This window comes from Schistocerca nitens, chromosome 9, assembly GCF_023898315.1.
Source record: "Schistocerca nitens isolate TAMUIC-IGC-003100 chromosome 9, iqSchNite1.1, whole genome shotgun sequence".
Lineage (NCBI taxonomy): Eukaryota > Metazoa > Arthropoda > Insecta > Orthoptera > Acrididae > Schistocerca > Schistocerca nitens.
Window position 1 is genome coordinate 116338833 of NC_064622.1, and position 72089 is coordinate 116410921.

The window sequence follows — 72089 nt, forward strand, 5'->3', positions numbered from 1 at the left end:
AAAATGGATGGAGCTTCACAAATCGACCAAGTGAATAACACGTTGGTCCAATGCTACCTCTTATGCAAGCAGTTACTCGGCTTGGCAATGATTGATACAGTTATTGAATGTCCTCCTGAGCGATATCGGGGCAATTTCTGTACAATTGGCGCGTCAGATTGTCAAAATTCCGTGTTAGTTGGCGGGGACTGACCACGATGCTCCAGAGGTTCTCGACTGGAAGGAGATCCGGTGACCTTACTGGCCAAGGTAGGGTTTGACAAGCACGGACACGAGCAGTAGGGCCTCTTGTCGTGTGCGGGCGGGCATTGTGTTTCTGAAATGTAAACCAAAGATGGCTTTTGTGAAGGGCAACAAAACAGGGTTTATAATATCGTCGAGGTGTCGCCGTGCAGCAGGGGTGCCGCGGATCATAACCAAAGGGGTCCTGCTATGAAAACAAATGGCACGCGAGATCATCACTCCCGACTGGCAGGCTTTACGGCTGGCGATAGTCAGGTTGGTATCCCACTGTTTCCTGGAGCGTCTCCAGAAACGTTTTCGGCATGGAATCTCATTAACTGGAGCAGCATTGTCTTCATTGATGCGGCCCGCTTCGAACTGATACAGGCGAACTGTATGTCTAGTAATAATCGAGAATAATAATAATTACATAGTTATGTTTTTGGAGAGGGTCCGCCTTTAGCAAAACACAATTTTGTTTTATAACCCAAACATGCAGTTGCAGCTTCTTCAGTGGGCTTTTATTTTTCATGTGTTAAAGATAAAGAATGTTCTTACAGGGTGTCCAGAAAAGGACTCCCTGATTTCAAAATTATATATCTCGAAAACAAAGATCGATAGAGGAATGCAGTAAACGGTATGTTTATTGTGAAAGCTGTAAGAATTTTATACATCAGTTTGAAATAATAGTTACAAAAGCTGCTAACAGATGGCGCTGTAATCGCCATACGTAATGCCTAGTATAAATAGTGATCCGAAGCCCAGAGCGATCAGTTCCACTATTGAAACGTGAAAGGAGGTTAGCGTACCGAAGGAAGAGATTAAAACCATGTACTCCATTGAACAACGCGTTTTTCTGGTGCTAGAGTACCACAGGTTAGAAGAGAGTCCTACGGCAACAAGACGAAGTTTTCAAGCACGATTTAATGTTCCAAAAGGACCCGATGCGAAAACCATTCGTACGCTCTTCGCAAAATTTCAACAAACAGGCGTAACTGATGATCTAGTGAGGCATGTTGGCCGCAAGCAAACCGCAGTTACGCCTGACAATATCACCACAGTTTCTGGAATTATTCAGCGAAATCCAATGTCATCCATCCGTAGAATTGCATCTGAGACTGGTTTGAAGCGTTCCAGCACGCAGAAAATACTGAGAAAGAGCCTACACATGTTTCCAATCAAAATTAAAACGCACCAGGCCATACCCGTACGAGCTGTGCAACAAAGGGTTGCCTTTGCTAATCAGATGCTCACAATGATTGATAGTGAAGGATTTGATGTTGGCTGCATCTGGTTTACAGATGAAGCACACTTCCACCTGAATGGATACGTGAATAAGCAGAACTGGCGATTTTGGGGTTCCGAAAAGCCATATTGGTGTGAAGCGAAACCCCTGTATTCTCCTAAAGTTACTGTGTGGGCTGCAGTATGCTGCAAAGGCATTATTGGCCCTTTTTTCATTCGAGAAACGGTCACTGGTGCATGTTACATTGCAATTTTGGAACAATTTGTCGCCACACAGCAAGCGTTAGAGGATCGACCAGGTACTGAATCGTTTATGCAAGATGGAGCACGACGACATCGGACCGAACAAGTGTCTCGCTTTCTTGAGGAATACTTCGGGAATCGAGTCATTGCTTTGGAATATCCCAAATTTACTGGTGAAGGCTTGGATTGGCCTCCATGTTCGCCGGATTTGACTCCCTGTGACTTTTTTGTGGGGCACAGTGAAAGACATGGTCTACCCGAAGCATCCCGCCACGCTGGACGAGCTTGAATCGGCGATCTCTGTGGCATGTGAATCCATTTCGGTTGAGACACTACGAAATGTGATGGCGAATTTCATTCTTCGTTTGCGCCTCCTCTGCAGTGCCAATGGTGAACATTTTGAAAACATTGTGATGTGATTGTTTGCAAAGATTGTTTTCATACGATTATTTCACTTATGTATGCTGATATGAGCATTACAGCGCCATCTTTAGCAGCTTTTGTAACTATTATTTCAAACTGCTGTATAAACTTCTTACAGCTTTCATAATAAACATACCGTTTACTGTATTCCTCTATCGATCTTTGTTTTCGAGATATTTAATTTTGAAATCAGAGAGCCCTTTTCTGGACACGCTGTAACTGTTTGTATACATGTAACTATTAGTTTTTAAATCGTAATTACATATTTTTTTACTGTCAAAAACAGTCTTGATCACAATTTATTTATTACGGTGACCGGTTTCGACCACTACTGTGGTCGTCTTCAGACCTACAAGTCGTATACAAAGCTTTAATTAGAGGGCTGCACACATTAAAGAAAATACCTAAAGTTATAAAGCTATAAAACGATGAATTACCAATGAGTCAGAAGAACCTCCTCCTGGTAGTAAATCACTACTGGAGAAACCAGTGCACGTCTTACTACATATAATGGAGGCTCCGCCCACTTCTGACGGAATGATGACATTACTAACCAATGGGTTATAGGTCGAATAACAATGTAAATTTCTTATTTAAAAGAACATTGTCATGAAAAGAAAATAAACACACACTTAACTTAACTTGTTCAACAGATATTGTCAATTAAGAAGCGTTAAAAATATTTAAACATATAAGATAAATGAACTTCGTTTTGACAGTACATGGATTGCCTTCTCAAGGCCTGTTAGTGAACCATTTGGAATCACTGGTTGCCATGGTGAAGTTGGACGCCGTTCCAAAGATGTGGCAGCAGGCTTCTTTCTATCGAAGTTGTTGCCGAAAGTGGAATGGCAAAGACTGTCACGTCAGACGATGTACTGTTGAGCAGCAACATGTCTTTATTGAAACCATTTTCCATGAGTAGGCTGCAATAATCGTTAACTGACATGTGTAGTATATGCTGCACAGATACGATTTACTGTTGTAATAAGAGACTTCCATTTACATAATAATTCTTACAGATCAATACTAAGGAAAAAAAAGAAAAAAAAGAACCGACAGGCGCAGTAGTTGCGCATATTTATGAAATATTGTCTATGAAGTTCATATGTAGATTCCATTTGTTTTTTTTTTTTATTTTTACATGTGAAAATTTTTAAAAAGGCATTGCTATGTCTTATAAACAAATAAAAGTAATGAAAATGGAAGGAATTTAAAATTATAAGACTACAAGCCATAGTGTCAAAAATAAAGGGAAGTGGATTAGCAATATGCAGTCTTAAATCATATAAGCAAACATTCTAAAAACATATAGTCAGTCATAAAATAATGTTTGGCGAAATAAAATTACAAAGTAACGATAAAATATTTCTTAAAGGTCTTAATAATTTTATAAACGACGGACAGAAGAGTGAACATTCTAAAGTAGATCGTCAAAAAGCTCTAAGAAATGTTTGTCTTTGAATTCAAGTTGCTCATTTAAAACAGATAACGGTTTACTTTTGTGAACAGAATAGATTTCAACTTCTCCTAAAGTATATAAATTATGAATTTATATATTTTTACCACGTTGTTGTTGTAGTTTTCAGTCCTGAGACTGGTTTGATGCAGCTCTCCATGCTACTCTATCCTGTGCAAGCTTCTTCATCTCCCAGTACCTACTACAACCTACATACTTCTGCATCTGTTTAGTGTATTCATCTCTTGGTCTCCATCTACGATTTTTACCCTCCATGTTGCCCTCCAATACTAAATTGGTGATCCCTTGATGCCTCAGAACATGTCCTACCAACCGATCCCTTCTTCTAGTCAAGTTGTGCCACAAACTTCTCTTCTCCCCAATCCTATTCAATACCTCCTCATTAGTTATATGATCTACCCATCTAAGCTTCAGCATTCTTCTGTAGCACCACATTTCGAAAGCTTCTATTCTCTTCTTGTCCAAACTAGTTATCGTCCATGTTTCACTTCCATACATGGCTACACTCCGTACAAATACTTTCAGAAACAACTTCCTGACACCTAAATGTGTACTCGATGTTAACAAATTTCTCTTCTTCAAAAACACTTTCCTTGCCATTGCCAGTCTACATTTTATATCCTCTCTACTTCGACCATCAACAGTTATTTTGCTCCCCAAAAGCAAAACTCCTTTAATACTTTAAGTATCTCATTCCCTAATCTAATTCCCTCAGCATCACCCGAGTTAACTCGACTACATTCCATTATCCTCGATTTGCTTTTGTTGATGTTCATCTTATATCCTCCTTTCAAGACAGTGTGCATTCCGTTCAACTGCTTTTCCAAGTCCTTTTGCTGTCTTTGACAGAATTACAATGTCATCGGCTAACCTCAAAGTTTTTATTTCCTCTCCATGGATTTTAATACCTACTCCGAATTTTTCTTTTGTTTCCTTCACTGCTTGCTCAATATACAGATTGAATAACATCGGGGCGAGGCTACAACCCTGTCTCACTCCCTTCAGAAAACACTGCTTCCCTTTCGTGCGCCTCGACTCTTATAACTGCCATCTGGTTTCTGTACAAATTGTAAATAGCCTTTTGCTCTCTGTATTTTACCCCTGTCACCTTCAAAATTTGAAATAGTGTATTCCAGTCAACATTGTCAAAAGGTTTCTCTAAGTCTACAAATGCTAGAAACGTAGGTTTGCCTTTCCTTATTCTAGCTTCTAAGATAAGTTTAGGGTCAGTATTGCCTTACGTCTTCCAATATTTCTACGGAATCCAAACTGATCTTCCCCGAGATCGGCATCTACCAGTTTTTCCATTGGTCTGTAAAGAATTCGCGTTAGTATTTTGCATCCGTGACTTATTAAACTGATTGTTCGGTAATTTTCACATCTGTCAGCACCTGCTTTCTTTGGGATTGGAATTATTATATTTTTCTTGAAGTCTGAGGGAATTTCGCCTGTCTCATACATTTTGCTCACCAGATGGTAGAGTTTTGTCAGGACTGGCTCTCCCAAGGCCGTCAGTAGTTCTAATGGAATGTTGTCTGCTCCCGGGGCCTTGTTTCGACTCATGTCTTTCAGTGCTCTGTCAAACTCTTGACGCAGTATCGTATCTCCCATTTCGTCTTCATTTACATTCTCCTCCATATCCAGAATATTGCCCTCAAGCACATTGCCCTTGTATAGACCCTCTATAGACCCTCTATATACTCCTTCCACCTTTCTGCTTTCCCTTCTTTGCTTAGAACTGGGTTTCCTTCTGAGCTCTTGATATTCATGCAAGTGGACCTCTTTTCTCCAAAGGTCTCTTTAATTGTTCTGTAGGCAGTATCTATCGTACCCCTAGTGATACGTGCCTCTACATCCTTACATTTGTCGTCTACCCATCCCTGCTTAGCCATTTTGCACTTCCTGTCGATCTCATTTTTGAGACGTTTGTATTCCTTTTTTGCCTGCTTCATTTACTGCATTTTTATATTTTCTCCTTTCATCAATTAAATTCAGTATCTCTTCTGTTATGCAAGGATTTCTACTAGCCCTCGTCTTTTTACCTACTTGATCCTCTGCTGCTTTCACTATTTCATTCCTCAATGCTACCCATTCTTCTTCTATTGTATTTCTTTCCCCCATTCCTGTCAATTGTTCCCTTATGCTCTCCCTGAAACTCTCTACAACCTCTGGTTCTTTCAGTTTATCCAGGTCCCATCTCCTTAAATTCCTACCTTTTTGCAGTTTCTTCAGTTGTAATCTACAGTTCATAACCAACAGATTGTGGTCAGAATCCACATCTGCCCCTGGAAATGTCTTACAATTTAAAACCTGGTTCCTAAATCTCTGTCTTACCATTATATAAGCTATATGAAACCTGTCAGTATCTCCAGGCTTCTTCTTTGTATACAACCTTCTTTTATGATTCTTGCACCAAGTGTTAGCTATGATTAAGTTGTGTTCTGAGCAAAATTCTACCAGACGTCTTGCTCTTTCATTTCTCTCCCCAAATCCATATTCACCCACTATGTTTCCTTCTCTCCCTTTTCCTACTACCGAATTCCAGTCACCCATGACTATTAAATTTTTCTCTCCCTTCACTATCTGAATAATTTCTTTTATCTCATGATACATTTCTTCAATTTTTTCGTCATCTGCAGAGCTAGTTAGAATATAAACTTGTACTACTGTAGTAGGCGTGGGCTTCGTGTCTCTCTTGGCCACAATAATGCGTTCACTATGCTGTTTCTAGTATCTTACCCACACTCCTATTTTTTTATTCATTATTAAACCGACTCCTGCATTTCCCCTATTTGATTTTGTATTTATAACCCTGTATTCGCCTGACCAAAAGTCTTGTTCCTCCTGCCAGCGAACTTCACTGATTCCTACTATATTTCCCTTTTTAAATTTTCTAACCTACCTGCTCGATTAAGGGATCTGACATTCCACGCTCCGATCCGTAGAACGCCAGTTTCCTTTCTCCCATTAACGACGTCCTCCTGAGTAGTCCCCACCTGGAGTTCCGAATGGGGGACTATTTTACCTCTGGAATATTTTACCCATGAGGACGCCATTATCATTTAACCATACAGTAAAGCTGCATGCCCTCGGGAAAAATTACGGCTGTAGTTTCTCCTTGCTTTCAGCCGTTCGCAGTACCAGCACAGCAAGGCCGTTTTGGTTATTGTTACAAGGCCAGATCAGTCAATCATCCAGACTTTTTACCACATGGTGTGGTTTTTCTGATGTGTTGTGTTCCTACAGTGATTGTTTTGTTCCACAGTTTGTCATCTGCAACTACTTGCACCTTAAGGTAGATAAATTGTTTAAGCCAAAATTACGATTTTAAAATTATTATTTCTATGCCTGAAATTAATTAATTCTATGTGTTGTGTGTGTGTGTGTGTGTGTGTGTGTCTATTTAATTATATGTCACTTACGTTTTCTTTTCCCTCATCTTCATCACTGTCAAACACTATGTATTGAGTTGCCATTGTCACTGTCACTGTCACTGTTTCACTGTTTACCAGCTGTAAAAACAAACATGGCGGGCAGTGGAACAGTTGAAGATGTAAAAACAAGATGGCTGACAATTGGACAGTTGAAGGTCTTCCTGGCGGTTGTTCTGAATCTTTCAGAGGTGTCTGTGATTTTTATTTATTTATTTGTGTGTGTGTGGTGTGAAAAGGGAGAGAGTGAGAGAGAGACAGACTGTTACAGTAGGTTTCAGGATTTTTTTGTCTGTGTTTGTGTGTGGGGGGGGGGGGCAGGGTAGGTGGTCGGGGGGCTGGTGGTTAGAGCTCTATAGGTTGGTCTTGTCTGATAATTCTTTTGAGGGCAGATAACAGAGTTCTATTGCAGAGAGCTGTGTTTTCATTTATATATATTAAAATGGCTGTTTATATGTATGTATGTTCCACACTTCCTCCTAAAACTCACTTCCGATGTTCACCATACTTGGTGTACATATCACTTACTGTCTGGAAATCATCGCTGTGGAAATAAGAACTAACTACCGATCGAAGGAGTGACTGTGAAAAACCAGTGTAGCTCAGGACGCGCGAATTCCACATTCTGTTTGTCCAATATTTGAGAATGACAGCATTTAGTGAGTTGCAGAAAGCTTCACACATAATTAGAAAACTTTTCGAAACTTTTTCTCGCTGACAGCCGCTACAGGATGACGAAGGGAAAACGATTTATCACTTACTACGTTTTCGCTGTTCATGGAGTGAAACTGTCACATGAAGCATGAATTATTACTTTATTACTTCTTCACTACTAATTCTATCCGCACACATTTCGTAGACAATATCCACATATGCCGCTGAATGTACTAAGAGAAATACACTCAACAGATCATGACCTCCTACCTAATAGCCGGCGTGTCGACCTTTGGAATCGATAATGCAGCGATGCGTCGAGGCATGGAAGCAGTAACGCCTTGGTAGGTCGCTGGAGGCAGTAGGAAGCACATCTGGACATACAAGTCACCTAATTCCCATGAATTCCGGGAAGGGGGAGATGAACTTTGAAAAATGTGTGCGAAATCTTATAGGGCTTAACTGCTAAGGTCATCAATCCCTAAGCTTACACACAACTTCACCTAAATTATCCTAAGGACATACACACACACCCATGCCCGAGGGAGGACTCGAACCTCCGCCGGCACCAGCTGCACAGGCAATGACTGCAGCGCCTTAGAATGAACTTTGACTCCACTTTCAATCACATCCCAAATGTGTTCAGATCTGGCGAGTTGGGGGCTCAGCACATCAATTGGAACTCACCACTGTCCTCCTCGAACCACTCCATGCCGTGGCGCATTATCTTGTTGAAAAATGCCACTACCCTCCGGGAAACATGATTGTCTCGAAACTGTGTACGTGGTCTGCAACCAGTGTGCGATACTCCTTGGCCGTCATGGTGCTTTGCACGAGCTCCACTGGACCCATGGATGTCCGTGTGAATGTTCCCCAGAGCGTAATAGAGCCCCCGCAGTTGACCCTGGACGTAATTAAATGTAACATATTGCGCATACATAGGAAAAGAAATTCACTATAGCTATGACAAACAGCTGGAGACAGCGTCTGCCGTAAAATATCTAGGCGTAACTATCGAGAGCAACCTTAAGTGGTATGACAACATAAAACAAGATTCATCGGAAGAATCTTAAGGAAATGTGACTCATCCACGAAAGAAGTGGCTTATAAGGTGCTTGTTCGCCAGATTCTTGACTGTTGTTCATCTGTCTGGACTCTCTATCAAGTATGACGGATAGAGGAGATAGAGAAGATCTAACGAAGAGCGGCGCGTTACATCACGGGATCGTTTAGCTGGCGAAAGAGCGTTACGGAGATGCTAAACAAACTCCACTGGCAGACGTTACAAGAGAGGCGTTGGACATCAAGGAGAGATTTACTATTGAAATTTCGGGACAGCACTTTTGAGGAGAAGTTGGACAACACATTACTTCCCCCCATATACATCTCGCGTATAGACCACGAGGAGAAAATTCGAGAAATTAGAGCCAGTACGGAGGTTTACCAACAATCATTCTTCCAAGGAACTATTCGCAAGTGGAACAGGGTTGGAGGGATCAGATAGTGGTACCGAAAGTACCCTCCACCAAAAACATTTGTTGGCTTCCGGAGTATGATGTAGATGTAGAATATCGGCAGCTGGTGGTCTTGTGGTTAGCGTTGCTGATTCTCGATACGGGACTAATGGTTCGATTCCTGGCCATGTCTGGCATTTTCTCGATTCTGGAATCAATTTCGTTGATTATTAAACAGCACTTTTACTTATATTTAAAGGCATTGTATAGTATGAGACACGATCATAAATGAAACTTCCTGGCAGATTAAAACTGTGTGCCGGACCGAGACTCGAACTCGGGACCTTTGCATTTCGCGGGCAAGTGCTCTACCAACTGAGCTATCCAAGCACGACTCACGCCCCGTACTCACAGCTTTGCTTCTGCCAGTATCTCGTCTCCTATCTTCCAAGCACTTGCCCGCGAAAGGCAAAGGTCCCGAGTTCGAGTCTCAGTCCGGCACACAGTTTTAATCTGCCAGGAAGTTTCATATCAGCGCACACTCCGCTGCAGAGTGAAAATCTCATTCTCTAAACTATCATAAATGTTTACTGAATTATATTATAGGAGCCGTAATTTAATTTCGTATTCGTTGATAAAAATAAGTAACCTACGACATTAAAGATGACCGTCTCTGTAACGCGCATTAACAAATCAATGTTGATTCCGTGTCAAAATTTATACCAAAGCAGCTGATCCGTACAATCGCGGGCATCCGTTAGTTGTCAGCATTGGAAGACAAATGTTAAATATTTACCTTCTAGCGTCTTCTAATCCCCCAATGGCGCTGTTACTTACCCCTCTGACCTAGAGGTAAGAGACCAACCTTACGTAACTCACGATCGAATTCACCGCCAATTAAAATTAAGCACATCTAAAAATATTACCGGCTTTGTAAGTATTTTTGTTAGTCACTGAGCAAAAAAACGTCTCTCTTAAGGCTCTCTTAACATTAGTTGACGGTTTCGGATTCGTCTGTTACTAGATGCATATGTTATAAAATACGACTAGAGAAATGTAACCCGTAAGGAAAGGTGGAGTGGGTACAAGCACAAAAGCGTTGCAGATATGTATCTAAGTGCTGATGGCAGTAAGAAAAAGAAATCGTGTTGATAAAGAGAGTGGATACGTGATTACTGCTTTTTCACACCAATTCTGATTTAAGCTTTCGTGATTTCCCGATAAACTGAAAGTTTTTTTCGATTAGGAGTTGGAGTGCTACCCTTCAGAAATCTTGTCAGCCGGCTCGGCTGTGATCGATGTCGCTCCGTCGCTAATGACTGGCCTCCCTGTTGGAATTCAGCATTAAAAACATAGCGCGCGACAAGAAGTGTGCAAGCAATCAGGGCTCTCCACAAAAGACCGGCTAAATGAAGCGCTATCCGTGTGCGCGTCGCCGCCCCTTTTGTCGGAAATCGCGGCGCGGGGGGTGAATGGAATGATGAGCACAGAGTGAGCAAACGCCGGAAGAGGTAGAGATGTGGGTCACTTAACGAGCTGCTGTTAAAACGGGCGATTCGCCGTAGAGCGGAGAAATCTCTTCAGAGCGAACGGCTGTCGGCCCTGCAAAGCAGGCGCTATGTCAAGCTCGTTTTATTGCAGATGTTGGAAATGGAAATGCCGTGTGTCTAGGGCCGCCTGTCGGGTAGACCGTTCGCCTGGTGCAAGTCTTTCGTGTTGCCGCCACTTCGGTGACTTGCGTGTCGATGGGGATGACATAATGATGATAAGGACAACACAACACCCAGTTCCTGAGGGGAGAATACCCAGCCGGGAATCGAAACCGGGCTGTTAGGTATGACATTCCGTCGCGCTGACCACTCAGCTATCAGGGGCGGACATTGCAGATGTTGATCACTGCGTAGTGTTTACCATTCTGCACGCCTCGAAATACCACCGACATAATTTGATTCCCTGATCGCAAGTCCTAAGCAGTGAATACACTGATCAGTGAGAACATCATGACCATCGACCTACTATCGATAGTTCCCGAACAAGCGCTAGCAGCGTCACCTGGTGAGGAATGATTGCCTGCCAGACACACGCACAGATACCACACATCACACATTCATGGACACATGTACGGTGCATATACACTACTGGCCATTAAAATTGCTACACCAAGAAGAAATGCAGATGATAAACGGGTATTCATTGGACAAATACATTATACTTGAACTGACATATGATTACATTTTCACGCAATTTGGGTGCATAGATCCTGAGAAATCAGTATCCAGAAAAACCACCTCTGGCCGTAATAATGGCCTTCATACGCATGGACATTGAGTTAAACAGAGCTTGGATGGCGTGTACAGGTACAGCTGCCCATGCAGCTTCAAAAAGATACCACAATTCATCAAGAGTAGTGACTGGCGTATTGTGACGAGCCAGTTGCTCGGCCATCATTGACCAGACGTTTTCAATTGGTGAGAGATCTGGAGAATGTGCTGGACAGGGCAGCAGTCGAACATTTTCTGTATCCAGAAAGGCCCATGCAGGACCTGCAACATTCGGTCGTGCATTATCCTGCTGAAATGTAGGGTTTCGCAGGAATCGAATGAAGGGTAGAGCCACGGGTCGTAACACATCTGAAATGTAACGTCCACTGTTCAGAGTGCCGTCAATGCGAACAAGAGGTGACCGAGACGTGTAACCAATGGCACCCCATACCATCACGCCGGGTTATACGCCAGTATGGCAATGATGAATACACACTTCCAATGTGCGTTCACCGCGATGTCGCCAAACACGGATGCGACCATCATGATGCTGTAAAAAGAACCTGGATTCATCCGAAAAATTGACGTTTTGCCATACGTGCACTCAGGTTCGTCGTTGAGTACACCATCGCAGGCGCTGCTGTCTGTGATGCACAGTCAAGGGTAACCGCAGCCATGATCTCCGAGCTGATAGTCCATGCTGCTGCAAACATCGTCGAAATTTTCGTGCAGATGGTTGTTGTCTTGCAAACGTCCCCATCTGTTGAGGTGGCTGCACGATCCGTTACAGCCATGCGGATAAGATGCCTGTCATCTCGACTGCTAGTGATACGAGGTCGTTGGGATCCAGCACGGCGTTCCGTGTTACCTTCCTGAACCGACCGATTCCATATTCTGCTAACAGTCATTGGATCTCGACCAACACGAGAAGTAATGTCGCGATACGATAAACCGCAATCGCGATAGGCTACAATCCGACCTTTATGAAAGTCGGAAACGTGATGGTGCGCATTTCTCCTCCTTACACGAGGCATCACAACAACGTTTCTCCAGGCAACGTCGGTCGACTGCTGTTTGTGTAAGAGAAATCGGTTGGAAACTTTCCTCATGTCAGCGCGTTGTAGGTGTCGCCACCGGCGCCAACCTTGTGTGAGTGCTCTGAAAAGCTAATCATTCGCATATCACAGCATCTCCTTCCAGTCGGTTAAATTTCGCGTCCGTAGCACGTCATGTTCGTGGTGTAGCAATTTTAACGGCCAGTGGTGTAGCTTGCTGTCCATATGTAGAATGGGGAAGGCGCTCTACCTGCGCTTTCAGACTCTTCTGGGCACTGATGGGCACCACATTGAGCCCCTTTTGTATCAGTAATGGTAGTGGTATGCCATGGTATGTCTGAGCTTAACCGAGAGGAGAGTATGATGGCCCCGGAGGCTCAGCACGAGCGTTTCGGAGGCTGCAGGACTTTTCGCGTGTTCGAGAGTGCCGTGGCGAGTGTCTTCAACACGTGGTGAAACCATGTCCAGACGTCATAGGGTTGGGCTGCCAACCCGCACTATAGATGTCGGACGTCGGAGGTGGGTAGACTGGTACTACAGGACAGTCGGCGACCTGTGACGAAACTAACACCAGACTTTACTGCTGAGCAGTGTAAAAGTGTGTCTGAACACACAGTGCACCGAACACACCTATCGATGGGCTTCCGCAGCCGACGACTCAACCATGTCCCAATGTTAACACCACGACATCGTCAACGACGACTGAAATGGTCGGCAAGTACGTCTGAAATGGGCACGTGACCGTGGACGTTGGAGCAGTGGCAGAGTATGGGCTGATGAATGCCGATGGGACGGCACGAATCCGTCATCTTCCAGTGGAACAGCTTCTTGACACCTGAGCTGCAGGGCGGAGACAAGCTGGCGGCGGCTCCATTATGCTCTGTGGAACATTCAGTTGGGCAACCTTGGGTCCAGTGGAGCTCATGCAAAGCACCATGACGGCTAAGAAGTATCGTACACTGGTTGTAGAGCACGTACACCCCTTCATGGCGATCATGCTTCCCGATGGCACTGACGCTCTTCAACAAGATAATGCGCCATGTCACAAGGCCAGGAATGTAATGTAGTGGTTCGAGTAACACAGTGGCGAGTTCCAGTTGATGCGCTGGCCCCCCCAGTTCACCAGATCTGAACCCTGTCGAACACATTTGGGATGTGATTGAGCTCGGCATCAGAGCTCATGACCCTCTCCCCATTATTTACGGCAATTAGGTGACTTGTATGTGCAGATTTGGTGCTAGCTCCATCGAAGGTCTCATTGCTTCTGTGTCACGAAACGTCGCCGCTGTTATTCTTGCCACAGGTGGACATACTATCTATTAGGTATTTGGTCATAGTGTTGTGGCTGATCAGTGTACGTTCTTTCAGGATTCCAGTCTCGTCACTTCAGTTACATATTTAGTCTTGGATGTATTTTCCGCTCTAAGACGAAAAAATCAACACACCACGAACGATTTAGCCGAATGGGACCGAAATCAGGAGATGTGATGTACACGTACAGACAAGCGAATAATTACAATTTCAGAGCCTGCCGTTGTGGCCGAGCTGCGCTAGGCGCTTCAGTCCGGAACCGCGCTGCTGCTGCGGTTGCAGGTTCGAATCCTGCCTCGGGCATGAATGTGTGTGATGTCCTTAGGTTAGTTAGGTTTAAGCAGTTCTAAGTCTAGGGGACTGATGACCTCAGATGTTAAGTCACATAGTGCTCAGAACCATTTGAACAATTTCAGAAAAATTGGATGATTTACTCAAGAGGAAGAGCTTCACAAATTGAGCAAGTCGAAACCGATTGGTTCACCTCTGGCCCTTATGGAAGCAGTTATTCGGCCAGGCACTGACTGATAGAGTTGTTGGATGTCCTCCTGAGGTATTTCATCCGATTGGCATATTAACTTGTCAAAATCCTGAGATGGTTGTAGGGCCCTGCCCATAATGGTCTTAACGTTCTCGATTGGCGAGAGATCCGACCACTTTGCTGGCCAAGGTAGGATTTGGCAAGCATGGAGATAAGCAATAGAAACACTTGCTGTGTGCAGGCAGACATTATCTCGCTGAAACGTACGGCCACAATGGCTTGCTATGAAATGCAACAGATCGCGGTGTAGAACGTCGTCGATGTACCGCTGTGCTGCAACTTTATCCTGATGAGAACGATAGAAGTTCTGCTATGAAAATAACTGGCACCATAGACTATCATTTCTGGCTGTGGGGCTGTATGGCGAGTGACAGTCAAGTTGGTATCCAACTGCTGTGTGGGACGTCTCGAGTAATATCTTCAATGATCATCGGGACTCAGTTCGAAGCTGGACTCATCACTGAAGACAGTTCTACTTCAGTCAACGAGGCTCCAGGCCGAAGACATCAGGAGACATCCCAGACAGTGGTGGGATACCAACCTGTCGTTCCTCCACCACACAGTCGTACAACCAGGAGTGATGATACGGACTACCATTTCAGTTTACAGCAGGATCCGACAGGGTGTCAACTGCAGTGACCTTACAGCACAGTGGTACGTCGATGATATTTTATACCTCGATTTGTTGCTCTTCATGGCAACGCCACCTTGGCTTACATTTCAGCAAGATAATGCCCTTCCGCACACAGCGAGAGTACTTCCACCTTGTCTTCGTGCTTGCCAAACCCTACCCTGTCCAGCAAGGTCGCTGGATCTCTCCCCAGGTGAGAAGGTTTGGAGCATTATGGGCGATATGAAGATGATATCTGTTCTGACATTTAATGGGCAGGGGCACTACGAATGTAGTGTTTGGACATTAAGTTAGGAACGTGGGTCTCACAGAGAGCGTGCAAGGCATAAATCCCTGCAGTCGCACTATCCTCTGTGCCCTCGGTGGCTCCGATGGATAGAGCGTCTGCTCTGTAAGCAGGAGATCCCAGGTTCGAATCTCGGTCGGGCACACATTTGCAACTGTGCCCGCTGATGTATATCAACGCCTGTCGACAACTTAGGGTCTTGATTTAATTATCGTTTCATTATGGACGAGGTCTTCCAAGCAGCTCGGAATTTTGACCACCTAACGCTCTAATAGGACAAAATTTACCACGATATCCATCAGGAGGACAGCCAACAACTCTGTCAATCAGTGCAAGTCCGTGTAACTGCTTCCATAAGGGCCAGAGATGGAACAACACGTTACTGACTTACTCAGTTTTGAAGCTCTTTCTCTTGAATAAATCATCTGATTTTTCTGCAATTGAACCATATATTTGTCTGTACACGTACATCACATCTACTGATTTCCGTCCTATGCGGATAACTCCTTCGTTTTGCGTCTTTTTTGGTCTTAGAGTGCATTTTCTGGACAATTGCTCCGTAACTATTCTACTTATGTGTCAAATGCGGCACTACTTTGTCTAGGTTCCCCAGGGTGACACTACTTCCTGTATTTGCCACTGGCCACCATGGCGAGAATCTCTGGCGTGGGAAGTGTTTATCTGCGGCTAAGAGGGCAGAGAGAGAGTACTGCGAGCAGAGATGCGAGTGTTGACGATGCTGGATGGCCGCCAGCAGAAGTTTCGGCACAACTAGAGAGCGAGCATGTTTGTGTGAGGTCGCCCACGTGCACGGTAGTTACGGGTATCGTCGGTCCGCTGGGGTGAGCAGACTTGAGGCTCTGGAACCTATGGCTTATAGATATTGCTTTAAGTTTCTTGCATGTCAGAAACGTGGGATTACAAGGTCTATGATATGTATATAGCTAGCTCTGCCCAGCAACATTGTATACTTAAGGGGTAATTTTGTATTCGCTTAAACCGGCATTATCTGACAACTACCGACAATAGTGTGGCGCTAGAGTGTGTTAGTAACTGATGATGTGAGGTGGCTGCCCACTGTGTCTTATGCTAGCTGTGTTTTTGTCATCTGTTTCTGATACTGAACTGTTTGGATTTAGTTGATTTTGTATTTTCTTGTACCTTGTATGTGCGGATGTGGACTAAGGTTCGTGTATCAGTGTTCAGTTTTCAAACTGTAAACACCCATGGTCCTTCGAAAGAGTAGCTAATATTCTTAATTATTATAATATTTATAATAAAATTTGATGTTTTATAGGCAATATGTTTCAGATGTTGCATTACACCGGAACATATCGTAGTCTCTTATTGTTTTAATTATGACGTAAATTAATATAAATTTTGTTCATTCTAGGTCTTGTGTTAATAATTTGTTACTGTTGTTCATGTTACATTTTGGAAGCATTCCGATTATGAGCCTGGTAGTTGTAGCTGATTGTTCTCATGTGGTCTTAATTATGATCGTAAATTCATTTAAATTTTATTCATCTCTTTATTGACAATGTATTTCCATATCATTATTACATCCTGGTAACATTCTGTTTGTGAATCCAGTGGTTTTTGCCAGTTGGTGTGATCAATTCAAATCTGTATCCCTGATGCTGTTTATTCATGCTATCAATAAAATATTTTATAAATATCGTGTTGGTAACCCAGAATCGATCAATCTATTCCACTCTTTAATCCTAAGGGCCCAACTGCTTATACCACGTGGCCTATCAGAATAAAATAAAGGCGCCGCCAGAGTGTCATTAAAGCGGAGACCAGACTCGTAATATCACTGACGCTGTAGAAAGGCAGAGCCGCAGTGGCGTTGGTGACCTGATTTTTTAAAAATCAAGCTGTGGCTCAGTGGTGGGAACCGATACCTCAGAAAAACATGGAAGAACCAAGCCCACATAAATATCACTAATTTGTAGACAGAAGTATGCTGTCTTACAGCCACCAGGACCGCAGAGGAACCTATGTCAATTTGCGGATCTGTTTGAATCGACTATCTGCCTCCTATGTATTCAACTACCGACAACTGCGCTCTTGCTGTTCACTATTTGTGTCTGTGGGTCGGTCCTGTAGGTGCTCAGTCGCCATCGCCAGGGTGGACAAACTCCAATTGTAGGGGCACTATGGTTGGGAGCCGTCTCAACAACACTGGGTCCACGGCGAGATTCTGTGCACTCTGGTACACACTGCCTCATGCTGCGATGCAGCGCATAGCCTGTGTAGACGCCGACCTAGATCATCTCATGTATGCTGCATCAGTGCCCTTGGCGAGCAGTTGGTATCAGCGTGCTACTAGCCGGTACCAGCAGGCAGCTTGCTGAAAGCAGCACATTCTCGCGGACAGTGTACAGCTTATGCCTCGGGAGCGTTGGCTCCTCTTAGCGCCTTCACTGCTGTTACAGTTTGCTGAGCAATAAACAAATGTTTTTAAGAACGATGTTTTCTGACGAAACGTTGGACGAAAACTGGCCTCCGCTCTCTGCTCCACCTCTACCCTCCCTAGGGTGGTGAGTCACTGGTTTCCTGACCTCTGATAATCCAGTTCCACAATCCACGATCGAGACCAACACCCTTACCTCTACAGGGCACACTGGACTCCCATTCGGGAGGACGACGGTTCAATCCCGCGTCCGGCCATCCTGATTTAGGTTTTCCGTGATTTCCCTAAATCGCTCCAGGCAAATGCCGGGATGGTTCCTTTGAAAGGGCACGGCCGACTTCCTTCCCCGTCCTTGCCTAATCCGATGAGACCGATGACCTCCCTGTCTGTTCTCCTTCCCCAAAAAACAACTTAACTCTACAGGGCATTGAGCCATGGTCCAAGCCATATTTCCGCATATGTCATTTCGTCATGTAATAGTGGAGTCATCATCGAAAGCCGTACTCACAGAGCAGTTTCAAACTGGAATAAGCTCAGCAAGCTGGACTTTACCTGAGATCACGGAGCCATGCTGACTTCTGTTGTGGAGCCTTTAGAGTGGAGGAGCTGGTGCTCTTTTGCTCTGTTTAAGGCCCACAATTTGTATCCTTTCTTCCTGTTTAACTTGCTTTCGTACTTTCGCATTTCTATGGCCTCTCTTTATACCCCAGCGTAGTAATAGTTGGCTCTAGATGACATCCTCGTTTTGAAGATATGAATTTGGTGGCTCCTTGATCCCAGTGGCGTGTCACTTACTGGTAATTTATCTGTTTTCCGCATGATAGTTGCTGTGGTGTTCCTGAAGCCAGATTTTGACGGTCGTTCCTCTATTTTCTTTGTACTCTGCTGGTGTGATCTGAGTCTGTTTTTACGGGTTAGAGGAAAACTCTCCCTTTTCCATTAGAAGCTCTAAATGTTTTTAGGCTGTAGTGCCTCAGAGCATCAGTGGTTCTTAAATAATCGACTTCTTCTTGCAAATACTGTAGTTCACAAATTCTTTTAGCCCAGTCCAAGATCATTTTCTCTTCTCCTTTGGATGATCACTAGATTTTTTTATGAAGGTATTTATATGTTCATGAGCGGGCTTTCTGTAGACTTTGTGCCCTGAAGTTCCGTCAGACTTTCAAAGTGCCTACTGAAAAAGAATCAACTAAGTCAAAAGTTTTCCTCCTACTCGTAAAAAGGACTTTATAGCCCGAGATGATGTCTTCAGCATTAAGAGACAAATCGTTAGGAACAGATATTCCTTCTACCACATTCTAATGCCCATAAAACAAAAATCACCAACAATGCAAATACTGGCTGTGAGCTTTCGAAATCTGTCTCTGTCAGCATTAAAACTGCTGACTGACAATCAGTGGGACTGGTGTTTCACTGATACAGGATGTAACTAAAACATATGACCAAACCTTCAGAAAATTCTTCAAAGATACGAGAAGTAGTTGTGAAGCTGTTATTATCACCAATAAAACCTTAAAGCTGCTAACGTGAAACTTGGGAATGGTGCTAGTCCTTGTCTACTGTAGAGTCGGGATGGGGGGGGGGAGGGAGGGAGGGAGGGAGGGAGATACGACACTACTGTCATGGGTGATGTATTAAGGTCAGGACAAGTCTCTCATTTGACTAACCAAGAGACGTAGGTACACTGACTGTGAAGATACATTCCTGTCTGAAGCCCAGAGGTGTTATTAAAACAGTATTATAACACCAAACATTTACTGCCCACAAAATACACCAGTTGAGCCTTGGGTGTTAAGGCACGCAGCGCTGGCAGTAGTATACCATCATGGAATTCGCTGGTCAGCATTTGGCATGCAGAAGGCAGCATGTCGACTTAGCACCTCTTAAGCATTAGTGCTTAGCCCCGTCTGCACCAAATGAGGTAGCACAGAGCTTCCGGGAAACAATGGCCAGGGTACGCATAACACTATCGTAGACTGCACACGAGGTAGGCGTCTGCCATCTCTCCATATGTGAAGTTATGCAGAGAATTGCTGCAGCCTGTCATCAGGAGAGAGAGAGTCTGGTGCTATCCAAACTGAGCACACGAACAGAGGCGAGTGTCAGCAGAGGGTTGCCCACACAGTGACAGATGATGGTCTGCTCACATGCTCTGCTGGTTAGGCCCCTATAAGGTCTGCTGTATGGTGATGTCTACATCTCCCCCTCAGTCTTGGCAGTTCCCACTCCAGCTCACAGCGACCAAGTTACTGCAGGCATGATTTGCTGCTCCATAAATGGCGACTAGACGAGCAGAGGGTCGACCTAAGCAGTCCTCCACTCTCAACAGGGCAGCTTCACAGTGAATAGAGTTCCACCTGCTTAGATGTAGTACATATACAGGATGAGTTCATGTGCTCTGCTACGGCGAGGTGAAAATGACGTCGGTCATCCTGGTTTCCCCATTTGGTTTACTCTACTGGTCACTTCAGGATTTCATAACTCTGCTATGTCAGTAAACTGGATAGCTGCTCTTACATCTGACGTAAGGTTTCTTGTGAAACGTTGTGTAGTCACCATTGTGACAATACCCTTCTGTTGTCCTGATGTTACTCTGTTGATAGATTGGGTGCTTAGCTCATACAGTGTGCTGCCAAAGCTTCCATGTCCTCTGCTGTTCCATCAGAATTTCTTTCTTGCTGGCGTTCTGCCTGCTTGTTGACCCATGCTGCTCTGACTGTTGTATTGCCATAGAAGAGCTTTGAAATTTTTCTAGCTGCACCATGTATACGTCTCTGCTGTGCAACACTGCATATTCACCCTTCAGTTGAACACATTAGTTCCTATTGCTGATTGATTTGACTGTGGAAGTCTGCTGTATGGGTGTTCAGGACTGTGCTCCATCTCAAGAATCACCTGATCTTCATTACGGAAAGAACCATTCACATAATGGCTTCATCATCTGAGGAAAGATGTGCGAGTTACTGAGTACCATGTGACGAGACGAGCAAAAACGCTTTCTTGAATAAGTCCTTGCAACACTTCGTTTTGACTGCCTCCCATAACCACATCGGGAGATTTGAGTAGCATGCGTCTGTGATACATTGCTCCGTAAAGCCTAGTATGTTTGCACCATAACTTGGAAGTCTCAAAAAATGCTTAGGATCAGCTTGCCTGATGATCTGGCTTCGGCCTTTTCGACGCTGGTCCATCCACGTGTTCCCACTGGTCGCTTTACTGTTTTGTCTCGTGACCATAGCGATACACCCGACACTCATCCACGGTGATTAAGCCGCTCAAGAAATAATCAACATGTTAAACACTGATTCATAACTGATTTTCACATTTTACATCATCGGTTAGATTGTGACACACTGGTCTTCGAGCACCAGGACCTGAACTTCTCTTGGGATGCTCGGTTCTTCATGGAGAAATGATTTGCCCATTCGTTTAGACTTATTTGAAGATACTGGAAGCGACTGTGGCCCCTAAATACTGAGTCATAAGTTAGTGCATAGTTGGCGAGCATTTCTACCGACAAAGCACACATTGCTGCAGTTTTTCCACATTCAGACGCAGAAAAACGAATTTTTCCTACTATACTCCACTTTATATATAGGTTGCATCATTTTGTTTTGAATCTGATATCGGTTTGCTACCGTAGCGTAACACGGGATTAGAATGTGCAAAAGGACTGCAGACAAGTAACAGAGAACAACCAAATAATTGCATAACTTTACTTAATCACTATCATGATTAAAACTTTATGACATTACATCCAGCGTAGTTCTGTCAACGTTCATCGATGGCGAACGAATTGCAGCTAACTCTGGAGTACCAGGTCGTTTTCCTAGGACAGTTGTAGACCACAGCATCCGAGCCGCCCCCAGTTCTTTCAAGGTAGCTCGACGATCTCGTTAAGCTTCTGATGGATATCTGGGTTGTAATTGAGACAGATTTTCAATTATTTATGACCTCGAGTTGGTGGTCGTCATTCATCAACATGATGTCTTAATTCTTTCAATGTCTCTTGGAGTCCCTGTCACGACCAGCAGCCACCACCTTAAGGCTAGGAAACGTTCATCCTGCTGTAATGCACTTGATACTCCACTGTTTAAATAAGCCGAATCCAGAGTTAAGTTTCTCTACGAACACGTGTTTGCTGAATGGGCTCCGAAAGTATGTTATGTGTAGTTGATGATGGAAGGCATCTAGAGGCTTTCTTGTGATGTTTCGTGTAGAAGATAGAGAAGCGTGGTGTCTTTGAACATTTCCTTGTGAACAGGTGGGACAGCTGCGGTGGATTTATGATATGAATGATAGTGTGTGAGCTTCAACGAATACATATTGCTTGACGAAATGGGTGTTGGATAAAAATAGTTGATTGTAATATTGGTTATTTTTTTACTAAAAACCGAAAAAATATATTTATTCAAAATCTGCAAGTGTAGGCGCACAATCTGCAATATCTTTAGATAATTTTAGCGGAATTATATGAAACTTTGATTGACTATCGCTTTTCGAAGTGGAAGAGACAATAAAAGCAAAGTACAAAAGCGGCTAAGAGAGCACCGAAGAATATTGAAATAGTTTTACCAATTGGAAAGCTGATATGTGTTAGTTTCGAACACACACACAAACAAACTGAAAACTCAAATCCAGACTACTCATACAGTCACGCGTAATTCTCTTATAAACAATTTCAAGAAAATTTCCACTGTAGAAGTTAGAGAACGTTATTTACATATTAGCCTGCAGAGTATTTAACAGAAAAATGTTATTTATCATGGCAACCATCAAAGAACATGAAGCTCAGGCTTTTGCGCCTTCTTCTGATTAAGGAGAAAGGAAATGTACGATCCATTACTCGTCAAAATTGTTCCAAGAAGAAAAGAATTAGAACTTAAGGAAATGAAGGAAAGTCGCAATGCACTGTCTTAGAAACATACTGAATGTAAAGATTTATAAAATAAAAAATTACCGGTTGAGGGTGAGGCAATTACGAAGAGATATACTTGGTAGTTTCATGACAAAATCGGAAGCAAACATTGAAATTTCCTGATTAATTAAAAATATGTGTCGGACACGATTTCAACACGGCCTCTTGCTTTTGGCGGGGAAATACTGATCAACTGAGCTAACCAGGCGCACAGTATTATTTGCCAGGAAGATAGAAAATAGCGTTCACTCCCCTGGAGAACAAAGTTTTCAGTCCAGAAGTAAATGCGCTTTGTGAGGGCGAATGTCAGTCGATATGTGTTATTTCTGGAACTTCCTTACATCTCTCTTCCCTCTAACCCCCGTTACCTCATGACAAGGGAAAATGTACAAAAATTTCACGTCTATTTGTGGATAGTACATTTCACTGAAACGTAACATCACTATTCATCAAAACATTTTGGTGCGGCCATCGTGAAATGCGCCTAGCTGCCTGATTTCGGCTACATGCAAGTCTGCGACACTCTTGGACGAGGCGGGGATATAATTAATCGCCTGGGGCTTGTTTCCACGAACGGAAACGTCCTATTAGCGCTGACCTTTGTTCTATAGTAGTCGGAACATTAATAACGGTGCCTGCTGCCGCTAATGATCTCTTCTGACAAGGTCGATCGTCTCGTTACAAGCTCTTCATTGTCAGCGAATGGTGTCAGAACCACTGGCATCGCAGCGATTACTCATATAGAATGATGTCAACAGGCCAGGCAGAGTCCCAGAGTAGACGTTTTGGACATTATTTAACAATGCTGCAGTTCATCGTGCTTCCTATTCTTGTCCTTGGAAAATAAATAAGTTGTCGTTTTTTTGTGGTAAGTACCTCCTTACCGTTTGCTTGTTGCTTGTTTCTCCCGTTTGCTGTAAGCACCACTTCAATTCAATGTGTCTTACAGTCAAATGTTCACTATAACAGTCAGAAATACTTGAATTAAAGACAGCTGTATTTATTAGTATACTCCCAAAGCCATTCATTCTACTAAGCATGACGCGGGGAAGTTCTTACCCATATTAGCGGTTTTTGGTTATTCTTATCATTCCTTCGTGAGATTACATCGGCAGGAAATATTACACATTCTTATTCGAATACCGGTTCTCTAAGAACGTCAAGCGCTGTAACAGTACGCTAGAGTTGGCCGCGCTAGCTTTGCTTGTGCAGTTTCCTTTACAGAATTAGTGCCATTTGTCAGAAGGATTAGAAGGACTCTTCCGTGCACCTTTCCTTATATTGATTTTGCGTTGCCGACTCATTTCATAGTCGAATGACACGGAAAATTTAAGGACGACAGTAACTTTCGCATCATATGACACTTACAAGTAACAGAGCTGGAGGAAACGTGGAACATACATAGAAATAACGGCTCCAGTATGCAAGGTAACTAAAAGAAATACTCAATGATTCGAACAAAGATAACGCTTTTATTGAAAGACAATCGTTACACTGAGTCACCGCGATTTAAGATGCTCCCCTTACAACTAGTCGCCCTCCTCTTAACATTACGGTTTTTTTTTATATAGAGATAACCGATACCATGTTTACTATCGATTCTTGCATGGGTTAAAATTATCTCAGCTGCTTCACTAAAAGAATTCATACGATTTTGTACGCTATGTATTATAGTTCAGGCTAAAATGTATGAAAAGGAATTGATGTGTTACAATCGATGTGTACTGACACTTAAAGTTACTCTTCTTTTAAAACTATTTGAAATTACGGAATTTCTGGCATACTTAAAATTCATATTATTAATTGCACTATCTAATTCTAATTATTAAATTTGTTTCTGGATTTATCTATGAAATAATGATATAATTTGGTAAAGATTGTTCTCCTGTCGAGAAAGTTTGTAAAACCTGTAGCTTTGTAAACTCTTTCGAAATTCTGTGTACCGCAGAATGTGGCGGGCATGCGTCTGATGGAAACGCACGTATTTTGGTAAACTTGTCAATAACAATGTAATTATTGGTTTTTTGAATCTGGAAATTGTAAAGTCAGTGTGATTTAGAAGAATGGGATAAAATAAAAAGATATTTACAGCAACAGGCAAATCTTCATCAGGTATTTAGTGCAACAACAACCCGCAACGTTAAATCAAAATCTTAGCTGCAAGAAGGTACCCCTAGACAAGACTTTGAACCATCGGCAACAACAAGGAGATGATAAAGATAAGTAAAAAGTTATTATTTTGTATATCTTACACCTCTCGTAGCTTTTGAAAATAGTAAAGATACAAATAGTCCAGTCAAATAGCAGATATACCTTGCAAAAGGTCGGGTAGAAGAGTTTATTTTTTCAACTCATTCATATGGTTGGAAAGATCAGAAAACCGAGTTTTGCCAACAAAAGTTCTCTTGGGAAAACTTTTTGCAGTCAAAAAACTTGAAAAATTTCGGCCTTTTTTCAGTTTTTCAAAATATTTCTGTTTTTTTGCTCCTATCGCTTTAACGTCTATTTTCTTTTTTAAAGAGCACAAAATTCTCTACAAATTTGATTCTTGCCATTTTTTTCTACTCCCAATATCTAAGGCGCTACAGCGCCTCAAAAATACCAATTTTTCAAATTCTGAGCATCGTGGCAAGATACCTTATTTTTGAACACTATTTTTTCAGTTTCTGTTTGTGTAGTATAAATACATTATACATCATGTTATATGTTGGAATTTACCACCTCACTTTCACGTATTCAATTTCTCTGTATACAACATGAGGATTGCTGGGCACCCAACTATTGTGATTCTTACATCACTACCTGAAGTTCACTATGGGCCACCTCAGCCCTGGTATTTGTAAAACTATAAATATAAAAATACATCATTAAGAGACATACACTCTCTCTCTCTCTCTCTCTCTCACACACACACACACACACACACACACACACACACACACACGTCTCAGGAAACTGAACTATTATTAGCTGCAATAGGCAACCTAATTAGGTAGGTAATTATTCTTGTGTATAAAAGCCACTTAGTTGACATTAAAAATAAGTAGCTTTATTACAATTAAAATGCATTGTCAGTTACTAAAAAATGTTGACAGTTGTGGGTGTGTAATACTTGTAATATCGCACTTTAGCGCACTTGAGACGAATATGAGCATCACCTCCAACGTTTTGATGGGCCAGGTTCCTCAGTGTCACCAGAAATACCTTGAGTTACGGATTCAGGGTCTATACATAGAGTTGATTCCAGACTGACGTCTTCTTTAAACAGCGAGTCAGCCTCAGCAAGTTCGTTGATTTCGTCAGAGGTTTCCTCAACATCCTCCATAACATCATCTTCACTGTCTTCATATAAACATTTTGGCACGTTTTCACAGTTGACTCCAATACATTTCTTGCAAATTGAAGAACATTTCAAACCCGCTTTTCTGCCGGAGCACGCTCCGCCATAGTTCAGCTTGCATGAGCATGAAACAATGTGAAGAAGTGCTTCAGGTGCTGGATCTTGGCTCATTATAACGGGTATTGGACCGTGGTCACTGTGATTCCAGCCCCATTTCTCAGGAGGTTTCCAGTTTCCCATCCAACTTTGGACTTGTTGGTTAGTCCGCAACGAATGATGTTGTGCAGCATCTTGTGTAGGTGGCAACCGTGCAAGATTCAGTTTGCTTTTTGTGGCAGACCTGGCGAATAGCTGGTACCGCAAATGGTCTAGTGTGTAGGAACTGCTGACACGTCCACTGTACAATGCGATAGTAACCTGTTCTCCTGCTGTTGTTATTTCTTCACGGGTAGCATGTGGTTTATTGGACGTGCAAAGCGCTGAGGTTAGGTGTTCATTTTTCGCAACAATATTGCAGCACTTAATTTTTCCTTGACCAAAAAAAGCGGATGTTGTATCACATCCGCTAAAGGCGTGAGTGAACAGAATATATTCACTGTCAAACTTGTAAGATGCAGTGGAAAACCACTTGTCTTCTGCATTTCCTCTTCCTGGCTTTAAGAAAAATAAGTTTTCAATGCCTTGCCCCAGACCGGTCATGAGCACAATCAGGTCAACATCTCCTACAAAGACAACACTTCCAAAATATTTGGTTCTCTAAATGGCAGATGTTACATTCATAACGTTAGCATTTTCTTGTGCCTGGTGCACTTCAATGCTACACTCCAGAAATTCCTTTTTAAGAAGTGTGATCAAACGCATCTTGTTTCGTTCGTTGTACAAGAACTTGTCCTGAGGGACTTGGTTCACCATCTCTGATTCAACCACATCGTCAACCGAAGAATGTCTTTTGGACCTACGAACCCTCTCAGCACTCTTCGTGCTACATTTGTCTCCCTCACATGAATACCCATCAAATACAATAGCAAATTGAGATCCAAAATGACGTTGCAGGTAAGAAACATAGCTTTGGGCTGTTGACTTGAAGCAAGCATTTCGAGTCCAAGTCACTTTGTTGATAAGGTACCCTCCATCAATGACAAAAAATTTACTCAGTCCACCTGACTTCACATCTTCCACTGGAACGAAGGCATTGTAGAACGAAGATTTTGTTCCTTTTCGCATGCCTTTTTCTGAGAATAGGGACATTGGGTAAGGAGCAAGTTCATATTTCAGAAAGGCTTGTAACTCTTCTTCACTTTGTTTCACGCAATCCGACGTGAATGTGTTCGTAGTTACTGAATATGATGCTGTTTGTCCTGGCCCTGCAGCAGAGTGAGATTGTAAATTCCAATGAATAAGATGATGAGTAATATGTTTATACTACACAAATAGAAACTGAAATAACAGTGTTCAAAAATTAGGTAATTTTCCACTTTGCTCGAAATTTGAAAAATTGGTATTTTTTGACGCGCTGTAGCGCCTTAGATACTGGGAGTAGAAAAAAATGATAAGAATCAAATTTGTAGAGAATTTTGTGCTCTTTAAAAACGAAAATAGATGTCAAAGCGATAGGAGCAAATGAAACTGAGATTTTTGAAAAAAACTCAGAAAAGTCCGAAATTTTCGAAGTTTTTTGGCTGCAGAAAGTTTTGTCAAGAGAAATGTTGTTGGCAAAACTTGGTTTTCTAACCTTTCCAACAATATGAACGAGTTAACAAATTTTAGATTTCACTCTGATACTACAAACGGTGGAACACGGTTCTTAATCATGTGTGTGACCACCACGGGCGGCAGTGCGTGCTCTACAGCGTGCTCCCATACTGTCCACAAGGTCTAGTTGATGAGGCAGGGCGCCCCATTCCTCCACCATCGCGGTTGGAAGCTGCTGAGTGGTGTTTGGTGGACGTTGCCAGATAACATCCCAAATATGTTCGGGGTCACATGCGGTTTCTCTTCGTCGAAATATCTTGGCTCAAACTCGTCTAGGGGTTGAACCGCACGTGTCGCATTACACGCCGTAAGTTAGACACTTCGTTAAAGTATCTGGCTGATGGCAAGTTGGCGAAGTACAAAGTTAATATAACAGTAATAATAACATCGGGAACTAAATTAACGACCCATAAATTATTTAGGATACACAGTTCCGACTTGGTTAGAATAATGTTTATCACAAAGAAAACGAATAGCGAAAGTGGTCTATTTAGAGTTATTGTTACACTCGAGCCCATATCCATTTGCCACAGTTCGATCATTCACATCTCATCGCGAAATACAAGTTATCTACGCGAAAAGTTAAGAGTTCACACCAGGTGCGCGGCTGCTCACCGCTCAGAGACTTAAGTCCCGCGATACCATACAACGCGAAATTTTCTAAGTCGTTTCACGTCCTAGCTGACTAAAGACCGACTGTCCGCTTTCGCGACTCAATCCGAACTGTAACCTTTGGTGTCTCCTGCCGAACTGCGCTTTCGCGTCTGCACCAGCACCAGCACCTGGCCGCGTTTCCCGCGCGCTGAATATCCTCGCTCAAGTAACTAGGGCCGGCCGGGGTGGCCGAGCGGTTCTAGGCGCTACAGTCTGGAACCGCGCGACCGCTACGGTCGCAGGTTCGAATCTTGCCTCGGGCATGGATGTGTGTGATGTCCTTAGGTTAGTTAGGTTTAAGTAGTTCTAAGTTCTAGGGGACTGATGACCTTAGAAGTTAAGTCCCATAGTGCTGAGAGCCATTTGAACTAACTAGGGCAGTGCCCTTTCCTGAAGCCGTTTATCTGATTGTCTACAGCTTGTTCTACATTATGTTACATTTTAACATATTTATATAATCAAAGCTGGACCACTTCAAAGTTGTAAATAAAGTAACAATAATATCTATTACATAATAAACGTTACATTATTTTACATAAAACCAATACAATTTCCTTCTTAACTTTTAATGTCACAGCCAGTAGCCTTCCACCAATGTGCTTTGTCATAAATAAATAAAGAGCAAAAGTAAGTATGATGCACTAAACTTTACAACAAATATTCTGTTACCTAATGATTCAATAAGGTGTCATGCTGTCATCGTTCAATGTGTTTTGTGTGGAGGAAATGATGATCTGATGTGTAATTGAAAATATTGATAATTTAAATTTTCTATATCTTTTAAACAAATGAAGTTACAGAGTTGATATTTACAACATTTTAGTGATGCGCTTCTGTATAAAATGTCGATCGTTATGATTGACCAAAGCGTTCAGATTTTAGCATTCAGGTGTTTGTTACAAAACTTGTTAGTTTCACTTTAACAGTAAATCCAAGCTATTATGGATATGGTCAATATTCAATTTTTATTTGGATCACCATGAACATTTATGGAGTATGGCAGATTACTGTGGCTTGATTCCCTAAATTGCTACAGAATTAAATAGTTTCCATAAATACCCTTTATAACCGATCTTACGTCCGCCATATTTAACACTGCTACGTCTCCTCAGTCACAAAAGTCTCCTACTGGGTTTCCCTATGACGTAGTTTCTCGTCTGTCTCACTCGCACACTACAGCGCTTACGCCTCAATAGACAATAGATGCCTGTGAGTTTCCCCATCTCCTGGTGAATCTGTGCTCTTTGTGGCATCCGATCATGGACGACAGGGTTCGTTTCACAATTCCTGAAGGCTGACTGTTTCGGCCATATCCTTAAATGAGAGCTGAATGATCGTTAACTCACAATGCGAAGTGCTGCAAAACGTCTGCCCAACTTATACTATACGTGCTGGACGCCATTTAAATCGGGAAAACGGACAGACCACTCCATTAGCCGAATATCTTGTTCCAAGAGCTCCTGCACCGCAGCAGTTCGATGCGATCGTGCATTGTCATCCATAAAAAAGTCATCACCAAATGCATCTCTGAAAAGATGCACATGAAGGAGGAGTATAGCGTCGCAATAATGTTGACTATTGAGTGTGCCGTGTTCAAAGATCTGGAGTTCAGTCTGCCCATGCAAAAATATGCCTCCCCACACCACAACACCAGCATCACCATAGCGATCATGTTCGACAATGTTCGTGGGTGCATTATGTCTTGCCACCTCTCGCCATATGAGGGTACTTCCAGCATGTCGAATATGATCGTTTTGCTGGTCCAGCTGTTAACGTGTCGGGAGGCATAATGTTGCATGGGCGTACCGACCTCCAAATCTTTGAACACGGTACACTCATGTGTCAATGTTATTATGTTACAGGGTGGATTTTTCGTGTAATCATTAGGTCCTCACTTCATTATTACTCTCAACAATTCGCGATTGCACCGAACAGTACAAGTGGCGGATGTGATGTAACGGGCGAGTTGTGGTGCCCTGAAGTTCAGAGTCGGCATGGCCGGATGGGCTGCTCGGCAAGCCGAGGGTAGTCAGCAACTACGTGGTGCTGAGCACTAGTCGGAGCAAGAGGGGTAGCCCCAGGGGGTGGTCCAGGCTAATCACGTGGCTAGGAATTCCATGTTGACGCTGTATTGACGACTGTGCTTTGTGTCGATGAAGGAGATTTGTATGCCGAGAGTCACAAAGATGGCGGACTTTGTTTGTGTAACAATAATGGCAGACATTTCACAGTTCATGTAGAAATTAATTATAGCCAGAGGAGTCATGATACCTTAAAATGAAACATGTACATTATAAATTACCTATCGCAACCAGGAATGTTTATTTCCCGCTCACTGGATGTGTAATACTTAATATTTAATTTAAATTTGTGGAACTGTAAACAGAAAGTATTAATGCACTAACACTATTAACATGTTTATTCATTAATTTTGGAAAACGCGTCATGTATTAAATCATTTCAAACTGAATCGTCGTACTGGATGACTCTTTTTTCTATAACATATGTTTAAAGAAGAATATTTGAAAATTCTGGATGTTGCGAAAGAGCTGTTGATAGTACCACATTGACAAGCCTCTGTAAAAAGAGGATTCATAGTAAACAAAAAGTTGGATGTAGAAGACCTGAAGAAGTCTTCTTATATGTCTTTGAGAATAATCAAAGATCATGACAGCTTTTATGGTAGCTTCCTAAGAGCGGGAACTTCTAAAGAGTTTTTGTTTTCAGCAAGTAATTCTAGGCAGTGATGCATGCTATATCTTTACAGGAAGAAGGTGACTCTGTCTCTGAGAGAAAGAGAAAACTGAAGAAAGAATTGGAATCATTAAGAAGAAGAGAGAATTTTAGAATCCCATCTTGGAAAGCTAACAGAATTTGCTGATGAGTTCTCAGAGAGGGCAGCAAAAACCATTACTATTGCACTTTTTTGTCAGTCAAACACTTTCCGAATAATAGTTAAGGAAAATAATGGAGGAAATAAGTGAAATTGAGAAACTAATTGAAGAAAAAAAGAAGAGTCTACAGAATTAAGTGAAAGTCAATTTATGCTGTTATCCAATGTTTAACTGAACGTCTTTAGCAAAAAATAAAAAAATGGCCAAACTTAAAAGTGCCAGTAGGTTTTGTTATTTTATTTTATTTTTTTATTCAGACAGTGTAAACTGTTATATTATTACGTGATTAAATTTCAGTATGCATTGGCGGGAAAATAATCGCGATACGAAGAAGAAGTTGTACAACATAAATCAAAGTTGATAAGCGTGTTGCTACACCTGAAAGATTTTTCTATTCATATTTCGCGCCAGTCGCATAAGGATGGCACTAGTAGCGTCATTATTAGAATGGGGATCATGTTTGCTTTAAATGTGCACTGTAACGGTCTTGAGCGTTAGTTACCTTTTAGATTCGACGTGGTGAGTTGATGTTAGTCAAGAATGCTTTTAAAGCGACAAAGAAGCCATTATCAACATACCACTGAGTTTGAACGAGGTCGTGTAATAGGGCTACGAGAAGCTAGAAGTTCCTTCTGCCATCCTGTAGAAAGACTTGGCAGGAATTGAGCCACTGTACATGATTGCAGGCAACAGTGATCACGAAAATGTACGATACGAAGAAGACCGGGCTCTGGACAGCCACATGGCACCATCGAAAGGAAAGACCATGGTGTTTGGCGTATGGCTGTGGTGCATCGTACTGCAAAAGCAACAGCAATCTGAGAAGCAGTTGGCAACACATTGACACTATGAACTGTTACAAATCGGTTACTTCAAGGACAGCTCTGAGCCAGACGCCCTGTAACTCGCATTCCAGTGACCCCAAACCACCACCAGTTGTGGTTTCAGTGGCGGCAAGCGAGAGCTCATTGGAGGGCAGGGTGGAGGTCTGCGTAAGTGCCAGTGATGTCCGTATTTTGATTAGGAGGAGGCCCGTTGAGGACCTGCAAACAACCTGCCTGTGTGCTAGACACACTGGACCTATACCTGGAGTTATGGTCAGGGTACATATGACAGCTGTAGCACTCTCGTGGTTATCTCACCCACTCTGACTGCAAATTTACCCGTCTGTCTGGCCAATCAACCCGTTGTGCTCCCATTCATGAACAATGATGTCGTGGGTGTTTCCAACAGGATAACGCTCACGCTCATATTGGTATTGTAACGCAACGCGCGGTACATAGTCGATATGTTGCCTTGGCCTGCTCGATCACCAGATCCGTCTTCAATCGAGCGCATGTGGGACATCGTCGGGCGATAACTCCAGCTCCATCCACAAACAGTGTTAACCCTCCCTGTACTGACCTACTTAGTGCAACAGGCATGGAACTCCATCCCACAAACTGACATCCGGCACCTCTGCAACACAATGCATGCACGTTTGCATGACTGCATTCAACAGTCTGGTGCTTACACCAGTTACTCTTGTACCAGCATTTCATATTTGCAATGGCGTATCTCACGCTTACATTAACCTGTGATCTGAAACGTTAATCCCTTAAAAATACCATCTAGACAAATGTATTCGCGAAATTTCGTCACTAGGAATTAATTATTTTTAGGCGTTGCGCTTGTTACATCAGTGTACCGTTCTCAAAAATTTTGTAAAGTGATAAATATAATTTGTGGCCAAACTGAGTGGTAGATTTTCAAACTATGATCTAAAAATCAATTTGGCTGTACTAGAGGATGTTTGTGCTAGTAACTTCAGATTCATTGAAGACATGTTTTAACAGTGAGGTAAGGTATTCTTCTGTTTTATTTTTGCGTATTTTATGTGAAAAACAATCTATTGAAGGCCACTGTTTATGAAATTGCAGCTCTTTTACTTGTGTAAGGTTTTTATGTACACTTTGTACGGATGTAAGCAGCGACTACTTAATAACTGCTTATATTTGTAAGCTCCATAAAAAAAAACTTCCTAATTTTTTTTTCAAGAAAGTATTGTAGGCGCCCCGGTGGTCCCGGTCGCCTACGGTGGACTGGATGGCCGAGCGGTGACCTCTCCAGTTGTCAGGATGCTAGGAAATGGCTGTAGAAGCGTCAGAAACGACGGCTCACTGATGTGGTCAGCATTGGCGGCGAGCGAGTCTGTCGCGATGTCTGCTAATCCAGGGTTGATGATTGACAGCGGCAGCAGAGAGAACCAGACCTGGTACTGTCCCCTCACGTCTGCTGCTGGATGGGCTGCCCTTACTGCAACATCTCCTTAATAAAGATTAACATGTCGATCACCGAGCTGAGCGCTACGCAGCGACCCACTACACATCTCACTGCAGGTCTAACTGCGAGTGCCTTGTTGCTATCAAAGCTGGCGTATTTAAAGGAAGCACGAGCGACGTCCTGACGTCATGCTCGTTTGTAATGACCGCATTCGTTCCACTTATACTGCTGATTCATCTGTCGTACTCGCCCCTTAGGTGTTCTTGCGGCAGACTTACGTGTTCTTACGGCAGACTTAAGCGAAGTTGTGAAATGCAGTACAGCTGACGCTATACCTCTGTCTTGCACTCTACGAAAGTCTCCGTCTAACACAAACCCGCGTGCTAAGCAGTTCTCTCTCGCCTGTTGTGTGTAACCAGGCCATTGCCCCTGCGTGACGACACATTCCATACATGTCCAATACTCTTACCTCTTGGCTAACTTACTCCCTCTGGCTCTCGCCATAGGCAACGAAACTTTGACAATATTCCACGTTTCCAACTCTTTACTATTCCGCGACACTACAGTATTATGAGCTATGTGCCGTGTATCTGCTTGTATCCACGCCTAGTATATGGATGTCCAGTCTGATGTTTGGCGGATGCATAACATAGACCTTGTTGTGTGCACCCTCTTACGGAGCTTAACGTTCCCTAGGTTGCGTCTGAGTGATAGACAGTCCGGCGCTCTTCTATGTAGGCTGTATCCCGTATCCTCTGGAGGACACAGCAGTATGTGAAAACTTTTAAGGGGTGCCTCGTATGGGAGTTGTTGTTTCTTTGGTATATCGGCAGAGCAAATCCTAAACAAGCCCGCTTTCCGTGCCTGGTCTGTCTTGGTCGCTAAATTCGGCAACAAGCGCCAGAGCCACGACGGCGTGTCCGGCGCTCGGCCTTGCGGAGCGTCGCTCGATGCTCCACTGCAGCCCTCAGGGCAGACGGCAGACGTCGTGGTCGATACGGCTTTCCTTCGATCTCCATTCTGTCCCTGCTGGAGGTGGGGGAAGCCACCTGCACTCGGAAATGGAGTTCTTTCCTCGTGCGGCAAGGATACAGTAGGTCTCCGGAGTAAAGGCTCCTCGTCTGATACAGCTGCATCCAGTTTGGATCAATATTCTTAAGTTCTCCAATTCGGCAGAATTTCTTGTATGTTTTTAAACATCTACCATCGACAGCGAAATCGTGTTGCCTGCGGCCCAGATCCATTCTTGTCAATATTTCTTTTGTAATTGTTCAAATATGTTAATCAAGTTTACCGGCGACAGTGCACATAGGAAACTCTCTTAAGTACTGAGTACATAGCGAGTACAGTGTCTGATAAATGTGTCCAGACATCTATTAGTGTACATTAATATGGGTTGTGTCCATGCTTGGCTTTTATAATGGCTTGCACTTTGCTGGGGACCCTTTCAGTAAGGTATGGTCCTAGTGTCTATGGAGGAATGGCAGGCCGTTCTTCTTTAATCTCCCCACTACCAGGATTTTTTCGTTTCATTGAGCACCACTGGTACACTGTCATTCAGAGTGATTTACATGAGGTGTATGGGAAGTATTTTAATGAAGTGACATACAAATATACTCTACAACTGTTCAACATAACAATTAACATTCTAGTTTCATAATTGTTACATTCAATAAATAAAAAGGAAAGTAGATTGGGGGCATTTTGATGCCAGTGGTACTCAGTGCAAAAGAAACATGTATAAACTTTAATGTGCTGTGGACATAATCTGACAAAACATCATTGGATACAACTGATTCAGAGAGTGGAAGTCATACATTTCTCAACTACTAGCTTTGGAAATAAAGAATTTATATATTTCCAATGTGCCTAGGGGATCATACTGCGGATGATGAACGCCAACCGTCAATATTGTGATAATTTGTGTTTGCTCTTTCCAGGCTAATGCATTATGTAATGATCGGCCCGATATTTGTTGTCATGATTTTCTCTGTAAGATGCAGATTCTTTGGTTATTAATCAGGCTGCTCAGTTGTGATAGAGTGTTTTGCTGTTATGTCAGTTTAAATTTCAGTAGTGTGAAACCTTTTAGCTTTCTATAAAATCTGGTAAAGCGTATTGTCATTCGTAAGGCCCTATCTTTTTGCCTGAGTCAAAATTCGTTCATTCAACTTGCACCAGTTGTTCAGGTCTTTTTTATTTTTTTTATTTTGAGTGTGAAGTTGATTATACGAGGGCTATTCGGAAAGTAAGGAACGATAGGTCGCGAAATGTAAAACACAGTGAAAATCAAAACTGTTTTATTTGCAACATTTAGCTACACCTTTCAGGTAGTTCTCTACACAGTCGCCGCTCAGACTTAGACCTCTGTCGTAGCGTTTTACCAAATTTTCCATTCCTTCGCTATAGAAGACAGTCGCCAGTGCTCTTCGACAATTTTCTACTGTGGACTGCAGATCCTTGTCTGTGTCAATATATGGTCTTCATAGCCAGCGGTTCATTTGAGCAGACATTAATTTCAGGGGTAGCCAATTACAGGGTGTACTGTGGGTGATCAAACACTTCCCATCGAAAACGCTGCAGGAGCATCTTGATTGCCCCTGCAGAGTGCGGCCGAGAATTGTCGTGTAGAACGAACCGCATGACAGTTATGTTATGTGGATTGCATAGCTTTAGGCAAAAAATTTTCGCCAGGCCCTCATACTTGGCGGGAGACGCTAATTTCTAGCCAGCTTTACGTTCTTATTGTTAGCTCAGAACTGAAAAAAGCTACGTGATGAAATCGATGGGCGTACTAGACACAGCGCCCAATTCATGTGTGCAAAACTTCATCAGATTTTCACTGTATTTTCCATTTCGCGACCGATCGTTCCTTACTTTCCGAATAACCCTCTCATCTAGCAGTCGTAATACAGTTTGTGTTCACGTTATGGGCCATGGAGCTGTTTATCTTGTACACATTCAAGAACAGTTTGCCTAAATGGGTGATATTTTTTTAAACTTTTGTTTTCATTAATTCTGTAACCGTGAGTATAACACCAGTTCCTTATGATAGTAATATTCGGTAACTGTGTTGTTACAAGTGTTCACATCTTGTTTTTGTCAAATATATTTTTTTACTGTATCCTCAAATTGTGGCTCAGCATTCCGCTCCTGCAGCCTTGTGCCCTGCTCCCTACCTTATCATTCGTATGGTGGGCGCTCCCATAATCAAGGGAGCAGAAGTGTTTGGTGTTTCAGGGAAGAGCGCGAAAATATTATCCGCTGAGTCACATCACAGACGAAAGTGTGCGTTGAGTGATCGTGACAGACGGGCACTGAAGAGGATTGTGACGCAAAATGAGAGAACGACGGCTACAAAAGTCACTGCGGAACTGAACGTCGCACTCGCGAACCTGTCAGCACCAAAACACACGAAGGCGGCTCCAGGTGCAAGGAATTACAGGGCGAGCCGGTATTCAAAAATCACTCGTCAGTGATGCAAATGCACGTAACAGGAAAACATGGAGCCGAAGCCCTTAAGACTTGGACTTTGAACAAATGTAAGAATGTCATTTACTCGGATGCTCCTGTTTCACATTGTTTCCAACTTTTGGCCGAGTTCACGATCGAAGATTAACATGGAGCGGGATTTCGGCGATGGTTTAGGCAACAATATCATGGTATTATCTTGAAAACCACACGGAACCTGTATTTATTTATTTCTGGACGTCTTGAAGCTGTTCTAAATGCTGATGATTTTCCTACACCGTATTAGACATGAATTAGGCGGGTATTTAAACTTTTGTCTATGTAGCGGGTGCCTTATATTGAGGTTGCCAGAAAAGGGATATCCTCGCATTACCGTAAAAGACACTGTCGGATAAACTTGAAAACTCTCGGACGGTGACATTAATATACGATGCTTGTAACTACTTATCATTATAATATACAGAGAAAGTTTGAAGAGAAACTGGAGGAAGATAGGTCTTTCTGAAAGAAAAGAGAAAGATACTGGGGAATTATTAAAGAATTCACATTGAGTGAAGGTAACGAGGCATAAAAAGAAACAGAAGAAGGAAAAAAACTGGGATGAAGCACAACTAATCTAAAATGTTTACAAAGTCCTTAGAATTGATACGACTCAGAGGTGATGGATGTCCCAGTCGGTATGACGTGGAACGGCGTCCGACGCTCACGACAACGCCACCCTGTAACTAGTAGAAAAACACAACCTATTCACGTGGTTTGGTCATACGTCAGATACCGTCTTTCGTGATTAATGTCAATATTTCGATAGAGCAGCGCGTCAGAATGTGTTTCCGATCTTGTTTCTTCACTGATAAACACAGCAATTCCACCCCTCGATGACGCGATGGCAGGCTTGACCTTAAATTGTGACCACTAGTGTTCTTTTGTTGTGAGTCCGCGACCGACTTTTCAGCTTGCGTGAACTGGCTAACTGTAGTTCTTCTTTTTGTTATTCCCGGTTAGATACTGGATGTTGAATACTAATAATATAATGTCTTGAATCTTCAATCCATCACCCAAGTCGGGGCCACATTATGGAATTGCGAGGATGTAAGTTAATTAATTGTTATTCAGTCGTCAAGACGTCGTTACGTCGCGTGTTCAATAACTACATGACGTAATTCCAGAGATAACATATACTTAAGCAATGTTCAGAATGCGTCGTAATCTTGGGACAAATCAGTGACTGTTCACTGTTAAATAATCATGAATTCACTTTTCAGTTCATAATATTCTAATAGTCAATTAATTTTCACTAATACACCTGATAATGTCTTTTCAATTATGTAGGAGACACGAAGAATTAAAGGTTGAATCCAGTTTTATTATTCCTTGTAATTAATTGTCCCTACACTGACCATGCACACCGATTCCTCACTCAGGGAATTGCTTCCGTTTGCATCAGTAATCGTATCTTTGACGACAACTTCTGACAACTCGGCGCAATTATACGTTCTTGGTGTTGGCGTTTGTATGTTACCTACTCGAGACCAATAATTGGTTTTCAGTCGGCCATCTTTATTTTTCAGTGTCCTTGAATGTTCGTGCTTATTCAGTATAAGGAAGGCTAAGTCCCATCACAAATCTCACACGATTTAATTTCGTCGGGAATCTCCGTATCCCGTTATCTTGCTAACGGTAAAGATGACTTTGCTTTAGTATAAGTTCTGAATAATGCTTCAGTCTATATATCAAAACTTTCAAACTTCCGATTAGCTTAAAACAATGTAGTAGCGCTTTCATGCATGCTACGATCGTAATAGTACTAGAGAGCGACTTGATAGCAACTGAAGCTAACATTTCCATTTCCGAGTTAGACTGTAGTCACATCGAACTTCCTTTTCGATGCGGCTACAACTCTCTTCTATGGTAAATGTTGTCTGTGGCCAATTTACCATCTGTGCTTTAACCTTCGTTATTAATTATTTTGCAATTCTTTCTTTGATATTTTTGTTGCGTATCCTATCGTATTATTTTATTCAGTCTCTATTTCATGGTAAATATTATTATTCACATGACATTCCTGTTGATAAAATTATCACAAATGTAAAATTTGTCATCAGTAGCTGCCGCCACCGTCAGGATAACTAATTTTCCTACTTCTTTTACAACAAGGGGTTGTTTATTAGAGTTTCTGTAACTGGGGTGTTTCAAAAGTATTGTTCGAGTAATGCAAGAGGAAGATCAAGAATAAAAGAATAACCAGTTCGTGCTAAAAATTGTAAGGCACGACTGTACGTCTAAAAAGCTGTGATGGAAGTGAATGCAAATTTATAGAGTGCTGAAGGTGTCAGAGGAAGACACCAATGTTTAGCCTCGCAAACAATACAGCCATTGCGACTGAAGACTAGAAAGTTTAGAAGATCTGTGGACTCGAACGGACTGCATTCTTTCCACAGAGTACTGGTAACGATAAAAAGGGTTAGGGTGATCCTAGATAGTAGAAGAGACAGGGCTCAAACTTTCGATGACACGACAGAAGAAGCAACGTAAAAGTAATTCTTCCTTGGGTCTTAGATTCAGTTTCACAGCAGAAGCAATGAAGACGTCAGAAACAGAGTGTCTCAGGTGAAGAGAGCTTCTTTAAATAAGAGAGCCGTGCTGTTGTCAAGCATTTATACAGAACTAAGGAAGAAAGCCATGAAATTGTACGTCTGCGGTGCAACTCCGTATAGACGTGAACGTGTTGAAGAATACAACTTAAGAATTTAAAGCGTCGTGCTATCAAATAATGTTAAAAATTAATTGGGCAGGAAAAGCACGAAATCAGGAGGCATTAAAAAGAACAGGTGAGCCATTTGTGGAATCTGTACCAGAAAAAGGCACAAATTAGTGGAAAAATCATTAGGCATTTATGATAATTAACTTTGCATTGTAAAGTGGTAGCAGAAGGGAGAAAATATTAGTCGGAGCAGATAATGACTAGAATAAGGAAGAAACATCCAAGTAAGTGTGGAACAGAGGACAGAATAAAACCAGTTGAAGGATTCATGACTTTAATAAACAAATCTTCGAAACTATTGGTCGGTGCCAATGAGATGTGGAACTTCTGTCTTTTCATATAAATCATACACAAAAGCACTTGGGCGTCAAATGAAAGTGTTGGTCTGCTAACGGGAACAAATAGACACTACCGAACGAAGGCGCCAGCGGAATGTGTGGTAACGAAATAACACAGCTTCTGCTTGAAGAGCAGATTCTTTATCGAGTGCATCAATTAACTGCATGACAGGGAAAGTTTGAGTATGAGGCGATCAATGATAACATCGGCGTGTCTGAAAGTGTTGACCCATCAAACACACTGACTGATAAAAACAGCGAAGCACTCGAAAAACATACCCGGAAGTCAATGTAACTTGTACATGGTCATATCACTGGCAGGTATGCAAATTATTACACATGAAATTCTCTGTAAATGGTAGGACGACCATCAGAGCGCATTAGGACTTAATGTTGTTTGTGTTTAATTTTGTTAAGAGGCCTGGCAGGATATATAAGGGGCGTGAACACTGTCAGATGTTGAACGATCACTATGAAGGACACTGAGATGCCAAGTGCTCGTGTGAGATGCCATTATCAGCATGTGACACAGTTTGAAAGGCACCTTACGTTGAGCCTCCGTTTGGCTATTTAATCGAATCGTGAATCCAGATATATGGGGCATTAAGATGCCACAGTTGCCTGGACTGCATGAGAACGTGAGGGCAATAATATTCGTCATCAGCGTTCCGGTCGGCCACGATTGACCAAACAATGGAGGGTCGCCATATTGTGGACCAACCATATCGTAATCGCTTCACATCTGCGCCTTCCATCCGAGAGAAAGCTGTGGACTCACCCAAGAGTATGTGTCATCTTGGGCCATTGTTCCGAGCTAGCCGCAGCCACACCTGTTAATTATCGTCCCAAGTGGGGCTGTAAATAAAATATGTTTAAGCGGTATTTGTCCCCCGGTTATCGATATGAAAATGTTATACGAGGGCCATTCGGAATATAACGAACGATAGGTCGCGAAATGGAAACCACAGTGAAAATCAAAACTGTTTTATTTGCAACGGTTAGTAACACCTTCCAGATACTTCTCTACACAGTCGCCGCTCTGACTTAGACATCTGTTGTAGCCTTTTACCAACTTTTGAATTCCCTCGTTATAGAAGACGGCTGCCAGTGCTTTTCGATAATTTTCTGCTCTGGACTGCAGCTCATTGTCTATGCCAAAATATTGGCTTCATAACCAGCGATTCATTTGAGTAGAGATGAACCTCAGGGGTAACCAATTACGGGCTGTATTGTGGGTGATCAAACACTTCCCAGCGAAAACGCTGCAGGAGCATCTTGATTGCCTCTGCAGAGTGCGGCCGAGAATCGTCGTGTAGAACGAACTGCATGACAGTTATGTTATGTGGATTGCATAGCTCCAGGCGAAATATTCCACCAGGCCCTCATACTTGGCGGGAGACGCTAATTTCTAGCCAGCTTCTCGTTCTCACTGTGAGCTCAGAACTGAAATGAGCGACATGATGCGATCGACGGGCCTAATAGACACAGTGTCCAATATATCTGTACAAAGTTTCATCAGATTTTCACTGTATTTGCCATTTCGTGACCGATTGTTCCTTTCTTTCCGAATAACCCTCGTATTTTTTTCACTATTTTTGGTACATATTGAAACGTCCTCTTAGAAAAATTTATAAATTACTGTGCTGATAAACCTCTTACATTATTTGATTTTCAAACAGCTGGGCAGAACTGAACGTACTCAGACAGTTTGCTCTTTACCTGTTCTGATCAACACTAAACTGACACACAATATTTCTAGTGCAACGCAATCTGACTCAATAATCCCTACAAGAGAATGGCCCTGACTAACATTAACCTATACGTTTCACAAATCACTTACCTCACAAAAACCTTCGTTACTCGAACTACTGCAATACAGCGAGCGCCACTACTGCCAGTTAAATAAAAGATTGAAACTACTGAAGGCACTAACTACTGACAGGCATAGTTAGCAAATGAAAGATTTTGATAGAGAACAAACAATGTATTTACCTTAATAGTGTTCAAAACTCATAATATATATAGCAGTTCATGACATCCAGTCTTACAAATTTACTGTCTCTGATGGACACACGTCCAGATCATTCACTCTCAAAACTCCGCCATTTGTGTCCCCACATCCACCACTGCTGGCGGCTCACCTCCAACTGCGCAACGCTACGCGCTGTTAACAGCCAACTGCCCAACACTACAATAGCGAATATTACAACAATGCCAACCAGCCACGGACTGCTCACAGCACAGCCAGTGATTTTCATACAGAGCGCTACGTGGCGTTAGCAATATAAAAACCTAAACAGCCTATTTACAATATCCGAAGTTGTTCTTTCGATGTTGTAGCAGAATATGATTTTACTTTCACTGTATGGAGGCGTCTTACTACTTTTTGGACTTTCATCACATCCAGCCTTTGTCTTTGATTGTGTGATGCAAGTATATATGGAACAAAAGAAGTAGACCGATTGTACGGGGAGGTGGCGGTCTGAACGGAATAACAAGGTTTCGCATTTTAAGAAAGAGCACTGTGCTACTTTTTCACACCGGCATTCTTCGCAAATAGTTGTTGAAAATGATAAACAAAAATGTAAATGACAAGATTGGTCTTCACTGTGGGCGGAGGCATTTGAGGAGAAATGCTGACGTATGAGGCGCTCGCCGCTACCAACAGAAACTGCAACGTTTGGGTTCACCACGGAGTTTTGACACGACAGCTGCTAGGTCGCTGGCGTTGCCAGAAATGAAAAAAAAAAAAAAACAAGTAACTCGACACGAAGCGTTCCGGACAAATCCGATATGTGACGAAATCGAACGACGGGCCCATCGGACATCTTTTATTGTGCCACTTACTTGCAGTTACCATTGTTAGCACAGTGGCTGTCGCCAAGCATGAAAAGTGCATCGTTTTCCTTTTAAGTCTTGCTCTAAGGGGAGTGGGCTGGTTGCTAATTTGTTGATGTGCAGAATATCTAATAATAAATCAGTATTTAAAATATATAGCTCTAAAACTAGCAGTTTATTTACAAAGTCCAGCCGATGTTTTTGCAGGAAGGTACGTCGATTTTTTTCTGTCTGCACATATAGGTACTTTTTCCATATAACGGGAGCCGATAATGATATTTTTCTAAATATCAATGTAACTGATTTCGACATTTTTAAAGATATCAACAGTCCTAGTCCCAAGTGTAGGCTGCTAATGACTCCGTAACACAAACAGCTGCGTTTGGAATGAACGGAAAGCATGGACGGATACTGAATGGTGTCACTTGTGTTCGGCGATTGATCGTGGTTCTGCCGTATCGCAGATGACCATCGTCGGCGAATAAGGTTGTTAACTGGGAAGAGCTCCCATTTTTGCAGTGATTTGGAGAGGCACAGCGGAGTTACTCCTGGCCCGATGATGTGGGAAGCCATCAGGTGTGACTTTAGTGACGGCTGGTATTCATAGAGGGAACTCTAACGTTACAACGGTACGTCACGGACATCCTGCATTCTGGGGTAATACCTCTTCCTTGACAATATCGGAATGCCATTTTTCAACAGGACAATGTTCGTCCACTCAGTCTCCAAGATCTTTCTGCGTTATGTTGGGGTACTCCCATGGCCAACAAGATTTCAAATCTGGCAGGCCTGGGTGGCAGAGCGGTTCTAGGCGGTTCAGTCTGGAAGCGCGCGACCACTACGGTCGCGGGTTCGAATCCTGCCTCGGGCATGTATGTGTGTTATGCCCTTAGGTTAGTTAGGTTTACTTAGTTCTAAGTTCTAGGGGACTGGTGGCCTCAGATGTTAAGTCCCATAGTGCTCAGAGCCATTTGAACCATTTCAAATCTGTCCGCGAGTGAACATTTGGGGGACTGAGGAAGTAACTCGAATCTCAACTTCGCCCCGTGTCAATATCGGGGATATCAAGTACCAGTTACAACAGCAGTCGGCCAGCTTGCCTCAGAAGAGGATACAACGACTTTATCGCACCATTCACATGGGAAACGGTGCACGCATCCAGGCCAGAGGGACAGCAATGTCGTACTGATAAGTAGACTCATACTGCCAAGGCCTCTGTGGATTGACTGGATTTTGTAATCACTGAAACAAAATTACTTACCTTCTAAACCTATGAAGGTAATGTATTTGAGGCCAAAGCAACAAGCGGATTTCTTTATAGTTGCCCTCTGTAATTGTGCGGTAGGTGGCTCTGCTATAACTCCAAGGCTTCCGTCAAACACGTTCATGGAGAGACGTTCATAAACCGGCTATAAGAAATAAATACGACACTTGATGATTGGGTCTGTAGTACATATATGTTTGAAGCCTTCGTTATACTGATTCGCAGATCCATTAACGTTGCTTTTCTTCGCCTGCAATTAGATTTGGAACTATATTTGATCAAGTTATTAAGACTATTCGGGGTTTTGTCGTGTCCGGAGAGGGAGTGAGATTGACACAAATTGTATTCAGGGGTCTTACCTCGTTCGATCTTCTCGAAGAGTAGAAGTAGGCGTGGGCAGCTTCTGCAACTCCGACAGCTAGAAGAAGCAAGCTAATTGCTAAGGTGCAGGACACGGAACCGGTGAGGAGAGGTTAATGCTGCAGGCCTGAATTCATAAGATCCCCTATAAGTTGACAACTGAGAATTCTCTACTGGCACTGTCTTGCCCTAATTTCTATCAGTTGAATCTCATAGTATGGAATATATCTCCTTAGTTGTAGAAGAGATGAGGCCAGCGAATCTTTCTAACAAGGGAACCTACCCATCGCACCCCCCTCAGATTTGGTTATAAGTTGGCACAGTGGATAGGCCTTGAAAAACTGAACACAGATCAATCGAGAAAACAGGAAGAAGTTGTGTGGAACTATGAAACAAATAAGCAAAATATACATACTGAGTAGTCCATGCGCAAGATAGGCAACTTCAACGACAGTATGAGCTCAGGAGCGCCGTGGTCCCGTGGTTAGCGTGAGCAGCTGCGGAGCGTGAGGTCCTTGGTTCAAGTCTTCCCTCGAGTGAAAAGTTTAATTTTTTATTTTCAGACAATTATTATCTGACAAACTCTTATGTTTTCATCACTTTTTGGGAGTGATTATCACATACACAAGAAAACCTAAATCAGGCAAAGTAGAAGAATCTTTTTACCCAGCCGCCAAGTGTGCAAGTTAGGTGGGTCGACAACATATTCCTGTCATGTGATGCACACGCCGCCACCAGTGTCGTATAGAATATATCAGACGTGTTTTCCTGTGGAGGAATCGGTTGACCTATGACCTTGCGATCAAGTGTTTTCGGTTCCCATTGGAGAGGCACGTCCTTTCGTCTACTAATAATCGCACGGTTTTGCGGTGCGGTCGCAAAACACAGACACTAAACTTATTACAGTGAACAGAAACGTCAATGAACGAACGGACATATGATCACCATCATCATCTTGGACAGTTTCCAGCCACTGGCTGGGTCTGTCGGGAACACAAGCCTCTCCATCGTGTTCTGTCTTTCCACCATTCCCCCTCTTCCACCTTCGTCCAGTTCTCTCCTCTTCTCGTCACACATTCCTTCACTCCCTTCACCCATCTATCTCTTGGTCTTCCTCTGGGCCTCTTCCCCTCCAGTTGCAGATCAAACATCCTCTTTGGAATTCTTCCCTCATCCATTCTCTTCATGTGTCCATGCCACTGCAGTATTGATTTTTCTATCCTGTCCTGTACTGGTTCCTCCTTTAGTCTTTCCCTCACATACAGAGAACTACAGAGGAATCACCCTGCTATGCCACTGTGGAAAAATCTATGAAAAGATCCTGGAGAAGAGAATAAGAAGCAGTATTGAAAGTAGACTGCAAGAGGAGCAGTACGGTTTCAGACCGGGAAGATCAACAACGGACCTCATATTTGCGGTAAGGCAACTGCAGGAAAGGCACTATGAGTACGGGAAGGACTTAATCATGGCCTTTTTAGATATTGAGAAGGCGTATGACAGTATCTGTAGGGACAAGCTCTGGGATGTGCTGAACGCAAAAGGGTTAGATGTAGAGATAACACGAAAAGTCAGAAAAATGTATGAGGAAAGTGAGAGTTGTGTGAAAGTGGGGAGGGAACGTACTGCATGGTTCAAGCTGGAAAATGGGCTGCGACAGGGAAGTGCACTCTCGCCTTTATTGTTTATTATTGTTATGGATGAAATCCTACAGCAAGTATCAGATGCAATTGGAGATCATAAAATGAAAGCAGTGCTTTTTGCCGATGACCTGATGTTATGGGGAAATTGCGAGAAGGAGGTGCAAGAGCAGTTAGATGCATGGGAGGCAACGGCAGCACAATATGGAATGCATTTCTCTGCAAAGAAAAGTGAAATAATTGTCACAACAAGGAAGAAGAATAGGCCAAATGTGGATATAACTTGTGGAGGGGAAACACTACAGGTGGTAGAGAACTCCAAGTACCTGGGAAGCATGATTGAAAGTAAGGGGGGAAACGCAATGGAAATAAATGAAAGGTGCAGAAAAGCAGGGCAGTTCTACAAATGCATTAGGGGGCTTATTTGGAGCAGGGAGGTGCCACAGAAATCCAAGGGAATTATATACCGAACCTACTTTGTCCCCATATTGGCATACGGAAGTGAGACGTGGGTAATGCACAAAAGCGACAAAAGTAGAACACAGGCTAGTGAAATGAAGTTCCAGAGGAGCAGGTTGATTGTAACAAGACAAGACAGATTGCGAAATGTGTATGTGAGGACAGATGATAACTTTGCGAAAATAAAAAAATTAAAATTTTCACTTGAGGGAAGACTTGAACCAAAGACCCGTCGTTCCGCAGCTGCTCACGCTAACCACGGGACCACGGCGCTCCTGTGCTCACACGGTCCTCAATGTTACATATCTTGTCCATGGACTACTCAGTTTGTATATTTTGCATATGTTTTTCATAGTTCCACACAACTTCTTCCTCTTTTCTCGATTGATCTGTGTTCAGTGTTTCAAGGCCTATCCACTGTGCCAACTTATAACTAAATCTGAGGGGGGTGCGATGGGGAGGTTCCCTTGTAAGGCCCCACGGCTGCCGTTGAACGACACAGGCTGTGTCGGTATGCTCTGCGGGTCTCGGCTTACCAGCGACTGCCTGAATGGTCCTCCTGATTCCTTATTTATACTACCTTCGTGCGTCACTGAAACCTTCTAGAAATTTCTAGAAGGTACTATATCTCTGGCCCAGAGACTGGTCACACTTACTGGTACATTTACATAATAACAAGACTCGTGAAAGCTATTTGGTGCCCTGTTATCGTCACGTAAGCTTATTTGCCTCCTGGCGCCGCTGTGTCGCCTCTGGGTAAATGCGATCATCAAATACTGTCGCAACGTTTCCTGCTTTAAGAGCTGAATTATACTTACTACATGTTAATTTATACTTGTTGTTGAGCTGGATTCGCAACAGTTTGTTGATTCGTACAGGATTAACCTGACGTCACTTGCAATTGTAACTGTGTTTCCTGTCATGCACCTGGCATCGATGTTGGTATCCATTGTATGCGTGGCTCGTGGCAGTGACATGCCTGCTTGTGCTAGCCTACGGCACAAAATCATTCATCATAACCAGATGCTACCAACACTCAACTGACAGTCATCCTTACCATTGTACTGTTACCATTGGCTTCAGGACACTGAAGCAGTCGGTTGGTGGGTCAGTGTTGGTGAGAGGCCGTGGGTTCAGAGCAAACATTGTTAACAGTTGCCAAAATCATTTATTGCAGGGCTTCCCAACCTTTTCACCTGGCGGACCCCTTCTACAGTCGAAAATCCTTGGCGGACCCCTAGTCAATCAAGAGCACAGTAACTTTAAATTTCAGAGCGAAACCTGTGGGAACTGAAAGCTTCTTAATGCAAGTGCCATTTTCCCGATGACACCCCCTCCCCCCCTCTCCCCGAAGTATCAATAGTCTTTGGAGCTTCTTGTGATCGTTCTTCCTTTGGTCGTCCTCCCTCCTCATTCATTTCAACTGGAAACTTCCCTTGTTGTGAAGGCGATGGAGAAACCGCACCCTACTTCAGTGACCCTGACTTCAGCCACCGATCCATGTTAGAAGTAATAAACTGGTCAAAAATCGACTTATGAAATAGGTAGTGCACTGACGAAGCAAGTTTAACATTTAATGATGCCTGGGGCCGCATACGTGCCAGCGAGTGCTGTGATTGGTCGACGAAGCTCGCTCCGCGCATGCGTAAAAGGTTTCAGCGTATCTAGCGCCGTGAGCCGGCGCATAAACGACTCCCGTATTGTTGCGAAACAGTCGATCAGAGAAGCCGCATTCACCGGCACTAAAATGTGTATGCGTTCTCACTTAGGAACCGCAAAGACTGCTGGGGAATACACCTGAAGTAAAAGTACACATGTTTTAGATAAAAAAAAAATTGTGATGAATTTGATTTTCACATTTTTATTCAATAATTCTACTCATTATTTTACACGATTTGGTGAAAGGTGGCTGCGGACCCCTTAGAAAGAGGCGGTGGACACCTAAGGGGTCCGCGGACTACATGTTGGGAAGCGATTTATTGATTTCGATACATGGCGTAATGGGGCAGGCATGCCTCTCCTTAGAAATGATAATTAAATGAACACCCTAGCTGCAAGCAGGCGTTGATACACTTCGTTGGGGACATGTTGAAAATGTGTGCCCCGACCGGGACTCGAACCCGGGATCTCCTGCTTACATGGCAGACGCTCTATCCATCTGAGCCACCGCGGGCACAGAGGATAGTGCGTCTGCAGGGACTTATCCCTTGCACGCTCCCCGTGAGATCCACATTCCCAACATGTCCACAACACTACATTCGTAGTGCGCCTATTAGATGTTTGCCCATCATACTCATTACTCGTGGCAGATTAATCTACCAAGTCCCGTACGAGTTCGGGCATAGCGTGTGCGTTCGCACACAAGAAGGTCAAAGGCCGGGAACCCATATTTTATTTTAACTATATATGACCATGCAGCTTTGCTAGAATAGAAATGATAATTAAATGAACACCCTAGCTGCAAGCAGGCGTTGATACACTTCGTTGGGGACATGTTGAAAATGTGTGCCCCGACCGGGACTCGAACCCGGGATCTCCTGCTTACATGGCAGACGCTCTATCCATCTGAGCCACCGCGGGCACAGAGGATAGTGCGTCTGCAGGGACTTATCCCTTGCACGCTCCCCGTGAGATCCACATTCCCAACATGTCCACAACACTACATTCGTAGTGCGCCTATTAGATGTTTGCCCATCATACTCATTACTCGTGGCAGATTAATCTACCAAGTCCCGTACGAGTTCGGGCATAGCGTGTGCGTTCGCACACAAGAAGGTCAAAGGCCGGGAACCCATATTTTATTTTAACTATATATGACCATGCAGCTTTGCTAGAATAGAAATGATAATTAAATGAACACCCTAGCTGCAAGCAGGCGTTGATACACTTCGTTGGGGACATGTTGAAAATGTGTGCCCCGACCGGGACTCGAACCCGGGATCTCCTGCTTACATGGCAGACGCTCTATCCATCTGAGCCACCGCGGGCACAGAGGATAGTGCGTCTGCAAGGACTTATCCCTTGCACGCTCCCCGTGAGATCCACATTCCCAACATGTCCACAACACTACATTCGTAGTGCGCCTATTAGATGTTTGCCCATCATACTCATTACTCGTGGCAGATTAATCTACCAAGTCCCGTACGAGTTCGGGCATAGCGTGTGCGTTCGCACACAAGAAGGTCAAAGGCCGGGAACCCATATTTTATTTTAACTATATATGACCATGCAGCTTTGCTAGAATAGCCTTTGACCTTCTTGTGTGCGAACGCACACGCTATGCCCGAACTCGTACGGGACTTGGTAGATTAATCTGCCACGAGTAATGAGTATGATGGGCAAACATCTAATAGGCGCACTACGAATGTAGTGTTGTGGACATGTTGGGAATGTGGATCTCACGGGGAGCGTGCAAGGGATAAGTCCCTGCAGACGCACTATCCTCTGTGCCCGCGGTGGCTCAGATGGATAGAGCGTCTGCCATGTAAGCAGGAGATCCCGGGTTCGAGTCCCGGTCGGGGCACACATTTTCAACATGTCCCCAACGAAGTGTATCAACGCCTGCTTGCTGCTAGGGTGTTCATTTAATTATCATTTCTATTCTAGCAAAGCTGCATGGTCATATATAGTTAAAAAAAAATGCCTCTCCTTGTTGTCCCTGGCTGGGGCTGACGAACGGGCGGCGGCTTCCACCCAGTGGCGCTGAGCCAGCGCCTCGCGCTACTGAGGCCCTGACGCATTGGGATGCCACGGAAGCTCTGTTGGCAGAGACGCGAAACAGAAGCGTGGGACACAGCGGAGCCTGCTGCGCCCGGCATCTACCTGAGTGTGGCAGCTCTGCCGCCAGAGCTTGTGCCGGCAGGCCTGCCAACCTTGCGGCACTACGAGCGCAACGCACGGCGGCTTCTGGCCGCTGCCGCACCTGGACTCTGGCAGAGTTGCCGAGCGCTACATGCCGCTCACCCGTACCTAGTTATTTCCGCCCGCGTAAGCGCTAATTACAGTTTTAACAAAGAATTTTTTATACTTGAGATTCAGATGAGATCAGCAACAAGGGACAGTCAGGACTACTCAAAACGCGAAGTGGAAAAAAAAATTGGGAATTACGAGCGTCATAAATGAAGCTAAGTTTGAAGAATAAGCCTCTCCACGTTCAAGCTACTTGTAATAACGCACCCTCTGGACTCCGGCCGGCTGGAAATCGTACAAATTTTCGATACTCTGTTTCCTCTCAGCCTGTTCCTGATGGTCCACTCCAGTCACTAGAACTTTACTACACAGACAAGGCACATTTTACTATCTGGGTACGGAAGTTTTCGTCAGAACCTATTTCCAAACCATAATAGAACAGCTACATGTCCTGCTGCAGAACTGCAGTCTGGAACCGCAAGACCTCTACGGTCGCAGGTTCGAATCCTGCCTCGGGCATGGATGTTTGTGATGTCCTTAGGTTAGTTAGGTTTAACTAGTTCTAAGTTCTAGGGGACTAATGACCTCAGCAGTTGAGTCCCATAGTGCTCAGAGCCATTTGAATTTTTGAACCTGCTGCAGAAAATGCTGCTAATGGGTCCGATACATCAAACACGCTAGAATTATTGTAAGAAATCAGATATTTAAACAAATGAGGCAGGTTGTCGAAAACAAATGGTTCAAATGGCTCTGAGCACTATGGGACTCAACTGCTGAGGTCATTAGTCCCCTAGAACTTAGAACTAGTTAAACCTAACTAACCTAAGAACATCACAAACATCCATGCCCGAGGCAGGATTCGAACCTGCGACCGTAGCGGTCTTGCGGCTCCAGAGTGCAGCGCCTTTAACCGCACGGCCACTTCGGCCGGCTGTCGAAAACATTTGTAAAGTGAATTTCAGTCTATAATAACGTACTTTTCAAATAAAAACTGAAAATTCACTTCTATGTATACTTTACAATTACAACTTAAACGGTAAATATCACTGCAGCAAACAAATAATTACCCACCAGGCACACAGGCCACGAAAATACTTTCCTCTGGGGAGATTACTTGCCGTAAAACAGTGTCTTTTTTTCGTCACTTCATTTCAAACATGGCTCAAATGGCTGTGAGCACTAGGGGACTTAACTTCTGAGGTCATCAGTCCCCTAGAACGTTGAACTACTAAATCTAACTGACCTAAGGACATCACACACATCCATTCCCGAGGCAGGATTCGAACCTGCGACAGTACCGGTCGCACGGTTCCAGACTGTAGCGCCTAGAACCGCTCGGCCACTTCATTTCGGGAGATCCTCTACTAACGTTGTCACGAAACTGGAAAATTTAGCACTGTAATTTCTTAAATCATTATGTTGTCGTTGTTGTTGTGGTCTTCAGTCCTGAGACTGGTTTGATGCAGCTCTCCATGCTACTCTATCCTGTGCAAGCTTCTTCATCTCCCAGTACCTACTGCAACCTACATCCTTCTGAATCTGCTTAGTGTATTCATCTCTTGGTCTCCCTCTACGATTTTTAGCCTCCACGCTGCCCTCCAGTACAAAATCGGTGATCCCTTGGTGCCTCAGAACATGTCCTACCAACCGATCCCTTCTTCTGGTCAAGTTGTGCCACAAACTCCTCTTCTCCCCAATCCTATTCAGTACCTCCTCATTAGTTATGTGATCTACCCATCTAATCTTCAGCATTCTTCTGTAGCACCACATTTCGAAAGCTTCTATTCTCTACTTGTCCAAACTATTTATCGTCCATGTTTCACTTCCATACATGGCTACACTCCATACAAATACTTTCAGAAACGACTTCCTGACACTTAAACCTGTACTCGATGTTAACAAATTTCTCTTCTTCAGAAATGCTTTCTTTGCGATTGCCAATCTACATTTTATATCCTCTCTACTTCGACCATCATCAGTTATTTTGCTCCCCAAATAGCAAAACTCGTTTACTACTTTAAGTGTCTCATTTCCTAATCTAATTCCCGCTGCATCACCTGACTTAATTCGACTACATTCCATTATCCTCGTTTTGCTTTTGTTGATGTTCATCTTATACCCTCAAGACACTGTCCATTCCGTTCAACTGCTCTTCCAAGTCCTTTGCTGTCTCTGACAGAATTTCAATGTCATCGGCGAACCTCATCATTATATTGCGTGTGAAATAATCCATTCATGTCACGACCAGGAGTGAAGCGATGTACTCTGAACGTCTTTTCCTGCATCTCATTTTTATTTCGAACTTGCACACAAAGGTACTAGCTCTTCTGCTGATCGCAGACAAAGTATTTTTGTAAATTTGTGGTAAGGTTCTGTGGGACCAAACTGCTGAGGTCATCGGTCCATAGTCTTACACACTACTTAATCTAACTTTTACTAACTTACGCTATGGACAATACACACACCCAAGCCCGAGGGAGGACTCGAATCTTCGACGGGGGCAGCTGCGCTAACCGTGACAAGACGCCCTAGAGCGCACGGCTACCACGCGCGGCTACCCCGCGCGGCTGAAAGAATTCGAGAATTCCAGATTTGAGCTCTGTCAGCAAAGCGGCCAGTAGACCTGCCGTGGCGTCTCAGTGCGGTAGGGCCTTATATCGGCCACGGCCGTTGACGTCAGCGGCGCGTCAAATTGTGCTGTGATGGCGTCCTACTTGGGAGACAGCGCCTCGCCTCTGGACAGGCAGCGGTGGCAGCGTGGGAGACAACCAGCTGCCCTCGGTCAGAAGTCGGCCGGTGTCTGGCGCTGTGGTGCTGAGTCCCACTAGGACAGGGCTTAACAACTGGCCGGTTTTGAGCGCGAGTACTCGCGTCTGCTCAGGCACGTGCTCGCGAGCAGCTGCAAGGTCGTGGAGTACGGAGGGAGGGGAAATGCGCGCGCACGTTTGAATAGGGCCGCAGCGTGCCTTTTGAATTCGCGCCGACTGTGTAACGCTTAAAGTACTTAAAGTACTACGATCAGCTCTTAACAGACACTTCGCTGGTTAAGAATCATGTGAAGTCGCCGTTGTGTAACCCCAACCATGCTTTCGCAGTTCAACCCCCATTGGGAGGAATTTTATCTGTTTACTGAAAAAGATGGTGTTGCAAAATGTTTAGTATGTCACAAAACGGTGAATTCTTTTACGAAATTTAATTTGCAGCGACATTATATGTCGTACCACGCGAAAGACTACGGACGTGGAAAATGTGATTGACCAGATCGTGCACAGGAAGTTATTAAACATAAAAGGAAGCTATCCGAAGAAGATCTGGACGACGAAGAAAAATCAACTGAGGCAGCTCTCAGAGTGGCTTACAAAATTGCTTTGCTTTTAGCAAAATCCCTGCGCCCCTTAACTGATGGCGATTTAATAAAAGAATGTTTGGTAGTTGCAGCGGAACATTTGTGTCCATCTCAAGTTGAACAGTTTCGGATTTTACCATTATCTAACATGACCATTATGCATCGCATACAGGACATGGCAGACGACGTCCAGAGCCAGCTTGCAAATATCTGTTAAGATTTTATGGCGTATTCTCTAGCTCTGGACGAAAGTGTTGATATCACTGGAACAGCGCAGCTTGCCATATTTATTATAGGTGTTAACAGAGACCTTCAGGTGAGGGAGGAGCTCCTCGATGTAGTAGCCATGAAGAACACTACAACTGGAGGTGATATTTTAAGTAGTGTTGAAGAAAGTGTTGAAAATATAGGATTGTCGTGGAATTCTTTAGTTTCAGTGTCTACAGATGGTAGAGGCATACGCTAAGCTAATAAAATTATGTGGCACGTGTACATTCTCCTTTATTTGTTTCATTTGTCGCAATAATAATTCGTGAGTGATATCCCTGCAGCTGGCCGCGGATTTACATCGACTGGCGGCAGCTGTTGTGTACCCCACGTGACTCTCCACACTCTCCGCTCTGGTCCGGTAGTGGGGGTAGCGTGCTCGCGCTGCTCCGTGCTCGCGCCTTGCTGCTCACAGCTTGCTCCGCGAGCACGTATGTTGTGAAGCCCTGCACTAGGACCTCAGTGTCGGTGGCGGCAGGCACGGCTGACACACCAACCCCCGTGAAGGGCTTAGTGCAGTCGACAGGTGCAGCCGAGTCTCTAACCAACGGCTGCAGCTGACGGAGCCCGAGTCATCTCGCTGTCCGGCGTCGTTCTGGTACTTCTGGCTACAAGTGCTCCCTACCTTAACATCCAGACTTATTTATATGCCTCGAGTGCCCATTTGCTTCTCTAAAACCGTGCGCCTGGTCACGTTGCATTAACAAGAGACTTTTCCAGACGTCGTAACACTGCCCCACTTGGTCCACCCTTACGGCAATGCAGCACCGTTCACCACTCAGCTCGGTTACGCTAGCTGCACAGTCCACCGGCGTGTCTCTTCATGTGACCCACGTGTCGTCACGCTGGAGACTACCAACCTGCGGCTCTTAACGCAACGCTCTGTGGCGCTTCCACGGTATTTCTCCGTACTTTTGTTAACCCTTCGGTGGGCTCGGCTTTCATACTTCCACGAGTCGGCGCGTTGCGGCTTTTGCACCGCAATTAGTTTTACATTTTTAACCTAAGGAAAAATAATTATCCCATCAGTAATAAATAGCTAAAATGTATTAATTTCTTTTTCCGTAATTTCAGCACTTGCTTTTGGACCTGGCAAAACTTTTAGGATGTTATTGGCCTTGGTTTTAGGAGAAGAAGGAAGCGGTTCACTTATCCAGATAGTTTCTTTATCTTTTCCTACGTAAAATCGGTAATCCTCTATTTGTTGTCTCCACTCTTCAACCATGTGGTCATCTGTTTCCTCTGTTGATTTTTCGGAGTCACTTCTGTGGTTTTCTTCTTCTATAACTTTCTCTTCCGACTCAGATTCACGTGAATCTGACAATCCTTGTAATTCTTCTTCTGACAATTCCAGCAGTACTTTCTCGTAGTCTTCAGGACGTACAGTTAGACGGTGCCTGTCAAATGCCTTCTTTTTCTCCATTTCCACGCTTTTATGGGACCTAATGAAACACATGTTTTTGTAAAAGTAATATATTGTAACAAATCAATATCCAAGACGGTAAAAATTAATGTATATTGCTTATGGGAACTTTGATTCGATTCGAATTGTCATTATATACTAATATAAAAGAAAGAATGCCTTGAAGCGAAAGAAAAACACAAGTATAGAAAATACTTACATCACAAGGCTCGTAGCGTCAAACACACTGCAGACGCAACACTCGCGGTTCAAACAACAATAGCGACCAAACTGCTGAAAGCATGAATAGCGCAAATGTAGTAAGTGGTGACATCCGTTGAGAACAACAAATACGTATCTAGACGTGGACGCAACTATAACGCTATCTGTGATACTAACAGAAAACTAAATCTTGCCGCAGGCGCGCCCACCGAAGGGTTAAAGACTAATAATTTCCCGATCAAAGACTGGGTCGCAGCACGACAACAGATCGAAGTGAAAATCCATCTTGTGGGAAACGGCGGGGCATGTGGTTCAACCATCTTCAAATGGTTTTGCGGAAGTTACATAACTACTTGTAGCACAATCGTGGATGTTGGCTTGCTACAGTATGGGTGGCTTTTTGCTGTTAGTGTCTATCTGCCTGCTTCGAGTGTGATGGCCAGCTGGTACATCACTTCACCACGTTTACACAGGATGTATGCACTTACATTGTGATAGCGAAACTTTGTCAGCAACCAGCATGTGCATACATATTGTGTAAAAGCGTCTGAAATGATGTACCAACTGGCCATCACAATGAAAACAGAGAGATGGGCACTAACAGAAAAAATCTGTCCATACTGTCGCAAGCCAGCACCCAGCATTATGTTAGAAATAGATATGTAACTTCCGGAAAACCATCTGAAGATGAACCTGGAAAGGTTCGAAAAGCGGTTCATAGAATGATAAATAACTATTCAAAAAAATGACTGGTTGCAGTTTTATGTATCAGTATGTATCACAATGTATCAGTGCACATTGTAATCGTATCTTACGATACCGGAAGATTAGAAAGACTACTTCCAGCAATCGAATGAACAGTGTCTTGCAGGAAACGTGCCTACTCTGTCATTCGACTGATGTTTCAAATGTTGCCGCCTATTTTGTTTCACAGAGCTGACAAAGATCAGACTTACGAATTTCTAACTTAGGCCTGCAACTCAAATGTTCTAAAACCCACAGCGATTTCAGCGCCCATCATCCGCTTTTGACAAACATTGATGAACATCCACGTGCTTCACAATTTCCATAATGCCGGATCCTAGCCAAGGAGCCGCTTCTGTCGACAGCAAGCGCTTAAGTCAGTATCCTTTCGCATTCTCTGCACATGGAGTCGATGGGTTCTTGGTTTCCAGAGAGCATTTGATTGAGCATCACACCAACGCTATTTCACGAACGTACGACCTGGCACTTTTCAGTGGGCTATACCGACGTGTTATGTCCACAGCAGTGCCTCTTTGAATTCGTCCGATGTCTGCTCTCATGTATTCTTTATATGGTCTGCAACCATTAGAGCAGTAGCAGTGCCTCATATGCAATTCATTTTACGAATGCACTGTAGTGGTTCTCAAACCTTGCAATGGATCTAAGTCTTCCTGTCACATTAACTGCTCCTAATTAGTAACTCTTCGTCCAAATTCATACCGGTTCTCTTTTTATCCCTAAATCATTAGATGATATATTGTCCTCCAGATGTTCTATATTAATATGTTAATTCGGCACTAGGCTTCTTTTTCTTTATTATGAATATTATCTCACATTTCGCCAAATTTAGAGAGAGCTGTCATGCATTACACTGAGAGAAAACTTTGTCCACATATTTTGCATTTCTTTATGACCCTCCAATAAATATAATTTCCTGTAGGGGATACAGAGGAAACTATAGTAAAAAATATGATGGTGACGCTAAAATATTTCATGAATCATACAGAAAATTAATCGTTGTATTACGATTTCTTGGGAGACATCGCATGATGTTTCCTATACTCTTGAGCAGCATAATGTACAGAAATTTATTTGTTTAAATTTGATCGAGCCATTCACATATCTACGGAGATACATCGTTTGTATCTTTGACGTCAGTCAACAATATAATACAGTGTCGAAAGTCTTTCCGAAAATGTAGGAAGACAGAGTCTATATCTTCTTTATAAGTTATTTTTCTTGCGTCTGTGCTAATCCAATTCTAAAGGAAACTTTTCCTCCAACAACATCGTAATCTTTGAGCATTACGTATGCTCTACGATTTTACAACCGATGGAATTTAGTGAAACTAATCTGTAAATATGTGTGTTCGCTCTCGCTACAGGGTGATTAGAATTAAAGTGCAGCTGCTTCTCACGGAGCTCTAGAGTGGGCTGCAATTATCGTATGGCAGGGGTATTTGGTAGATATGCTAATGCGTTAATGCGGAACCAATTTTCCCTGTGAGCCGTCCTCTCTCCCGACTATGCGTTTTCGTGAACTTCGCTGTGTTTGGTTTCCCGCCGTTGTCGCGGATACGTCATGGTTCTTCTTCCTTCTACGAGTGGCAGCAGTGATGTGTATCGATATTTACGCCGTGTACCATCTTTGATTTGGTGCATATAGTTTCCGGCAAGGGGTCTGGAGGGAGTCGGTCGGTTGCTGCGGACGAGGGAAGCTCTTCGCGCGGTGAAGTCGGCTGGGGCCGCTGGCAGTCCCTGCACAGAGTCGGAGCGTGTGTGGAGCTGTCCGAACGCTGCGAGCTTCGTGGTTCGCCGACTCAGGACGTCAAAGTTGAGTAGTGGTTTCAACTACCCAAGCCACGTCTATTCATGTTGTGGTGGTTTGCTTCGGTGGTTTGCTGTTGGGGAGGTTTTCGGTGAAGAACACCAAGTGGTTTTACTGCTGAGATTTAGCCGCCCTGTGGTGCAATTAACTATTTTAGTCGACTACGATTTGAGTGCGCAAGTGGAAGTTTCATTCTTGTGGCCGTTAGTGTTCTGGTTACCTGCCATGGGCACTGACGTAATTTCAGGCAGCGTCCTTTCCTCACCTATTGTCGCTGTCCAACATGGTGTGTAATTTTGACAGCTAATACCTACTCCATCGTGGATTATCATCCTTGAAACATTGCCAGTTGGGGTTCTCATGTACTGATTGACGGGAAGCAAGTTGCTGTGTCGGTCGGTCGGTGGCTGCCCCCTGGTTTGGTTCCGACGGATCAAGTATAGTTGGGCTGACCACCTGTCTCACCTAAGTGAACCAGGGCAGACCGACCTCCCTGGAGGCCTTCTGAGTGCCACCGGTGTTTAATTATTTGTTGTCAGCTATGTTAAATTTTAGGCTTATGGTTATTGTTTGTTTCTAAAAATTTTGCAAATTAATTTTTTAATTTACCTTTCAAGCTTAAACACTGCGGCCTTTTGCCTTTAAAGATTATGGTAATATATTTTGAAATTTTGAAGTTTGATTGTGGCCCTCAGCCATTGGTATTGCACCTTGCATATGTTGTTTTTTAAATTATTTTACTGCTATCTTAATTGGATTATTATCTTGTTAAGATTTCTTGTTGGAGACCTTCAGCCGTGAAAGAGTTGCTAAATTACAATAAATGACAATTAGAAGCAGAAACTGACCTCAACCCTTGGCCCTTTCCACAATCGTATTATCAAATGGCTCTGAGCACTATGGGACTTAACTTCTGAGGTCATCAGTCCCCTAGAACTTACAACTACTTAAACCTAACTAACGTAAGGACATCACACACATCCATGCCTGAGGCAGGATTCGAACCTGCGACCGTAACAGTCGCGCGGTTCCAGACTGAAACGCCTAGAACCGCTCGGCCACACTGGCCGGCTATCGTATTATCTGTTCTGCCAGCGGGTTTAGGGGGCGTATCACTCTGGAAAAATATTATTTCCAAATTTAGCCAGCAGGAGCAAATCTGGCTGTGTACAACATCTCGTCGACGTCTCTGGTGCTGACACTGAACAAACTATATAAGCTGCCTTTAATAATAAAGTCAACATTATGACTTTCTCACTTGTTAGAACTTCTCTGCTCACGACCCAGTCCTAATTCATTACGTATGAAAACATTTCTGTATGTCTTTCTTCCATTCACAACACCAGCTTTGCACTTGGCAGCCAAAATTGGAACTTATTTTTTTTTTTTACTATAAGTCAGTTCCACATTAACACGTTAGAAAATATATCAAGTTTCACTAGCATATGATAATTACAGCCCACCTTGAACCTCTGGGAGTAGCTGCACTTTTTTTTATAACCACCTGGTTCGTCCTCCGGTACTCGCCCCACCTCCCATGGTAAGGTGCGGTGTCACCGGCTGCATAATCATCAGGTGCTGCCGTTCGACAAGGCTGATAGCGACGGCCGCTCTTACGAGGGCCTTCCATATACGCTAATCAAACAACAGAGGAAATAATGTTATGTGGAGAGCCAATGAACAAGCAGCCTGGCTTTATGACCAGCAGCAACCAATCGTGTCGGCCTAGTGTATTCATCCGTGTTGCAATATAACGAGCACCTTTGGGCCACTACGGACAGTCTACGCTGTGCCCACAGCGCGTACAGAGAATTTACAGAGGCCCACAGTTGGAGACCACGCCAAGAGGCCAGCGAGTCATCTCCTGTTGCAGTCATCAGTTAGTGGTACCACCGCCAGTGCAGTGGGGCTCCACGGACCCATCTGGAAATACAGATTTAAAAGAGAATCTGTCAGACTTGTGCTCCATATCAGGTTATGGACTCCATTTGAGTTTGCCTGTTTCAATAAGTGATATCTGAGTTCAGTTATGACAGAGTTCTGTGTCCCGTTGAGTGGTTGAATACATGCAGTTATGATACTTCCATTTTATTTGCGTAGTTACCTGAGGCACTACACTGACGCAGTCGGACTTAAAGTGATGTGTTATTCGGCAGGAAGCCACTTTACAACAGTTCTTCTTACCCTTTTTGTAAGCAGAAATGACCTGCGCTCTTTGTCAGTCTCGTAGTACTACCCACTACGCTAGCGACGCCAGATGAATATGACCTAGGAAATGAAATAATTACGCAATGCGTTCCATCTTGAATTTACACCGCGCAAGGGAGGTAAAGAATTACTTTTTCGAAACCTCGTTATTCCCAACCATTGCGACGCTCAAGCTTAAAATGTGGCTCGAAGGTGGCCACAAACTTCCTCCTGCAATGGTGCAAAAGCGTGCCGCCCTGCGATGTCACCCTCGGGCTGACTACATTTCAAACAGCAAAATGTCGACATTTGCGAAAAAAAGGCCACAGCATAGAAATTCATTTGACGCATTAGGTGGGTTAATAAAGTCACATTGGCACCCATCTTACCCACAATTCTGCCCAATGGCACCATGGACGTGTCAGAGGACCTGAAGGTCGTTACGTCCCCTGTTACACACATTTGACCCTTTCTTTTAACGCCTGTAGGTCAGAACCGCGACACCCAGCGTTGACGTCATACTGTTTCCTTATGAGTGGCCGAGAAAAACATTCCAGACATTCCACCGCTCAGAATCGCCACGAAAAGGCGAAGAGGGTGGCGTAAACGGCGTAAGTGCAACAATCCCTAGGGAATGGGGCGTTGACTACCACACAGTTCGCGATCTGAAACGACAGTTCGTCATGCGATGAGCAATAGGAAGACATCCTGCACCACCTCTGATACTGCTGACACCCTCGAGCGTCTCAAACCTTCTCTAAGGACTTTATGGGGCTGTATCCCACCGAAAGTGATCGCACCCGCTTGGAGCGCATCGCGACTGTAGCTTCTGCTCTCTTGTACTCCTTGTAACAATTATAGACCGTTCAGAACCATTCGACGGAATCTGAAGATGGTCCGAAGGATATAGGGGTGCTTAAGCTTTTGCAGCGCTCCTATTTTGTGCCTTCCTGTGGTGTGACTATAAGGGAACGTGACGTCGACACATGTGTGAATAAATCGGCAAAGGGTCCGCCTAAGGCCCCCAGTTCGGAAATTCCCTCAGTGGCATCCGCCCACCTTTACCGAGAATTTTAAAAATGCACCCATACAGACTGAAACCGTGAGGAGAGTGCCAGGCGCCTGCAGACAGTCTGCGCTACTACTCTTTCGTCGCTACAATGCTGGTCTTGTGCCTGATAGAAGCTCACCCAGAAACGGAGAGTGTCAAACCGGTTGCTGGTCTGCAAATGAATAGGACGTCGTCATGTGTTCTGTCTGTACATGTACATTTATAAAGTTCTCAGTAAAGGTGAGCATGTGCCACCTAGGGTTTTATCAAAGAGGGGAAGGGTGGGATGGGGGGGGGGGAGTCACAGAGGGACACTTTGCTGTTTTATTCACGCATTTTTCAACGTCGCTTCCCCCCGAGATCACGCTACAGGAGGAAACAAAACAGAAGCTCTGAAAACCCATCAGCACCCTTAACTGCTTTGGATCACGTTGAAATTTCGTCGAATGGTTCCGAACTGTCCGTGGTGTTCCAGCCTGAACACGAGAGTAAAAGCGGTGACTACGGTGCGCATCAAACGGGAGTGATCACATCCGATGGGGATGAAGCTACACGAAGTACTTACAGAAGGACTGGAGCGGCCGAGGATGTCAGCAGAATTATACACTATGTGATCGAGTGTCCGGACACATGGGTGAAATTGGCTTACAAGTTCGTGGCGCCCTCCGTCAGTAATTCTGGAATTCAATACGGTGGCCCACCCTTAGCCTTGATGACAGCTTCCACTCTCACAGGCATACGTTCAGTCAGGTGCTGGAAGGTTTCTTGCGGAATGGCAGCCCATTCTTCATGGAGTGCTGCACTGAGGAGAGATATCGATGTTGGTCGGTGAGGCTTGGCACGAAGTCGACGTTCCAAAACATCCAAAGGTGTTGTATAGGATTCAGGTCAGGACTCTGTGCAGGCGAGTCCACTACAGGGATGTTACTGTCGTGTAACCACTCCGCCTCAGACCATGCATATGAAGAGGTGCTCGATCGTGTTGAAAGAGAACACTCGCCATCCCCGAATTGCTCTTCAACAGTGGGAAGCAAGAGGGTGCTTAAAACATCAATGTAGGCCTGTGCTGCGCTTGTGCCACGCAAAACAACAAGGAGTGCAAGCCCCCTCCATGAAAAACACGGCCACGCCATAACACCACCTCCTCCGAGTTTTAGTGTTGGCACTACAGGCACTGGCGGATGACGTTCATCGGGCATTCGCCATACGCACACCCTGCCATCGGATCGCCACATCGTCACTCGACACAACGTTTTTCCACTGTTCAATCGTCCGATCTTTACGCTCCTTACACCAAGTGAGGCGTCGTTTGTCTTTTACCGGCGTGATGTGTAGCTTATGAGCAGCCGCTCGACCATGAAAGCCAAGTTTTATCACCTCCCGCCTGTCATAGTACTTGCAATGGATCTTGATGCAGTTTGGAATTCCTGTGTGATGATCTGGATAGATGTCTGCCTATTACATATTACGACCCTCTTCAACTGTCGGCGGTCTCTGTCAGTCAACAGACGAGGTCTGCCTGTACGCGTTTGTGCTGCACGTGTCCCCTCATGTTTCCACTTTACTGTCACATCGGAAACAGTCGACCTAGGGATGTTTAGGAGTGTGGAAATCTCGCGTGCAGACGTATGACACAAGTGACACCCAATCACCTGTGCACGTTCGAAGTCCGTGAGTTCGCGGAGCGCCCCATTCTGCTCTCCCACGATGTCTTATGACTACTGAGTCCTTTAAAGTAGTCACCAGCGTTGTGTAGAATCCGTTGCCAGCTATGTGGATGGAAGGCGTAGTATACCACTAGCAGAGCCTGTTCTGTTGAAGGTGCGGATGGAGCGGTCTACTGCCTGTCAAATCTCTGGAACAGTTCTCAAGCGAATGCCACGAAGTGGTTCCTTCATCTTCGGAATCAAATCAAAGTCACAAGGACTTAAGTCCGGGGAGTATTGTGGATGGTACAGTACTTCCCAGTCCCATAGACCCAACAGAGTAGCTTGCGCTATATACGTCTGCGCATTGTTGTGCAAAATGATGGAAGGGCTGCGCAGAAAGTGTCGCCGCTTCTTTCGCAAAGCTGGTCGCAGGTGATTGTGACTTTGATTTGATTCCGAAGATGAAGGAACCACTTCGTGGTATTTGCTTCACAACTGTTCTAGAGATTCGACAGGCAGTAGACCGCTCCATCTGCACCATCAACATAACTGGCTCTGCTAATGGTATACTACGCCTTCCATCCACATCGCTGGCAACGGATTCTACACAACGCTGGTGACTACTTTAAAGGACAGTGACAGGTGCAAACATGAAACTCTTTTGTATCGGTTGTGAATAAATAGTTGGCACTATTTAAGTTCCAACCCTCGTATATTAGGCACGAGGAGGTTAAGAAGAAATCCGATATGCTATGGACAACATAAAAGTAATAATGCAATAAAATACAACATAAAAAACCTCTCCGGTTCCTGCAACGGCGATGTATGCTGGGTTGCCCCTACCAATACCGTTTTATGTATCATGAGGGGTACCCAGACAGGCACGTAATCGATGTACACTGATCACCCAGAACATTAAAACCTCCTACCTACCATCGATATAAACCCGGCTAGGCGATAGCAGCGTCACCTGGCGAGAAATGACTGCTAGTGAGACACAAGCTCGGTGCATGTATTGTCAGTGAGCGTGCTGCCGTGTGTAGGATGGGGAAGGCGCGCGATTTATCTGCGTTTGACCGAGGGAAGATTGTGCTGGCCCAGAGGCTCGGCTCGAGCATTTCGGAAACTGCAAGACTTGTCGGGTGTTGAAGGAGTGCTGTGTTTAGTGTCTTCAGCACTTGGCGAAACCGAGGGAAACCACGTCTAGACGTCATGGGGTTGGGCGGCCACCCATCATTACAGATGTCGGACAGACTGGAAAATCAGGACAGGCGGCGAACTGTGGCGCAGTAAACATCATACTTTGATGTTGGGCAGAGTACAAGTGTGTCTGAACATAGTGTGCATCGTACACTCCTAACGATGGGCCTCCGCAGCCGACGACTCATGTATGTGCCATTGTTAAGACTGCGACATTGGCAACTACGATGAAAGGAGACGTGACCATCGGCACTGGACACTGGGGCAGCGCGTTGTATGGTCTGATGTATACCGACACTTTTTTATCATGTCGGACGCGAATCCGTCGTTTTCCAGGGCAACAGCTCCTTGACACCTGTACTGCGGGACAGAGACAAGCGCCTCCATATTGTGCTGGAGAACATTCACGTGGCCATGCATGGGTCCAGTGAAGCCCGTGTAAGGCACCATGATGGCCAAGGGGTATCGTACACTGATTGCCGACCACATACACGCCTTCCAGGCAATCATGTTTCCCGATGGCAGCAACATTTTTCAGCAAGATAATGCGGCCTGTCACAAGGCCAGGAGTGTGATGGAGTGGTTCGAGGAACACAATAGCGAGTTCCAGTTGATGTGCTCGCCCTCACCTCGCCAGATCTGAAGCCAATAGGACACATCTGGGATGCGATTGAACGTGGCGTCAGAGCTCATCGCCCCCCTCCCCAGAATTTACGGGAATTGGGTGAGCTGTGTGTGCAGATGTGGTACCAGTCCCCTCCAGCGACTTGCCAAGATGTCATTGCTTCCATGACTCGTCGTCGCTGTCATCCGTGCCAAAGGTGGACAAACCGGCTATTAGTACGTGGTCAAAATGTTCTGGCTGATCAGTGTAAGATCCCTCTCACAGCTTTGGACGACTGTTAAAAAACGGAATCATACTGTACAAAATAGAAGTAAGGATTGACCATGAGTTACACGGTATTTTTTGAGAAGACATTCCTTACTAGTGCCGTGCTTATCCAAGTGTCTCCACCCTTTCTTTGTGTAATCAGCGTTGAAGTCATACAAGTTTTGGATGTCTCTATAGGTTTGTTAGGTTTATAGTACCTAATCTGTCGTAAATGGTTCAAAAACGTTGCCTTATAAAGTGTGTTTCACCATCGAAACAACGAAATTATTTGGAGACATCAAAATGGAAAACGTGGAAGTACCAAATTTGTGGTATATAATCCAATGAAAAGATTTGGGCGATTCAGCTGCCCTTACAGACGTAGTTTTATGCAACCCCACTTTACAGAATTCGCTCTGGAGATGTGAAGCATATTGTCAAAATATCCCAGAACAACTGGTAAACTATACAAATACACCCTAGACGCCGGCCACTGTGGCCGAGCGGTTCCAGGCGCTTCAGTCCGGAACCGCGCTGCTGCTACGATCGCAGATTCGAATCTGCCTCGAGCATGAACGTGTGTGATGTCCTTAGTTTAATTATGTTCAATTACTTCTAAGTCTAGGGGACTGATGACCAAAGATGTTAAGTCCCATAGTGCTCAGAGCCATTTGTACCATTTAAGCATCGTTGACTTATTATACAAATTTGGGTTATGATGTTACATTAGCACACTCACGCGATGAGTCACAGATTAATATTTCAAATGGGTTGTATACCGGAAAGCTGTTACTTTCTCATTTCCGATTTTCATATCTCCTATCAATTTCGTTGTTTCCGAGGGTAAACACACTTTATAATGCAACGTTTCTGAACCATTTACAAAAGATGACGTACCATAAACGGAATAAACATATAGAATCATCCAAAACCTGGATGACTACATCACTAATTACGCAAAGAAAGACTGAAGACCTCTGGTCAAAAAATATCGTGTAACTCATAGCCAATCTTCACCTGTATGTTTTACAGTATGATTCCGTCCGTTAACAGTCGTCCAAAACTCTGACAGGGAACACACACCGTTTATTAGGCTGTCGCATGTCTAGAGATAATTTCTGAAACTAATGTAGTGTGTATTATGTCATTCCTGATTCAGTCGTAGTATGTATTGCAATGAAATGGCATCAGCAGGGGCAGCTACATGGTATTTTAATGAACTGTCAACAAAAATAAATGTCATGTGACTAGGGCCTCCCGTTGGGTAGACCGTTCGCCGGCTGCAAGTCTTTTTTTTTATGCCACTTCGGCCACTTGCGCGTCGATGAGGATGAAATGATGATGATTAGGACAACACAACACCCAGTCCCTGAGCTGATAAAATCTCTGACCCAGCCGGGAATCGAACCCGGGCCCCTAAGATTGACATTCTGTCGCGCTGACCACTTTTTTCTAAATTTTTTTTAAATCTCATTTTGTTCGCTTTTGTTCGTTGCATCTGCTCGGGGCGGACGTCGTAAGTCATCCGTTTAAGTTTGTTGTTGATCGATTAGCTCAGTTTTTTTTTATTACAGAGGGCATCTACCGCCGGAGGACAGTTGACACTTGAAGACCAAGTAGAAGAGAGTAAATTCTCGCATACTTATGTCTTCTTTTTCAACGTCAGACCGAAGCGACTAACAGGTCATTAAAAGTTGATTGTCCATTCGAGGAAGTTTATGTAGTCGTCAGGATCTGAGTGTAATATTTTTTCAAGCAGATTTTCATCGGTATATCTCTCTCCCAATTTCAACCACTTCCTCGACCAGATCCTTGTTTTATTTTGTTTCTTTATATACATTGCTATAGTCAATGTAAGAACTGCTTTGTTTGCATTCTTAGACATTCATACTGGTATCAAAATACTTCGCGACACGAACTACATTTGCTGCAGAAGTGAGGTTAATTGACAAACTTCGTTGGTATGTTTACAGGCTTGTTTGATAAACCAGTGGCTGGGAATAAGTGAATTTCTCAAACAAGTTTGATCTTGTGCAGGTACCTACAGTGTGAGTCGTTTACGCCGTGCGGATGGATGGCCGTAGTGTGCTATCACTGTTGTTTTATCTTAAAGTACAGCGTTTTTCTTTAATGTGGTGCCAGTACTAGCTTACAAACATGTGGCTTATTTTATAAAAGTTTACTTTAATAAAATCTGCTGAATAGAAAATGAGTGATTGTAGGAGAAATAAATGGTCACGATACTGCCAGATCCACAATACCACGAACTGTTGGTTATCTTTGCAATACGACAATATGTATTCAACCATGCGAGGGCTAAATAAAGAAAAAAAATCGGCGGTCAGAGCTGGAAATTTTCCTTAACTTCCGCAAAACATACGGGGACTATAAAACCAAAAATGGTCTAGCAACAGTTTGCCCTTGCCTCCAGTAAATGAGTATATATGGAATTGAGTAAGGTTTGAGATCATTTAGATGAAGTACTTTTAGTATACAAGCAATCGTTTTAGTAATTTGGGAAACGGCGCGTCTTATACTTTTCAGGTGCAATGGAACTACAAGTGCTATACGTAATCGACGTAGTATATGGGTGAACTGTGAATTCATATGCAGGTGAGAGACACTGTCTCGCCTTCAAGTTGTCTAGGCCCACGCACTTCATTTGTAATGCTCCAGTTGCGATGTTTAGACGCACACTCCGTCTGCCATGAACGATTTACGAGCTTACCGGGAGAGATAGGAAACCGCTAATCCCAATCGTTTATAGTTAAGGCTGCGTACAGAGCTGTGACGTCATCAGCGCGTTAATAATTAATTGAACTTACAGTATAATGACGCCATTAGCGCGTGCTTCCAGGAAGGACCAGCACATTTTCTCACAACGACGGCAGCTCTTTACCAAGAATTTGATTTTAAAATTTTTTACCTGGATTAGATCAGATCTATTATTCCAGCACGTCTATGCCACATGTCGATATAAAAAGGGACAGATCTAAAGTCCTGTAGCGCATTCATCTCATGTTTCATTGATCAAAACTGGGCAACCTGACATATGCTGTATCATCTAACAATTTCTTCCCTATAAAATTTCTTCCCTATAACAGCATACTAAATTCAAGATGTAGGAGGTAGAACCTCAAACCTTACCGGAAATGTGCTGCCACAGTTTTTCTGCGGGATGGTGTGGTTTCAAAATGACGGTGCGACAAACCATTTTGATATTAATGTTTCTGAGCATTTCAACAACAGATACGCTCCTCGTAGGATTACATGTGTACGTCCTACCCGGTGTCCAGCGTCGTTGCGAAATTGTTATGAAGTTTAAGTTGTTACGTCCATAAGACACTGCATATGATTTACGACCTTCTTTCTCAGAAAGAACTACATTTAGAATTTTGTAAATGTTGTATGACAACTGACCCTAAGGGTTTTCAAAATCTTGTATTTTATCATACAGCTACCTGCATATGAATCAACTTCTCATATTTTGTTCCCGTTTTCGAGATCGAAGGTTGCAAACAAGTATTGACAGTCAGAATACAATCATTGACGAAGATATAATAATAATTTCGAGATAGCTTCCATGACAAAGATCGAAACTTGTAATGAGGAATATCAATAAATCATTTGAACATATCATCGAATTAGTGGTTGGTAACGGTTCCATAAATGAAAAAGTAATACACAGATCTTAATGTTTACCTCAGTCAGTACAGTGGTCTGTTGAACAAGTCTTAGCCGGCCGCTGTGGCCGAGCAGTTCTAAGCGCTTCAGTCCGGAACCGCGCGACTGCTACGGTCGCAGGTTCGAATCCTGCCTCGGGCATGGATGTGTGTGATGTCCTTAAGTTAGTTAGGTTTAAGTAGTTCTAAGTTTTGGGGGACTGATAACCTCAGATGTTTAGTCCCACAGTGCTCAGAGCCATTTGAACCATTTTTAGCAAGTCTTCCCGACAAGGAAACTCACGAGGAGTCAAATTGGAGGACCTCGGGGCCAAACATATGGCTCATGTACAACCAGGCTACTTTTTTCTATGAATATTATGTCGAAATGGTGCCTCATCAGGTTAAAACAACAGCTCTTTACATGTGTAATGTTTGATGTCTCTCAAGAACTGCACCAAAACTTCTCCCAGGGAAAAACAAATATCTCTCACCCTTTAGTCCAATAAGGCTGCCGTAGTTGACACCCGACCTTAACTCGATGCCGAAGATGAGCTGAAATCCACAGAGATGAAAGCATAAACGTTTTGCCGTATCGCATGTGGCTGTTACAGCTGCTGAAAACAGATTCTCTGACGATTGATTTTAGTTAGTAATTAAAGAGTAATTGAGCAGCTTATTGACCCAGGAGATTACGAGGTATTAGGTGATCGTGTCACGTAAGCACGCAACGTGGGTGGCCTATCCTGCAAGAAAAAAGCGGAGGAAACATCAGCAAAACGCGAGTCGCCTTTCATTTCCTTGAAACATCTAAGTTAGAGTGGCGCTCTACGAAAACTACGGCTCGGTAGTTTTGGTACATTACATAAATAACGCAGCAAATGGTAAGATTATCGGTAGAATTGGTAGGGTACGAAACACAAACGAATGCGTGTGAGAAACTAGGAGTTGACGACATCTCTTTGTTTTTTGTTTGTTTGTTTTGCACATAATTAGAACTGCACTTCGTTTAGCGTTAGTCCGTCGTGTATTTTATATCCTTACAAAATATAAATTGCATTTTATAAGTCTTAAAAATCACTTGTGCGCTTTTATGTGTAACAAAAATGTTCCATAGCTTATACAGTCCTTTGTATATCATTACTCAGCTTGTAGTGGGAATTTAGTAAGACAACGATCGGTTATGCAAGCAAAGCGAACAACATTCAGTAACGCCCCACAGTTATGCAGCACACTTTGATAGGCTACGAGCTGAACTGACCAAAGCTACTAGGATAGCCTACAGTAGCTTTTGGTAGGTTTACAGCACTAATGTAAGTGACTTATTTTTGCATGTAAGTTAATGTCTAAACAGCCTCTTGACGTGTGTAACAGGAATTGTGGCACACCCTGTGCAGAAAGGTGGCCAACACGGCACACAAGGAAGCAACGGCAGTGCACCATCTCTCCCCCCCCCCCCCCAATTGCTCCCCCGAGGGCAACTGTTGCTGCGATAGCATCTGCCTTTTGTCCTACCGCCGTACAATTGCCTCTTCCACTTGTCTTGTCTTCTCCCTACCCAATGCGATGCATTTTAGTTTCCATAGATATCTGAATTAACGTTTGCATAAATGGTGTATATGTTGATACCTTGGAAACGATATATTACAGTTTATTACCTCCACGCGTTTCTTCCTTCTAACTACTATGATCATTAACTGTAGACGCAGAAACTGTGGAGATGCATTACGTCAACATAAATATCCTGTCTAGAGCTATAAAACTGTCATAGGTCACTGTAGGCTATCGTAAGTAAGCACAGACAACGGTAGTTTTCCTAGCAGCTAAGGTCTGGTAAGATCATAACCGCGTTATCTGTGTGTTGCACACCTATAGGGCGTTATCTCATTTTTATCGCTTTGTTTGCGTTTGCGATCAGTGTCTTACTGAATTCCCCTAGAAACCGGAAGCGGTGAACCGTCTATAAACTGAGTGAGGGTATATAAAGTTCTAAGTAGTTACCCGTCTCTATGTTACTTAAAAATAGACGGTATTTACGGCAAAATTTAAATAGTCAATGTTTAATTCAGGTTTAATCGAAAATTGTTGATTTCTAATATCAAATAGCGGCATGTTGTAGTAAAAATAAAAACAATACAGGTTTATCATGTAGCAATTGAACTCGCAATTTCCCGAAAAAAGAAAGAATTAAAAAAAAAGAAAACGCAAACCAAAAAATACCAAGCATTGCATAAATACTTCGAGGTTATATAAAACATGTTCCTGTTATTGATAAACAACATTCACAGGCCGGCCGCGGTGGCCGTGCGGTTCTGGCGCTGCAGTCCGGAACCGCGGGACTGCTACGGTCGCAGGTTCGAATCCTGCCTCGGGCATGGGTGTGTGTGTGATGTCCTTAGGTTAGTTAGGTTTAAGTAGTTCTAAGTTCTAGGGGACTTATGACCTAAGATGTTGAGTCCCATAGTGCTCAGAGCCATTTGAGCCAAACAACAAAATGGTTCAAATGGCTCTGAGCACTATGGGACTCAACTGCTGAGGTCATTAGTCCCCTAGAACTTAGAACTAGTTAAACCTAACTAACCTAAGGACATCACAAACATCCATGCCCGAGGCAGGATTCGAACCTGCGACCGTAGCGGTCTTGCGGTTCCAGACTGCAGCGCCTTTAACCGCACGACCACTTCGGCCGGCGCCAAACAACATTCACACCAATAAAAACAGGAAACTCTTGCTTTTGATCATGATGGAGAATGTTTTATTGGGTACACAGTAACAACAATAATTATATAGATTTTTTATATATTTGTGCATGTTAACTACTTGCAACGAAACTAGCTGGTTTGGTTACATAAAAATGCAGAACTAAATTTAGCAACTAATTTTTTCACTTATAAAATTCTTTTTATATTTGGTAAGAATATACTCGTAAAATACACACTGGACTAACAGTGAACTATATGCGGTTCTAATAATATTCACAACAAACAAAAAACAAAGTAACAAAGTGAGGTCGTCGGGTCCCAGTTTCTGTCTCACAAACCTAATTATGTTTCTTACTACCAGTTTCCTGCCATGTACTACGTCATTTATCTATTTTACCAAAACTACCGATCTGTAGTTTTAGTAGGGCGCAACTAAAATCCTCACA

General features: G+C 43.6%; 4 non-coding genes across 4 annotated transcripts; 1 reads left to right on the top strand and 3 right to left on the bottom strand.

The window, feature by feature from the left end:
* Positions 1 to 48703: 48703 nt before the first annotated feature.
* On the bottom strand, positions 48704 to 48778 carry Trnat-ugu (transfer RNA threonine (anticodon UGU)). The gene has a single exon. It is a non-coding gene; the product is annotated as a tRNA-Thr (tRNA).
* A 332-nt stretch (positions 48779 to 49110) lies between these two features.
* Trnat-ugu (transfer RNA threonine (anticodon UGU)) lies at positions 49111 to 49185 on the bottom strand. Its single transcript has one exon. It is a non-coding gene; the product is annotated as a tRNA-Thr (tRNA).
* Positions 49186 to 49517: 332 nt separating this feature from the next.
* Trnat-ugu (transfer RNA threonine (anticodon UGU)) lies at positions 49518 to 49592 on the bottom strand. The gene has a single exon. It is a non-coding gene; the product is annotated as a tRNA-Thr (tRNA).
* A 460-nt stretch (positions 49593 to 50052) lies between these two features.
* On the top strand, positions 50053 to 50127 carry Trnat-ugu (transfer RNA threonine (anticodon UGU)). The gene has a single exon. It is a non-coding gene; the product is annotated as a tRNA-Thr (tRNA).
* The last annotated feature ends 21962 nt before the right edge of the window (positions 50128 to 72089 follow it).